Genomic DNA, 72,089 nt, shown 5'->3' on the forward strand with positions numbered 1-72,089 from the left:
GAACTTTGCTTTGCTTTTGGACACTTTGGATTTACTTCCATGGGAGAACCTTGATATTTTCTCATCTTAGAGATTGGTTTATTCAAGATAGTGGGAGTCTCTTGCTTATGCATATATGCTCAATTGGTTTCGGTGTACTTGTAGACATTGATGATTGTGGGGCTGATTTAGCTTTAGTTTGTATACCCAACACTTTCTTCTATTAGATGGGTTTGTCAAATTTGGATGCATGCTACTCTCTTATTTGGGATTTCATCTATGCTCATGACATCTTTGGGTCAAATGTCAACATTTGGTACCTTGGTGGTTTATGCTCTATATTGCACTGCTAATTGCATTAAATATCTCAATTGTGATCTAAATATCCCTAGCAATGGCAACTTTTCATTTTGATCTTTTACCTAATATAGTTATATAGTCATTTACTGTAGTTTTACGAGAGGCCATCTTAAAATTTTAGTTGTGAGTAGCTCATTGAGAGCAAATATTTGCTATAAGCACTCTATGACATCTATTTTATAGACTAATATATCTTGCATTATACCCCACCTCTTGTAGTTGGATTTGGGATGATTTGGGGCTATTTTACTATAATTATAGCAACGAGTTTACTCTTTGCTTTGTAGTTATCATGTCATCTGCTTACTACGAATAGTGCATACTTACTCTTAGTGTTGGCTTCTTGATTTGGAGGCTTCCTTTCATGTTACCCCACATCGCCATTTTATACCTATCACATTGTTACAAGTTTAGTTAGATTGGGTGATGATCACTATGTGATAATGTGGGAATAGGGGATGTGAGATTGCAATTTGATGTTGGTGTTCCATTTGTGTTGCATGATGTACATCATGTCCTCCCTTTGACTAAAAGTCTTCTCTCAACTAGCATGGAATATTACACGTGGCAACCTCATTTTTGCTAGAGGTGCCAAGGTTGGCAACTCGTATCCCTTGCTTATATCTTGACCAAACTTTTGGGTATGACTGATCTTCCACATATATCTCTTTGGCATCGTTGTCTTGGGCACATATCCCTTAAAGAAATAAAAGTCTTGACTCATTTGCAATATTTACTACTTGCTCTTGACTAATGTTTTGATTCATGCGATCATTGTTTATACTACAAGCAGACTCATAACTCGCATACAAAGTCTGGATCTACATCTGTGGGTGAGCCATTGACTCTTTTCATTTAGATGTTTGTGGTCCCATACTTTGTCAATCATTAGGCGATTCAAAGTATTTTGTTACATTCATTGATGATTATCTCCATAGTCTCAACCAATTCCATAAAGCAAAAGTCAGGATCTTTGCATATGTTTTAAAGCTTTATTGTTATGGTTGAAAACTAGTATGGGCATAGACTTATGATTTGACAATTGGGATGGACATGTTTTTAAGGAATTTGAGTAGTTTTGTGCTGAGAGGGATATTATGCATCAGTTAATTGTCCCTTACATCCCACCCCAAAATGGTGTTATAAAGAGTATGAATGGGACTATTTAAAAAAGAGTATGTAGTATGCTTAGTCAAGTAGAACAACAATATTTTGGGCCTAAAGTAGTTACTATTGTAGCTCCTTTGATTAATAGGTCCCCATGCACTACTCTTAGTGGTAGAGTTATAAAGGAGGTACGGTCTACTAGGCCTCCCTTCTATGCACACTTGCGAGTCTTTGGATATGATGATTTTTGTCATATTCCCAAAGACAAACACAACAAGTTGGATTGAAAGTCCATCACATGAATATTTTTGGGATATGGTGATACATGTGAGATGGTCTATGGTGATACATGATGTTGTCTTCCATGAGGAAAGGATGCATATAACACGAGAGTAGGTGGTTGAGGTATACAAGGTGATCTTTCAAGAGGAGCCTCGTGTTAGAATACAGCTAACCCGAGTTCATGACAACTTGCAATTGCTAATGATTTAGTAGCTAAAATCTGCCCATTATGTAAGATCATGATATTAGATAGAGAGGACAAGTAGTATAAATCCCACAACTAATTTTGATGCGCTTTGCTAGAGCCTCAAATCCTCTTGATCGTTTTGAGTCCTCTATGCATTATGTCTTGGTGATAGATTTTGATGAGCCCCTTACTTATGAGGAGACTATGCGCAAAGGTAATAGTTACTCTTAGAAGAGGGCCGTGCAATCTGAGTGTAATCCATTGCAGTATAATCATACATAAGGACTTGATTTCCTTGCCAGATAGTAAACATGCATTACCGTGCAAGTGGATGTATAAGTTGAAGAGTATCCCTAGTTCCCCTAAGTCAATATACAAGGCCCATTTGGTTGCAAAGGGTTTTAAATAGGAAAATAGAGTTGACTTTAATGAGATATCCTCCCTTGGTCAAGATAAAAACCCTTTGCTTAAATTTTGGCCTTGTTTGCATACTTAGATCTGGAGCTTTATTAGATGGATGAAAAAATGACTTTTTTATATGGAAACTTATATTAGGACATTTGCATGCAACATCCAAAGGGCTTTATGGAAAAGGACATGGAACACCTGGTGTATAAGTTGAGAAAGAGTCTCTATGGACTTAAGTAGACACCTAGAAAGTAGTACCACAAGTTTGGTGCTTTTATGCATTTGCAATAAGAATATTGCATCTCTAAAAGGATGTTTGTATTATTTGTGGGAAGCACATGTGGAATGGCATGAGCAATCTCACGATAAATAAAATGTGTTGATAGTGCAATGGAAAGGCGGTGTTGTAGGAGACATGGTGATGTTCTCGAACGAGGTTTGCAAGAGGACAAAAGGAGTGACATTTGTGACCACTTTATGTCATCATCAGATTGTGTGCACTCATTCAGGTCAAAAGACGATGCCATGTTGCAAAAATCCAAGGCATGAAAGCAATTATGAATACAACATTGCAAATATAAATGAAATATCATAAAGCATTTAAAGGTAACCCTAAACCACACTCTTCTTATAAGAATTGCTTTGAGGTTCTTATTCAAACATGTACAATTTAAAGGAACCTGAATTACAATGTTGCACATTCAAATGATGCATTGCAAACTTTAAAGAACCTAAACCCTAAGCCACAGAACAACATTCGAAAGAGTTGCTTGAAGTTTGTATTTTTATTATTGTAGAAAGGAGAGAAAAAGGAATAAATCTATAAGCATTGCCACAACAAAGAAAACAAACATGACAGCAAATTGGAGCCTAAAACAATCCTATACTACAATGAAGAAAATAATAATCACAATAAAATGTAGTTTGAAACAACTGTGTACTACTACAATGAGGAAAGTAAGCATTATAGCACCCTAAACCCTAAAACAACCCTATATTGCAATGATGACAACAAGCATCACAACAAAATTGAGCCTTTAGAAAACATGTGCTACAATGAAGAAAACAAGGATTGCAACAAAATGAAGGCTAGAACCACCCTATACATGTTATTTATAAGTCACCATAACTAGTGGAATGATCATGATGATCAAGCAAAATAGGAAATGAAAGGAAGCCTACTAAACCTTTAACATACATCACAAACCCTTTTCAAAGCTTTGTGTGAAAAACAACACATAAGCATACTTCACACACCCTTTTGAAAGCCTACAACCAAAGCATGCATATTGTTTTGCCATGCCAAAAAAGAAACCTACTTATGTCCATGGCAATTCATAAATAAACAAAAATTAAGACATTGAAGTCTGCATGGAGCCATGTAATACAATGACAATACGTAATATGGGGAGAAGGTAGTCTATGATCTTAAAAATATTAAAAGCACCACACATTGAACTACAAAGGAACATGTCTATTGATGGGCTTCATGAGTGAAAATAATAACAATGTCATTGCAATTCATGGGATCCTTGAAGCAAGGATATATTTTTAAAAAATTCTTGTACATATATGTAGAGTCAAATCAAATTCAAGGAGGATATATTCAAGATCAAGATGATATTCTTTATATGCATTGTCTCACCCTAGAATGCACAATGTATCGTAAGATACTTCATGCATTAAAGCAATTGCATGTCACAGCATCTATGAATTCAGAGATCAACTCAAACATACTCCAACAAAATCATCATTGTAATGGTATCATTGACATTAACATTTCAGATATTAGTCACAACAATGTGCAATTATGTAGTAATAATTAATCAAACAATCAAATATTATAATTATAATGTTGCGAATGCAATTTCATATTAGAAGGTTCCTAAGGCTTTGAGTTCCCAATTTTTGTAATTTCATACAAGATGATCCCTAAGGCTCTAAGTTCCGAATTAGTCAAAATTTCAACTACTTCAAATGCTGTACTTGGCATGGAAAACTTGGGCTGTTGCTAGAGAGAGAGAGAGAGAGAGAGAGATGTGTGTTGTCCTACGTGCATGATTTATGTGAATGAAAGGAAAAAACAAGCAATGAGAAATACATGATTCATGGTAATGGCAAAGGCTACGATATGAAAATTTGAGATGAATCCGATGAGGTTTCACAACATTGAAGGCACTGGTTTGATCCTCACAGACAATGGAGCTAAAATCGGCAGAGAGGTAGCGAGCCTGTGATCTCGAAGCAACAAACATGCACAATTGACCCATTCGCCAATATCAAGTAGTGTTGTATGGCAACGCCATTTGTAGCACTGTCTATCAAACGAAACGCATGAAGCATTAGAACTTTTGGTCTGGTCTATATTGGACTGGCAAACAACCCTATCAAAAGTAAAGGAACATTTGCCTACCTTTGGTGTCCACTTCGACCCTAGGGCAGCAATGCCTCTCCACAGAGAGAGAGAGAGAGAGAGAGAGAGAGAGAGAGAGAGAGAGAGAGAGAGAGAGAGAGAGGTCCTACTTTATGAAATCTGTGAATTATACTATATATGTACTAATCTTCACAACCTCAATAGGGAGACCATAGCACATACATCTAACCATCTTAATATTCAAGATCTAGAACAAGCAACATGCACCTCTTTTGGTTTTCATCTAGTCTTCTCAAATAGAGCAACATAACTCAATAGACTTGGCTTAAGAGTCTCTAAATTTATGCTACATTGTTACCTTCCTCTTTGGTGGTTGTCACTTGCTCCTAGAGTGCGAATGCTTATTACTAGAAATCCACGAAAGAGAAATATGGATAAGCCTCTCAATCCTTATCCAATAAGCTTTCTAATAGGGAATATAGGTCTTATAGACATATACGAAGTGGGGCAAGTAGTGATTTGAGACCGCCAAACTTAAGAGGGAGGTTGCCCCACTTAATGATCTTATTCTTTAAGTGAACTCTCCAACCATCCAAGGTACTTCCTTGTGGACAGTGTAATGCTTATGGGACACCCCAAACACCTAAAGATTGCACCTTTGGGAACTTGCTTGGTGCCCAACTCCTCGAACCACTCCTAAGGATTGCACCTTCAGGCAACGACCCTGGGAGTCATTTTGCTAGCCAAGCAACTGATCTTAAGTTCTAGAAGATTCTTTCGAAACATTGCAAGATCTTCCAGACTTCCACATTGCTGAGAACACACACCAGTCTTTTCGCTTCGAAACAGCGAAGGAGATGGACGATCAACAATTCTTTCGTCTGCTAGATCTCTTTCCACGAGTTCGTTCTGCATCTTACTGTGTAAGGTCCCTCCTCTTTGATTGATTGATGATCGCGCACGCACACACACACACACACACACACACACACACACACACACACACAGACACACACAGAGTGCGCGCGCGCGAATTTTCATTTATCGTCGTTTCGTAAAATGAAATTCTGATTTCGTCTGCAGTTTTAGTATTGATTGTACGCAGCGAGCTACGTGTATACGAATGTGCAGTTCAGTGTTGGCTTAGCTGTGCCTTATAGAAAGCATCTAATCCAAACATCCAGGCGGTCTGACAAATTTTCCTATCGGAAGTTTCTTGCTCACATATCCATTACGACATGTTTTCTGCATAAGAATTTCTGTGAGATGTGCTCGCCAATGTAAGCAGGGAATTGAACCTAGCATCGACTATAGCACTCCTTTTGTATAGGCATGCCACCATATGAGAGAGAGAGAGAGAGAGAGAGAGAGAGAGAGAGAGAGAGAGAGAGAGAGAGAGAGAGAGAGAGAACAATCCTCAGATCAGGATTCTTGGTTGCCTTCAATGCCGTGATAACATGCCTCATGCTCCACTAGCCTAGGAGAAAAACCTTGATCTAAGGACCTATAAGAATCTCAGCGTGTTGTGGGCCCACCTAGAGCTGAATGTGATTGTGCAACACTATGAAAAAAACACTTTGAATGAACCCGATGACTGTGCATGACGCCCACAAGATTGTAATGTTTCCCTAGGATCCAATCTGCACGAGACATGAAACAAGCCATACCCATGAGCCCACATCATCCTGACGGTGGTTGGGTGACGGTGGTTGGGAGGTGGCGGTATGGGACGCTAGCTCTTGGGATGTGGTAGTGACTTGGTATACTACTAGGGCCTAGGCTCAAGGGGTGAGCTTGTTTGGGTTTTTGGTTGGGAGGTGATTTTGATGTCCATTTCCTTTATGTTCTTTGCTTTGGGTATGTTGGTGTCATATCTTGTGGGAAAGTTTGATCCTAGGGGGACATTACAAAGATGGTGATGTAAAGTGGATGAAACTAATCGATTTATACATTTATGAATAAGTTTTATGTAATGGCATATCCATGGAAATGTGTGCACAACTCCATTGATGATAGCAAACATGTTGTTGTGCTACCGCAATGCATTGCATTTGTGGCATGCTAATAAATTCCTTGACAAGACAAGTAATTTCAAGTGACTTTATGTGCTAGTCCATGGGCACATCATTGGCCAAGGTATTAGACATTCAAAATGGCCTTAGATGGTTGTTTCGATGGTCAAAAAGTGGATGTTAAGGATTTGGCCAACTTTTACTTACTTTTAGAGTTTGGCCTGCATTGTGACTTGTTCAAGACTTTTTAGCTATTTAAAGCCAATTTTGGTCATTAGGCAATTAATGAGATTATTCCAAAATCTTAGTCTTTAGTTTAGTCTCTAATCTTCTTGGGCTAACATTGGACTAGAGGGCTAGTTTGCTTTTGAAGTCTTGATATAAACATTTTAGTATCACAATGTTTTAAAGCTAAAGATACTTGAAGAAGGAAATTCTAGAACATACTATTGTATTTGGCAATAATGTTGTGGAATGACTTCTACATTTGCTCCCACTTGTGCCACATACTCTTCATTTACTCGAGAGGGGTAAATGTGTGCCTGTTCGAAGATCTACCCAAGACCTAGAAGCTGGTAGGGTGGGTAACTAGATGTAGGTACGGTCTCTAAAAGCTAAATAGAATTCCACATGAGCCTCTTGCAACATGGGTGAATCGCTTTCTTTGCATAAGAGACTATCCATCTTGTGCTTGTCAACTTGCATTGAGAAACTCTTATAGTTTTCCGTGAGCACGGGCAACCTTTGAATTTTCAGAACCTTGTTGTGTTCCTTTGTCATTGTGTTCCTTTGGTGGCTAGAAGAGGAAGGCTGTTTTGAGGCATTGAGAAGGGTGGCCTGCTCTCAAAGTACTATGTACATAATTTTCTCGTATGTGTATGGTAAAAATACCAACCACTTGCAAATGTTTGGTATTGGAAAAGCGCGAAACAAATATAAGGTTGGATTGTGGGGCAAAAAAGGGGGAAAAATGATGAATGCATTTTTTCATTGCCGCATGTGTGAATTTTTGGGCCATTTATGCTGTCAGCTGTTTGTAAAACACACCCACCCATTTTCTGAGTGTGTTGACTGCAAAACAAAGCCTGATCAGTTACAACCCAACCACATTTATTGACACACTAGCAGCTTCGAAGTTTACACAGCCATCTCTATCACTTGCACACTTTGCAACTAAAGATAATGTTACATTTTTGCCTGTTTTTTTGCTTATATTTAGCTTGTTTGTTAATAGTGAACACTAGCTTGCGCCCTCCATCATGAACTTGATTTGGTGCCCTCATTGATGGTTTGGGCGGCGTGTAAGGACAATCCACATTATATTCAGCATTCTATTTTCAAATCAGCGCAAAATTTTCCCATTCTTTGCATTTATTTCAGTCTCTCTCTTCTCTTCTCTCTTTGTGTTCGTGTTCTTCTTCCTTTGCTCTCTCTCACGTGTTATCACTACCAAAAGAGAGGACCTAGAGGTTCTAGAACAGGCGACCACACATAGCTTGCTGTTTTGTGCAGGTTTTACACATCACTCAGCTATCTAAGTGTGGGTGGCTGCTGTTCCTTGTTGGCAACATCATATTTCAGCCCCAAGTTACATGAAATGCAAAATTTTCTTGCACTTTCCGAGCTGTTTTTGGCATGTGCGGAATATCTATATCTTGCCTTATAGCATCGTAGCTGGCGACTCCTCCATTTGGGCAGCATGACATCAAAATGCAGCAGATTATTGGTGTGTTTGTGCAAAAACTTTGAAGGATAAATGAGTCGCTGGTTTCTTTGGTCTAATGATGATTATGAGGTCCAACACTTGAAAGATTGACACTCCTGTTGTTTAGATTGTTGTGAAGCTCATCATGATTGTGAAGATTGCGAGGATCGATGTGAAGAAGAAGATTGAAGAGTGGAGCCCTGATTCAATAGGGATTGGCACTCTACCAGGTCCAGAAGATCAAAACAAGGCCTCATTCACCCCCACCTTCTCTCTTTGTTTGTACACAAGGTCTAATTGAAGGATCCCATTTGCCCACTATTGCACCTTTTGTGTAGATGCTTGTTCTTTCCACAATGTTTGAGAAGGACTGTTTGGATGGCACAAACTACTCCCTTTGTTCTTGCAAGGTGGAGCGCATTCTTGATACCTTTGACTTATGGGATTTGGTTATCCCTTATTCCTCATCTAGTTGAGGATTCTCATATTGGATTGATCGATGATTAGGCGGTTCTTTGGGATCAACTCACCGCTCAAGCCTATTCCCTCTTCTTTATGAGTTGGTAGGATTGAGTTCTTATACATATTCATAGTATTTGCTCCCTAGTGGGCATCTGGTGCAAGTTATCTTCTTATATCATGTCAAGACTTTTGCACACCGCATCATCCCTAAGGAGAAGCTCTGAATATTATATATTGATGATGCTTCTTTCATAAAGGATCATATCAACAAAATGGAGGAATTTTAGGATGAGCTTGCATACCTTGGCAAGAATATATCATCCAAAGATATGGCTATGACTCTTATCACTCATCTCCCATCTCCAAAGGATGATGTTTTCTACACCAGCTTGCTTACATCTAGTGGCATACTAATCTTGGTAGAACTAGATTCACTAAAGTTTTATTGAAGGTTTAGGTTCAGGAGTGAACAACAAGAAGGATAATAAGGCAAAGAACAAGAAGAATAAACAAAATGATAAGAAGGATGAGAAGTTTGAAGGGAAGCCTAAGTGCCCACATTCTAGGAAATGTACCCACATTGAAGAAAAGTGCTCGTAAAAGTATCCCCCGTTTGAAGCTTGGGGCCAACGAGGGTGCCAAGGATTCAAAGGCTACACCGGTCATGACGAAAGAATTTGTCTTTGTTCATCTCTTTGAGGACAAGGACACTACTCTTGCTTCTTTCTTATTGAAGAAGCTATGGCTGGGCAATAACGGTGCATTATTCAGTATGACTTTGTATCAGGATTGGCTTCAAGGCCTCCATTTAGGGGAGGTATCTTGAAACCAGCCTTCCTTCTCGAATAGGGTGGTAAATAACCTGACTTAATACTAATTATGGTAAGTATAAAACTCACATAAACTGTAAATGCAAATGTTACCACTTAATCTTGGACATTGGACAGCCTATTTGCCCCAAAAGTTGGCACCCCTTGTGGTATTTCTTTAACTTGTATTGCAAATGGATGGAGTATTTGCAATCCTATCATGCCATGCCGTAGGTGCTTGCTTTAGCTCACAGCAGCAAAGAAATGCATTTCTTTCTTTTTGAAACTTACGAAACATTTCTTGAAGTAAGAAACGTTTTCAGAGTAAAAAATTGGGGGGGTTTTGGGTGTGAGTTGGAACCCAAAACATGGTTTTTTTGACAAAAATAGTCGGGCAATATTAAACATGATGATGATGATGTGTAATGACTTGTGAGGGCTTAAGATTTTGGATGAGAGATTGATTTTTTTGGGAGTTTGTTTAGTTATTGGGCTTTGTCAATCTAGTATCTATTCTTGTCTTGAGAGTTGATTATTACACTTTCACTTGTCACTAAAACCGCTATAACTTTTCACCACAATATTAGAATCAAGAACTTTTTAATTCAAAACAAAGATACAAATAGCTCTTCAAGATAAGCTATGATACTTAACTTGAAAATTGAAATAGAATATTTTGAAAATATTGTTTTCTTGCTGTGGTGCTTTGTTACTCTTGCATGTACATGTATCTACCAATGAAGATTGAAATAATTGGTAATCGATCTCTAATCCCTATATAATCCCTCTAAACTAATCAATTAGACCCTAATCAATGCTCCTTAGTTGAAATCTTTGGGTCTTTAATATCTCTACTTGTGATACCTATGTGAGGGATAAAACGGCACGGGAGGCTTCTTACATGGGTTTTGAATCATTGGGAGGTGGTAAAAGTTTCCCCAAAGTCGTGTTACATCCCTTCTGGATCTTTAATAGTTGAGGAGAATCACCTCTCTTTTGTTCCATTATCTCCCTCGGCATCCACCTTTTTCATTGATAGGAATTTCCATGGCAAGAGCATTCTATTCCAAGAAAACTTAGATGATATGCATTATTGAAATGATTATTTCAACTTTCAATGATATGCATGGATCTGATCGATGAAAATAGAAAATATAAATTGAGATTGGCTAAGGGTTTGATTGCAGTACTCACTCTTTATAATACATCTCTTGGGTGCAAGAGAATCACTAGATCAAATTAGACTTATGCATAGAAACATTCAAAATGATAATCATGATAGAATTAGATTGAAATCAATGCTAAAATTTAATATGAAGGCTCTGATTTATCTAAAAAAGGCATTAATATTTGATCTATGGTTCATTTAGAGTCTAAAATGACCAATATCTCTCATCAGTGAATGGAAGAGCTTGAACAAGTGGATTCAACTATAACACGATCTCAATATTTTATCCACTACATTCTCAAAACAAGTGGATCTCTCAACCAAAGCCTTAAAGCTTTTAAAGTTAGTGAACACTTCACTTTTCTTACGCATAAAGTAGACCCATATTTTACAAGTATGATGATGAACTGCCTTCCGTATGAGCCAATAGCTTTCCTGGCTTCAGGCAAAGGCACCAATTGCCATGTGTCGTTATCCTTGAGTGCAACTATTTCTTCATTTATAGCATGATCCCAATACTCATTACCGATTGCATCCTCAAAACAAGTGGGTTTCACATACTACAGAACCTTAGCCATGTATGCATAGTGATGAGCTACATAGTTGTCATATGTCAATCATTGCATTGGCTTTCTTATCCTACTTGACCTATGTGGATTTGGATCACTATTGGGTTCTTTAACATCCTCTTGTGCCTTCCGCACACCAGGTTTTTTAATAGACAAAATCCCAAACTCCTTATCTAGGCTCTGCTCAAAGCCATCTAAATCAACATCAAATGAGAGAAACTTGATGATACATTTGTCATAATAGATGAGTCCTCAACTTTCTCTTTACCTTTTTTTGATATTTGTGATGTACTTGGTGGAGTAACCTGTGACCTCAATTTGCCACTCCAAGGGCTATCAACATAAGCATGACTAGGAGACTTTTGTAGTCCACTCAATGTCTATGACTGCTAATTTGTTTTTTGCATAGTTATACTCTCATACTCATCAACTTTAACTGCATTCTGCACATTACTGTACCAACTACTCGTTTCATAAAAAACAACATCCTTGCTCATTCTTAGCTTTTAGTAACAGGGTTAGAAAATCAATATCCCTTGTGTTTAAGAGAATATCCAATATCTATATCCCTTCATTTTATGAGAATATCCAACGAATATACATGTTTTTGCTTTGGGATCCAATTTATTACACAACTCATTAGGAATATACGTATAGGCAATACATCCAAATACTTTCAGATGGGATGGATTTGGCTTTCTACACGTAAACTTATCTTCTGTTGTCATACCATGTATAGCAGTGGTGGGTGTCCAATTCCATACAACAATAGCAACTACTACAGCCCAATAGTAATAAGACAAGTTTCTTTTTGACATCAATGCATGAGCCACCTCTGTAATATGCTTGTTTTTTTGCTCAACAACCCCATTTTGTTATGAAGTATATTTACATGTATCTTGCCTTTGTATGTAATTTTTTCTGCAAGAAATTAGAAAACTCATTGGAGAGAGATTCACCCCCTTCATCGAAAAACGTCCAACCTTAGCCATGTATGCATCCTCAAAACAAGTGGATTCCATATCTTACACAACCTTAGCCATGTATGCATGGTGATGAGTTACATAGCTATTATATGTCAATTGTTGCATTTGTTTTCTTACTCTACTTGACTTGCATGAAGGGAAATGTGAGTGCCCAAGTGGTGTGCATAGAAAGAATGAGGTGTGTACAACAATAGAGAGTGGAGACTCGAGTTGGGTATGTGCGAGTGTAGTACACATAAATAATAATAGAATGTATTTATACTTAGGGTACGGTACACTTACACCCACAAGGGTGCGGTCACGTGTACAAGTAAATTTATACATGGGAGTGAGAGTAAAAGGGCCTTTATACCCAACAACCTCCCACTTAAACGTCCTTAGCGAACCTTTAACCAACTCCCACTAGTCGAATGCAATGCTCATGTTGAGCCTTTGGAAGACTTTAGTGAGAACATTTGCAAGGTTATCTTGTGTTCTGATCTTAGTCAGTGTGACTAGACCATCATCCAGAACCTGTTTGATAAAGTGATACCACACATGAATATGTTTGGTACGTGCATGAAACATAGCATTCCTAGCCAGGCATACAACACTTGGCTATCACATCCAAGTATAGGTGTTTTGGTGGGCAGCCCAAAATCCTTGACCAAACAACCAAGCAAAACAACTTTTTTGGAGGCTTCAGTGGCTGAAATATATTCAGCCTTAGTGATAGAAAGTGCTACTATTTTTTGTAATCTAGAGCACCAAGAAATGGCCCCATTAGTTAAGATAAATATGTACCCGCTAGTAGATTTGCAAGTATCCAAGTCACTTGCCATGCTTGCATCACGATATCCCTATAGATCTGACATACCCTTTCCATAGCAAATACATTTTCTTTGTGTGTCTTTAAGGTACCAGAAGATGCATTTTACTGCCTCCCAATGCGCTTTGCCAGGATTTGACATAAACGTGCTCATGACTCCCACTGCATGAGTAATGTCAGGTCTAGTGGCAACCATAGCATACATGAGTGTTCCACAAGCTGAAGCATAAGGAACACCCTTCATAGAGCTGGTTGCCTTATCATCTTTTGGACAATCTGCTTTGCTAAGCTTAAGGTATGGTGGCAAAGAAACAACAAGTGGCTTAGCATTTGCCATAGAAAAACAATCAAGTACTTTGCTGATGTACTTTTCTTGTGAGGGAAATAAGAGTTGTTGCTTTTAATCTCTTGTCACACGCATACCCAAAATGGCTGCATCCAAGGCCTTCATGGAAAAGGCCGAATTCAGATTTTTAGGGCATTAATCTGCTTTTATGCTTGCTAGCAATAAGCATATCATCCACATAAAGCACAAGGATTATAAGGCTTTCATCATCAGCCTTCTTTATATATAAGCAATGATCTGGATTGCTTCTTTAAACCCATGTGAGAGCATGAAGGCATAAAATTTTTTATACCACTGTCTAGGAGTTTGTTTTAAACCGTAGAAGCTTCTCTTAAGCCTACATACCAAATGCTCCTTCCCTGGCATAACAAAGCCCTATGGTTGTTTCACGTACAACTCTTTTTCTAAATCACCATGCTGGAAGGTATCAAAGCCCAAGGGGCTCTAGGGATCGAAGAGTGTGCAAGAGGCAAAGGCTTCAACGGCAAAGAGGAACAACGTCGTCTTTCGGAAGCGGTTTTGGCGCATCAGGAAGCAGTGCAGGAGGTGGTGCGTCTGTACTAGCTATTCAAATACTAAGGATTCATCCACCAACCTTCAGTGAAGGAAAGTTAGATAGTACAAACTATACCTTGTGGAAGTTCAAAATTACAACTATCCTTGATTCTTATGAGGTTTTGGAGACTATGTTGGGGACTGATGTAGAACCACAGCCTACCCCCGACCTATCAAATCCTAGTGTGATGATTCATTCGAATGCAGATCTTCTATGAGCTTGGAAACAAAGGAATGCAGATGCATTGTGTGTCTTAGTTACGAGCTGTTCTAACAAAGTTCTGACTTTGATTCAGCATACAGCCAAAGCATCAGAGGCTTGGAATGTATTGAGGAGTCAGTATGAAACGCAAAACCAAACAATGATTCAAAACTTGGAGAATCAACTAGCAGCGGAGAAGTTTGCTGAAAGAGAGAGCTGAAGCATTCATACTCGGATTAAGAATTTGCGCGACCAGATGACTGGTGTTGGGATACAAAAGACTAGCGAGGAGCTAGCTTGGAGGTATCTTCGAATTTGTCCATAAAAGTTTGATGGACTAGTAACCCATAGCTTTCTAGAATGGTCATCAATAAAAGATACAAAATAATGGAAACCACTATGAGTTTTTATTGGCATGGTACATACATCAGAATGGACTAAATCCAAAATACATGCCTTCTTAGAAGCTCCATGAGAGTATGAACTCTTTATATATTTTTCCAAAACATAGTCATCACAAAAGTCAAGCTTTGAGTTTTTTATATGAACTCTTCTAAGTGAAAAAAGTGCTTGTAAACCCTTTTGGCTCGTGTCCAAGATGCTTGTGCCATAACTCCATGTGTGACTACACTTCTGCAATTGCAACAAACTTTCCAGGAAGTGCCTTGTAGTGAAAATATAGAGTTCCCTTTTTACCGCCTTGAATGACTAGCATGGATCCTTTTTGTATCTTCCACATTTCACCACCAAAGGTAGTAAAGTGACCCCTACTAAGTACATACCTAACATCATGAAGAATCAAATTTTGACAATTTTTAAGAGCCAAGTATATGGTGCCTACTTCAATATCACATGCATGGTTATTTTCTAGGTAAACTTTCCCAAGGTTACCTGTTGCATAAGAAGAAAAACACTCCAAAGATGGAGTTACATGAAATGAAATACCATTGTCAAGAGTCCATAATTGTGACAAACCATCATGAGCAAACAACAAGGCATCTATCACATTCCTTTTAGTGATATCCATGTTTTCCACTGTCATAGCATGTGGATATGTAGATGCAACCAGCAAATTAGTATCTTTATCTTCTTCTATCTCCTCAATAACAACATTGGATACCACATTTGCCTTCTCTATTCCTTTAGGGGTAGAGCTGCCATTCTTCTCTTTTTTTTTTTTTTTTTGCCTTTTGCATTAGCTTGCTTCTTGCATTCTTGCTCCTTTGTATAGTACTTGCAATTGGGCTTTTTATGCCCTTTGCGTCCACAGTGATAGCAAGTGACATCTTGCTGTTTTTCCTTGCTTTTGCTGCGATTTTTGTGCTTATTTGTAGCATTTGACCTCTTTTTTGTTCGTCCTCTTACATTGTAGACTGATCCACTATTTTTCCCACATGCCTTGCATCTAATCTCCTCATTGAGAATAGAACCACGCACACCATCAAATGTCAAGTTGGGTTTGTTGCTCAACGACAACCAATGCTTTCTATGAATTTGGCAAAGTCACGAGCAAGAAGATAGCCCTCAGCTTAGGATCAAATGCCAGCAAGTTTGCATCCTGTAATAGACTCAAAATACCAGTGAAAGCATTTGAATGCTTCGAGGTGGGCTTAGACTCATCAAGTTTTAAGTTGACCAACTTTCGCATGAGATGGACCTGATTGAGAGGAGTCGTATTCTCATACGTAGCCTTGAGTTTCTCCCAAATTGCATATGTAGTGGTGAGTCCCTTGATATCAACTAAGATATCATTTGTGACTGCCAATTTGATGTAAGTGATGTCTTTCTTATTCATTTTAGCCCAATCCTTATCTCACAAAGCAACAGACTTATGTTTTGCCAAAGCACCATCACAATCTTTCAGAAAAAGTATACTTGCATACGATCTTTCCAAAGAACAAAGCCATTGCCGTCAAATTTGTGAATCTCAAAAAGATTCTTTGTGTCAGATGTAGATGTACTACTAGCCATTTGCATCAAAAAACTATAAAATGCTGAATACTTTTAGCCAATAGCAAGGTTGCTGAATATAACAGCAAGTATTCAAACCTGTACTTCCAAAATGCACAAGAAGCAGATACTATGCTGCAATTTCAGTCCGAAGGGCTGATTACAGCATATACATGAAGCAAATCTGATACATATGCATAAAAGATAGCTCCCACTTCAATAATACATCACCATAATGCCCAAATGCAATAACCCAAGTGCTGTATATACCACTGTTTCATTGCACAATGAGCAATTAGCAATACATGTACCAATAGAAGCTGCTCTTTTACAACATTTAATACATTCCAAGTCCAAATGTCTCCCACCCAGCAGTGAAGAAAAGGCCCAAAATTTTTGCAATAAATCTGCTCCAATTGCATTAATACTTCATCCCGAGTGTCAAATATATTTTTGGGTGAAATGTCTCTAGTTTGCATGAACAACATCAAGTCTGGGAAACGCCCTAAATTTTTGGGCACAAATCTTCACAAATTTGAGCACTGTGCTTACACACGTGAACCCCTGTTAGTGAGTACGGAGCCTACTTGCAGGAAATTGTAATGAATTAAGCTGAGAGGAAAGAGGAGAACGAGCTGAAGAGAGAGAAAGAAAGAATGGAGAATAGAAAGAAAGACTAGAAGAGGAGAGAGAAAGACAGAAAAGAGGGGACAAGGGAGGAGGAAGCCATGGAAGTTGAAGATGAAGGTGAAGAGTATGTTCTTGATAATAACTGGTTGCACTAACTGGGACTCTTACAGCTTATATACCTCGGTTAGTGTGAGTGGGTGTCTAACCCTTGGTTCCTATGTAACCCGCTCGTTACAATCCATCCCCACCTTGAAAGTTTTCGCCATATAAAACAAAGAAAACCGGAGGGGAGTGATTTGCAGACTTAAGGAGTGGGGGTAGAGTACTACTTTGAGCCACATTACAATGAAAATACGTGGGCAAAGACTAGGGACGACATGCTGTCCATGACAAGCACGATGATTGAATAGATACATTAAGGGCCTTGTGAGAGTTAGTAGGTGGTTCATCAGGGTCACTATCTAATAAGGTATTAGCAGTGGCATATTAGGCATGTTGTTTGTCTCGCTACTGTCTTTCTTCTTGTAGCATTGGTCAACAACCTAGCCAATACGCTTGTAGTATCGACACTTGGGAAGTTGTCTCTTGGTATAGAAGGTTGCTAGTACTGTGTCAACATCTTTGTTATACCTTTCGTCATCCAAAAGGATGGCGACCATTTCTTCATATTTCATCTCTCAAGCCACCTTGAGAGCTATCACGTTTTCATGGAATTGTACTTCTATCATTAGGCTATTAAGAAGTATAGCCTTTTTATCGTCACCATCTAGACTGCTTGTTGGGATAAAGGCCCTTTTTCATCTCTGTGTATAGTACACGTACATTATTTAGTTGTACATGTGAATGCACCCTTATGTGCCCTAAGTATAAATACATTTTATTCTTTGTGTATCAACACAATTGTAGGTACACCCAATTCGAATCGTACTTTCACTCACACACACACACACACACACACACACACTCTCTCTCTCTCTCTCTCTCTCTCTCAGTCACTCACTTACTTGCTCACTTCTCGAGATCAGACCAGTTAACAACATGGATTGCTCGACAAGTTAGGTGTGACCTAACGGGACCAGTGACATGGCTGCAGAGATTGATAGTCGATAGGCGCAGCTGACAGGCAATACACTAGTAGCAAATGAATAGGTCGCGAAGAAGACTAGTGCGGGCAATAGAATAGAAGACGAGCAGAAGACTGCTCGCAACGACTAGGCGACAGCAAGCAGCAAATAGGCAGTGTAATGGGCAGCTGACACGACGCATACCAGGCGGCGGGCAGTGTAACACGCAGCTGATGTGATAGGTCCAATGGATAGGTGCACGCGTCCGTGATGGGCAGGTGACAGGCGATGTGACTCGCCCGATGGGTTCCCTCCGCGGTCATTTTCTTTAAATTCAGAATTTTTTATTCCTTTCAAATCTCTTTTATCTCCTTCCTTTTGACCAGGGTTCACGTGTGGAAGCACAGGCCACAGATCTGTGTCAGCTTGGCCCGAAAATTCGGGGCTTTTTTCAGATTTAATCCTGTCTATGCTTGGTAGTGACATTCAGGTCGGAAATTGTAGACATTGTGTGTGGTGACCTCAATCAAATCGGGGATTTTTCAAATTTGTTGGAATTTCGCTCTTTCGAGTAAAATTTCCTAACATTGGACCTTGAAAAGCTGGGGCTTTTCATGCGTTGGTAAAATTTTGCTCAATTGGGTCAAATTAGCTAACATTTATGCATTGTTGGACTTGGAATTTTGGGGCTTTGTGTAGAAATTGGTAAATTTTTGCAGAATTTGCCCGTGTAGTGGTTGTCTTATGCATAAACATCAGAGATTTATTACTGTTTGAGGAAGAAGAATAGTGTATTTGCTAGTTCAGCTTGTGCTTCTGCAGTTCAGTGCATTTACTCTTGTATTCGTGATAATAATGGCTGCAACTTCTTCCAGTTCAGATATCAAGAGTTCGATGGAAATCAAACGGTTTAACGGTCATGGTTTTGACCTTTGGAAAGATTGTATGCAGGGCATATTGTTCTTAAAGGATTGTGAGGATGCTTTGTAGGAAGATAAACCCGCACAAAATGTCCGATGTAGATTGGGCCAGAGTTAACAAAAAGGCTGTGTCTTACATAAAGATGGGTGTAATTGATGACATTTTGAGAGACATTAAGGGTTTAGATACAAGTTATGTAATATGGGAGAAGTTGAAAACTACCTATGAGATCACCACACGTGTTAATTAGGTGCATTTAATGCGCAAGTTGGTAAATATGTGATTGGATGAGTCAAAGCTTGCAGCTGAGCACTTGAGTGCATTTACTGGCATTTTAAATCAGCTAAAGGATGCAAATTTGGATTTTGATGATAAGTTGAGCGTGATCTTTCTGATCATGACACTACCTGATTCTTGGGAGACCTTGGTGGTTTCTCTCAACAATAACCCCAATCTCTCATATGATGGTGTGAGGGGTTCAATCTTGAATGAAGAAATTAGACGTATGTCCAGTGGAAAATGTAGCAACTCAGCTTATTATGTAAGAGGCAAGGCTGGAAAGAAAAATGCAAATGCTAGACAAAAAAACAGAAGCAAGAGCAAAGGTAAAGAAAAGAGTGACATTACTTGCTATTAGTGTGGTTGGAAGGGCCACAAGAAGCCTGATTGCAGGTACTACAAGAAGGAATAAGAGAGAAAGAAGAATGTAGGAGACGAAAAGAAGAAAGAGGATAAGATAGATGCATCTGAGGCAGCCAAAGGCAAGGAAAAGGCCAATGTGGCCTCCAGCGTAGTCATAGAGGAGCTCTTGGATACAAAGGCTGATGTATTATATGTAGTTGATTATGACAGATGATAAGACAGATGCATCTGAGACAGCCAAAGGCAAGGAAAAGGCCAATGTGGCCTCTAGTGTAGTCATAGAGGAGCTCTCGGATACAGAGGCTGATGTATTATATGCAGTTGATTATGATGCCCTTGTATGTCACATGCAGGATATGCAGATTACCAAGGCTGATGTGATTGATGCATCTTTGTCAGTTGATGATGGTGTCACTCAGACTTGGATTGTAGACTTTGGTGGCTCTTTCCATGTAACTCCTTGCTTGGAGTGTTTTGCTATGTTCAATGCAGGCAGTCAGGAAAAAGTGTTCCTTGGAAATAACCATGCTTGCAGCATTTATGGGATTGGCACTGTACACTTGTCTTTAGATAATGGGCAAGAGCTTGCGTTGAAAGATGTCAGACATGTGCCTGGCATAAAAAAGAGCTTACTATCTGTTGGTCAGCTTGACTTGCATGGTTATACTACATTGTTTGGTGGTGGTTTGTGGAAATTGAAAAAGGGTTCCATGCTGATTGCAAAAGGAACTAAGAAGGGCACCTTGTATTGTTTGCACTGTAAGCCTTGAATGGCAAGTTTCTTGCAGTTGCTGAAATTGGTTGTCATTTGGAGTTGTGGCATAAGAGATTAGGCCATATGAGCCAGAAAGGACTTGATGTCCTTACCTCTTTGAAGAGGGTTGATGGAAAAGACTCTAAACTTGATTTTTGTAATGATTGTCAGTTTGGAAAGCAAATTTGCTCGTGAAATCGTTGGATGGTGTTGCATATTTTTTCTCTTTTATTGATGATTGTTCCATGAAGATTTGGGTTTATCTTTTGAAAAAGAAAAGGGAATAGTTTACTGTTTTTAAAACCTTTCATGTATTTGTGACTACTCAAACAGGTAGAAAGTTGAAATGCTTGAGAACTGATAATGGGGGTGAGTTCACATTTGCTGAGTTCAAGTCTTTTTGTGACTTGCATGGAATTAAGAGGGAGCTTACAGCTTCTTACAACCCTTCTTCAAATGGAATGACTGAAAGATACAATAGGACTTTATGTGAAAGAGTGCAGTGTATGTTGTCCATTGCTAATCTCCCTCTTGAATTTTGGGAAGAGGCACTTAAAACTGCGGTTCACATTTGCAACCGCTCTCCAAACAGGTCCTTAAATAGTGGTATCCCTGAGGAGGTTTGGTTTGGCAAATCGGCCTCATATGACCATTTACGCATATTTGGCTATGATGCTTTTTGTGCATGTTAGAGATGAGCTGAGAAACAAACTTGACCCGAAATCCACCAAAGGCATTTTCATGGGCTATGGTGATGAGGGTGAATTTGGCTACAGAGTGTGGTTAACTCAGTCCAAGAAAATTATTCGCAGCCGTAATGTTATGTTTAATGAGGCAAAATTGCTGAAAGGTATTTTAGCCTCTAATGAAGATATTAAAAAGGTCAAATTTCAGAATTTGCAGCCACCTATTACTTTAGATGATGAGCCTCATGGTGCTGTACCACAGGTTGAAAGTGATGATCAACCGGTTATTTTTGAGCTAGATGATGATGGACGGCAAATAGAAGCAAAAGAAGGTCATGGACATCAAGATAGACTTGCTGATTATGAAAATGCAGGTGCTGGTAATGAAAATGAAGGTGCTATACAGCATGAACAGCATGCTGAAAATGGCTTACAACAGCCAATAAATGCTGAAAATGACATACCTCTAGATATTGACCCAATTCCTAAAAATGTAGATAATTGGGTACGCAAGTCTACACGCGTAAGAAGGCAACTGCATAGGTATAACCCCTCCTTGCATTATGTGATGCTTACAAATGAGGGTGAGCCTCTTACATATAAAGAGACCAAGTCATGCAAATTCAGCAGTAAGTGGGAGTTAGCTATGCAAGGAGATTAAATCTTTGTATGCTAATGATACTTGGGATCTTGTGTCGTTGCCCAAAGGAAGGAAGCCTCTTTCAAACAAATGGGTTTACAAAGTAAAGACGGTTGATGGGAAACCCAAGTACAATGCAAGACTGGTTGCCAAAGGGTATGCATAGAAGGAAGGGATTGACTTCCAAGAGGTATTCTCACCTGTTGTGAAGATGACCACTCTACGTGTTCTTTTTGCTCTCTCTACTGTATTGGACTTAGAGCTGTACCAAATGGATATAAAATCAGTTTTTTTGCATTGTGATATTGATGAGGAAATCTACATGAAATAGCTCGAGGGCTTTGTAGTTCCTGGAAAAAGAGCAATTGGTGTGTAAACTAAAACACAGCTTGTTTGGGTTGAAGCAAGTACCATGGCAGTGGTGCAAGAAGTTTGACACTTTTATGCTCTCTCCTGGGTTTATACGTAGCCATGCAAATTATTGTTTGTACATGAAAAAGGATACAGATGGCAGCCCCATCATACTTGTTTTGTATGTGGATGATATGTTGCTAGCCAAGAAAAGAAAGACTAGCTTGAATGCTCTCATAGATCAGCTGAAATTAGCTTTCTCCATGAAAGTTTTGGGGAATGTAGAGCATATTTTGGGCATGAGGATTCACAAGGATAGAATGTAGAAATTGCTGTTTTTATCTCAAGAAAAGTACATTGAAAAGGTACTAGATAGATTTAACATGGCTGAAGCTAAGTCTTTCAGGGTACCCTTACCTTCTTATCTTAAGCTTAGTAAAGCCAACAGCCCAAAAGATGATGTGGAAGCAAATGCTATGAAGGGATGCATCAGCTTGTGGCTCTCTTATGTATGCTATGGTTGCTACTCGTCCAGACATTGCTCATGCAGTGGGAGTTGTTAGCAGGTTTATGTCAAATCTTGGCAAAACACATTGGGAGGTTGTCAAGTGTATTCTTTGTTACCTAAAGGGTGCACAAAGAAAGTGTATTTGCTATGGGCAGGGTGCACTTAGTTTGGAGGGTTATTGTGATGCAGACATGGTAGGTGACTTGGACACTCCTAGGTCTACTAGTGGGTATGTCTTTATAGTTGCTGATGGGGCCGTTTCCTGGTGTTCTAGGCTGCAGAACATTGTAGCACTGAGTACTATTGAAGCCGAATACGTATCAACTTCTACTGAAGCTTCTAAGGAAGCTATATGGTTGAGCAGACTTGTAGAGGATTTCGGCATGTCTATGGATATTGCAGTATCGGGATGTGATAGCTAGAGTGCTGTGTATCTGGCTAAGAATGCCATGTATCATTCACGCACAAAGCATATAGATGTGCGATGTCATTTATTAGATAGATTTTGGAAGATGGTCTAATCGCATTGACCAAGATCAAAACACAGGACAACCTTGTAGATGTTCTCACTAAAAGTCTAAGCAAAGCTCAGCATGAGCATTGCATACGACTAGTGGGAATTGGTTAGAGGTTCACTTCGGACCTTTAAGTGGGAGATTGTTGGGATAAAGGCCATTTTTTACCTCCGTGTATAGTATACGTACATTATTTAGTTGTACATGGTAATGCACCCTTATGCGCCCTAAGTAAAAATACATTTTATTCTTTGTGTATGAACACATTTGTAGGTACACCCAATTCGAATCGTACTTTCACACACACACACACACACACACTCTCTCTCTCTCTTAGTCACTCAGTCACTTGCTCACTCCTCGAACTGCCTCTCATTCCTCCAGTTGAGTCCCAACACGGCTTTTGAGAGTGGTTAGTTGTTGGTAAAGAAGACTTTGCTTAAGAGTCTTCAAAGGATTGTAGGAGATACTAAATAATTTGATCTTTACAAATAATTTAAAATGATTAAATCTTCCCCAAATGTGGTTTGAAGGCGATCCCATACCTCTTTCGCCGTTTTTGTAAGGTGAAGGTGATGAAGAAGGTTGTTAGAAAGGCCGAGACAGATGATGGTGAGTACGCTTTCGTTCTTTTCCAGCCATTCTTGATGAAGTTGTGTGTTGCCGGTTGAATGTGTTAGTGGAGACAACTTTCCATACGCCTTCTCGTATGGTTAGTGGAGACGAATCTCCATGTGCCTTCTTGCATAAGTATGAGCTGAATCTGTCTTCTAGATAGAGAAGTTGACACCCGATATTTTTTCAATTGTGATGCCATATCTTGACATCTCGATGGTAGATGCCATGGCGAGAGCTTAAATTGAAAAAGGGCCAAATTTTGATGAAGAAATTTGAGCAAAAGGAGGCCCAAATTTGAAAGGCCCCAAATGCGTGTGGTCAGCTTCTTATAAAATGTAGGTAGGATGAGATGTGGTGTCTGAGGTAGATGGCAGCCAAGTGCACATGGTAGATATGAGCAAGGCGATTGGTGGGAGTAGGGCAATTGGTGGGTATAGGGTAGGTACATATTAAAAAAAAAAGAACTTATCTAGTTATCTCAAGTCAGGAGTCTTTAAAAAAAGAAGACGTGGCTTGCCGATGATGAGACGAGAACCCAAAACCGGACAGACATTGTGTGTGTGAGGATTGTGTATCAAACTGGTGCATTAGATCAAGACACGTGTAGTGTCGGGCAGATCCACGGGTAGTTAGACGGGGCACTAGGAAGGCGTAAATTACAGGGCAGGAAAGTTCAAGGTTGCCTCACTTGTCCTCATATTCTTCTTGTTTTCAAATGCCACTGTGGGATAGTAGGTGTGAAGATGATGAGCAAGGTTGAAGCTTGCTCCCCTTTACATGGTGTGGAGAGAGAGAGAGAGAGAGAGAGAGAGAGAGAGAGAGAGAGAAGTCTTGCAAGCACACAACAAATTGAATAGATCTATGTGATAGTTTGTGATGAAAGTACAAGTGATAGAGCTTGAATATATAGGCCAAGTTATCCACCTACACCTTTGATCCTTATTTAATGCTAAGTGATATATAACACCTAGATACATATTTTTATGCCCAATAATGTGTGCTCACACACGGGGATAAATAAATCTAACAAAATTGAGCTACTAACCCGGCCACCCCCAAATGGATTCATCGATAACAAAGGGAGCATTAGAGGTTGTAATCTTCAAGCGAAAGTACATTAACCATGATCACCAGCTTTCCTTGGTCAGGAAAATGCAATCGTCTTCACCAAAATGGTCTTCAATGATTGAGAAATGACCCCAAAAGTAGGCAACAACATCCCAACCTCTCTTTCCAATAGCTCCAAAATGCAAGAACGAGATTTTCCTCTCCCTTCAGCCCCAATTCAGCTTTCCCAATTTTGCAGGGTAATTTTTGCCAAATGACAGCCTTTAAAACTGAATATCCAACATTATGTAACCCATTGAATTTATTTTTAGAATATAAAGTTTAAAGATTAATTTTCTGTGACTAGAAAAATAATCTAAGTAGCCAACAATTAAATTGGCTAGGCCATTTTATCACCCAAGTGATCTTCAACACTCATTAGCCCGGAATTGACATTAAGAAATTAGTTAATGCAAATTCCCTAGTATTACCATTGACGCTAATGGCTAATTAAATGTTCTAGGCCAAGTTTTGACACTTGGTACCACCTAGTACTTGTTAGGCATAATTTATTACATCTTTTGCCTTTGGCATCAATTGATATCTTGGGGTCCTAGGTCTCACACTTTGAAATAATTGACGTACATCTCACATGTGCAAGTTACATTTGTGCATTTGATTAACTTTTTATTAAATGCTAAGCAAAGTAATAAGATTTCACGTCCTTGTGACATATCCTCACCATTGGTGTCAAACTCTTTGGTGTTAGTTTGAGGAGCAAGGAACAATCCCCTCCTTCTAGATTGTTAAGGCTTTTTGCTGAAGTTCTTTATGTTCCCAATTTGGGTTTTCATTTATTGTTTGTTCATGGTCTAACATATCTAGGGACCCACGTGGTTTTCACACAAGGTGGCATTATTGTTGAATATGTATCCACTTGTGTTGTGCTTTGGATAGGTACATTGAAGTGTAGGCTCTACGAGATTGTAGCCCTTGTTGCATAGTCTTCATTGGCTCTTTGGCTACTTTGGTATGCTTGTTATGGGCACTTGGACCTAAACTCTTTCGTGCTAGTTTGAGGAGCAAGGAACGATTCCCTTCTTCTAGATTGTTAAGACTTTTTACCGAAGTTCTTTATGCTCCTAATTTGGGTTTTCATTTATTGTTTGTTCATGGTCTAACATATCTAGGGACTCAAGTGGTCTTCAAACAAGATGTTGTTATTGTTGAATATGTATCCACTTGTGCTATACTTTGGATAGGTACATTGAAGCGTAGGTGCTATGAGCTTGTAGCCCTTGTTGTATAGTCCTCATCGGCTCTTTGGCTACTTTGGTATACTTGTTATGGGCACTTGAACCTTGATTCTATTTGATAGGCATTGTGGTAGAAGATGGTTGAGAAGCTTCTAGATTTTCCCTCCATTACTACTGTATGCCCTACTTGTTTGAGGGGTAAACAACATTGGTGGCCTTTTTCCAAGGTGGCATAAGGCGGGGTTCCATAATGTCTAAAGCTTGGATAAGGCTGAGACCATGGACAACAAGCTGAAAATGTTGCTATTGGGCAAGATATCTGATGCAAGGGTGCCATAGCATGAAAGATGCCTTGGAGCAAGGAGACTACCAAAGAAGCCTCTGAGTTTGAGAATGTAGGAATGATGAGGTGTCACCTAGAGCAAGGAGATTGCGGAATAAGCTTTTGAATCTACAAACGTAGGGATGATGACTGATGCCAATTGTACCAGGAGTGACAATAGGTGGTGAGTGTGAGCTAGGAGCTGAAATTGCAAGTGCAAACAGCCTTTGATATTGACACCCGGTGGAGGAGAAGGTGGCCGGCTGAAGTGGAGATCCCAAAACTAGCAAACACAATTGGGTGGAACTTTTTGATTGCCAAATGCAGGATGCAAGGGCTGCAAATCTAATGCCAAGATGATGGAGAAAGACGGCAATTGAAGGAGGAGGGCAGAAGATGACAAAGACAAGGAGTGCCACCCTCAAGATGTTGTTAGCATGATGAGGGGATGGTTGCAACAGCCCCTCTCAGCTCCAAAAAGGAGCACAAAAAGAGGAGTGAGGTGAAGAGAAAAAGATCCACCTTGTGATCTGAGAATACCATTGGAAAGGAGACCTATAAAGATAGTTAGGAGACCGGATGAGCAGTAGAACTTGAACTTTCATAGCTCTCATTTAAAAAAACCTTGGCAACTATGGGATCGGTAGATGGAATGGATGAATCGGACCATGGAAGATATGCTTCTTGCATATGTCTCCCGTAGACAATCTAATTGAGAGCATTACGTTCCTCAAATTGAGTTTGCTTATAACCATACTAAGCATTCGGCTACTTGTTTTAGTTTGTTTATGCTTATGTACAATATGAATCAGAACCACCAATTGCCACAGAGCTCAAGGGGGTGCAAATTCAGTCTGTAGTTGAATTTTTGCACGATATGCAGGCGACGTTGAGTATTGCTAGGGAAAACATTAAAACAGCCCGGAATCATGCCACATTTTATACTAACCAACATTGTACTCCTACAGAGCTTGAAGAAGGTATGTAGGTTTTCCTTAAAAATCCCAAAGAATTCCAATTCAAAGACTATCAGAAAGTGCTATAAATTATCTTCAAGCGACTGTGGTCCTTTCTAGATTACCAAGAAGATAAGTAGTGTATCCTATGAGTTGGACTTACCTTTAGAAATTCAAGTTTACCCTATGTTCTATGTGAGTCGTTTGAAAGAATGATTGGGACAAGATGAGTATATTGTCCTGATTGAGGAAGCCTCATGGCTTGAGGATATTGCTCATTATGTTCCACTTTAACCCAAATTGGTTCTTGATGTTAGGACTAAATGATCCCATTGGACCATTTATCTTGAGAATTTGGCCAAGTTGAAAAACCGCCCAAAGGTGGAGGCTACTTCAAAGTCGGTACATTCATTGAAGAGTTGTTTTCCTCCCTTTGTCCCTAAGGATATTGTTGAGGACAGCAATCATTCATAAGGGGGAAAGTGTTACATCCTTGGATATCCAAAAGGGTGTTAGTAGGATTGGTCACAATGGTCATGAAGTAACTTAGTGTGATTTCACTAAGGGCACTTCAAGGTTAGGGCAACTAAGTCCTATTTATAGGACTCAAGGCCCTATTGTACACCTTCATTGTGTGATCACCACTCTTGGACTCTTGGCCCGTTGGTCAATGTATCTATACACCGGATGTGTGGATTGGTGCTATGGGATGCCAATCCTTGGGATGCAATTGTGACCTAGAGTGCTACTAGCTCCTAGGCTTGGGGGTAAGCCCATTTGGCTGTATGGCTTGAGGATGAGTCTAATGCCTAATCCCTTTTATTGTGAGTTTGGCTTGCATCAAGTCTCATGTGTAAGTTGGATCCTAGGGGGATGTTTCATGGAGGACCAAGGCAAAGAGGATGAGTGCAAGAGTATGTCATACTTTGACAAATCCCGAAATGCAACATGCAACTTCCGAAAGTGTGTTGCAGTAGGAAACACAGCCTATGAAAGGCTGGATCAATGAAGATGGGTAGTAGTGTGTAGAATCTACATACATAGATCAGGATAATGATGTGGCAGCTGTACAGAAGGTCTAAACAGCAAAATTTAGGCCAGCAGATGTCATGAGAAGGCTGGGCAGCAGCAGGGAGTGTGAAATGCAGCAGTTTTACTGACGTCAACATAGGGTGACAACTGAGAAGATTGTATGGCAGCTCTAGATGACCAGCGGACAACAAACACAGGCTGTCATAGTCTCTAGCACCAGTCATGAGGTTGGACAGCAAGTTGGAAGGCTGATAAACAGTCCCAAACTGTAATAGAAGCCTGGATAGCAAGCGCCAAATGTACACAGCAATGGTGGACTGCTCCTGTTCGTCCATGTACGGGGTGTGGACAGCAATGATAAGGCACCTACAACCTATAAAAACGAGATTAAGACTGAATGGTGAGCAGCTTGTCTATTTTTAGTAAGTTTGGGTCCTCCCAAATAGGGTTTGTGCTTATGGAACATAGATACTCCCAAGAAACACATCTCTTTTTAATGAAGAAGTTTAATTTATTAATTAAGCATGTTTTGGGGCTGTTTAAAGAAGCTAATACATTTTTAACTCAACATCCCCTCTTAGGTCCAAAACTAGAACCAAAAAGGGACTATACTAGTCCGAATCCATATTTTCTTTCATTTTTCCCAAGGTGTCCCACCCAAAGCAACCAAGGCATCAAGCAAAGGATACATGTCAGCTACCAATAACCTATCAAGACTACCAAGGCAATAATTATCTTATCAAGGAAGCTCAAGTGATCACCCTAGTGAGGCCAAGGCATCAAACAAATGATGCTTGTCAATCACCCAATGGCCTACCAAGACCTACAAAGACAGATGGAACCACTATGGACTTTGCTTTTTTCTTTTTTGTGAAAGGGCTTTTAATCTTTGTTTTGATTTAGCATTAAGTGAGGGTTTTCAATTAGTGATTGTTCTATTGAGTAATCTGTGCCCTAAGGGAAAAATAAAAGGATGGTCATATCCAAGACCATCACAAAATAGATAATCTATTCGAACCACCACTAGGTGTCCATGACGAAGAAATCTATAGAGGGTATGTGATGAAGTAAAAAAGAGAGGTGGTAGCAAAAGGGGGATTACCTTAAGAGACTACCATGTGAGTCTTAGTAATTTAGTCAGCGCACGAGTGAGTCTGGGCATATGTAGTCCATAACTGTCAATCAATGGCTAATCATTCTCTTCCTAAATAATTATTGGGACTTTAGGTATCCTTTATTGCCTTCATGTGGAGATTTGGCCATTTATTGCTAGCCAACTACATATTTATATCGACTGACTTGTTTATTATTTGACATTATTCTATACCTATATATTACGGCTCTCACCTCCTCAATGTGTATCATCCACGTATTTATACTTTGTGTATGTCTTGTTGGAGAGAGGGAGCCGGTGCTAATACCCACATAGTGTTAGCAAATATGTCAGTTCATGGCTGAGTCTGAGCATCTCAGTGGGCTAGGGCACCAAGATATTATCTTGATTATGTAGGCATTTTTTTTGGCATTTTATGATGGTCATTTAAACATTTATTGTTGGCTGACCAACATTAAATGCTAGCCGACTTGATATGATTGACGAGTCTTCCCTTTCTCCAAGTCCAGGTTTAGACTCGATCTATGTGGCCCCGGTGATGGCTAGAAGGGCCTTCCTTCCAGGTTGCTAGTACAAGTGATGGGGTCATCCCTCACAACTCTCAAGTGCTAGAGAGGGTGGTGAGATGGGGTAGGCGAACCTTATCTATACAGGTATACAGGTGCACAGTTTCTCGAGAGGAGTTTCCTTGATAAACCGAAATTTGGGAGGTTCAAATCTTGGACCTGGGATTGACATCCAGGTTCATGATGAGTTGTTTATTTGATAGAGAGTGGGATTGGCTTCTAGTTTGAGCTCACATGAGGGGACACTTTGGTGGTCTGGCCAAAGGCAGAGAATCCATGGTCACATATATTCAAAAGCATTTTTGAGACAGGATGGTCTTGTATGCTATTGTAGGACATTGTTGATAGATATTGAGAGTTCCTATGATTCTTCTGTATTTTCAGGAGTTGATACGATAGACATCGACATTAGGTTCTCTCCAAGGCACCTTGGTGGTGGCTTGCGCATCCACTACTTGGTATCCATGGTTTTACTCTGGTGGTCCTTGTTGTATGTACTATGATGGGACATTATCATTGTATATTGTATTGTATTAGATCTCCCATGATTTGAGAGAGAGGATGTTAGCAGATATGTCAGTTCATGGCTGAGTTTGAGTATGTCAGTGGGTTAGGGCACCGAGATATTATCTTGATTATTTAGACATTTTTCTTGGCATTTTATGATAGTCATTTTAGCATTTATTGCTAGCCGACGAGTATTAAATGTTGGCTGATTTGACATGATTTATGACATTATTTTTGTCTATTTATTTAGGCTCCTCCTCCACATTCATCATTACGATCATTCATCACTTGAGTGGTTTTAGTGGAGGGAGAGGAGCATGTACCAGTGCCTTCACAACTAGTGACTCACATTGGTTCTATACTATCTCATATCTTGGTATATGGATTCCATTTCTCAAGTATCTCTTTGCTTTTGAGTTCTGTGTAGTGTTCTTTTCTTTTGTAGCGTTTCTCTTTTTCTTTTCTGTCTCTTGTGTAGAGCAATCTATTATAGCAGTTTTCCATACGCTTCCGTCACTACATCCACTTTTGACATAGAGCTAGTGACTCACTATTGTACACAATTGTCTTGTGTTTGGTATATTGATTCCGTTTCCCAAGCATGTCTTCGAGTTCTCCATTTGCTGTAGTATGTGTTTTTTTGTTTTCTTGTATTTTCTTTTTTCTCTTATGTTGTGCAGTCTATTAAACCAGTCTTCTCGACTTCTATCGTTGTACCCACTTCTAACATGATATCAAATGTCGATGCTCAAGCTCTAAGTGTTATTTTTTGTTATGGACAGTCTGCCCTCATATTGTTTTATTGTTGAACAACCTCCTATTGTTTGCTATAGCCTAGGCGACTTATCCATACTGTAAAATTGACCTGATTTTCTATCCCTATGGTCTGTATATTATCTTAGCTACCTGTATTTTTTATTTTTTTGCATTATTTTAATGTTGAACACATTTAATAAAACTAGCTTTTCTCCGTGGAAAGGGTGGTAATTCCTTGATCAAGTGCTTAATTACAACAATAAACAAATAAGTATAAATTGAAATGCACAATTTACCTTAATAATCTTGGATAGTAGACACCCTGTTAGCCCCAAAATTGGCACTCCTTGTGGTATTTCTTTAATTTCAATTGCCAATGGATGTATTATAAGCCGAGATTTTATGATCTTCTTGGTTGATCTAAAACCCCCTTAGTGATCTAACAATTAGCAAATAAATTGGGCAATTTGTCCCTTGATTTTTATCCAAGACTTGCTCTAACTCAACCCCAATTGGCCAAATGCTGTCCCAAATTTACAATGGATGGCTAGGCATATGAAATCCCTAACAATAAAACAAATTGTAGGTGCTAATTTCAGTGTATGATGGCTTATCTTGTTGGCATGGGTCCCGAGGTGGTTGCTAAACCCTAATTTTTGCAAAAATTTAAGGTTTACAATAGAGATCCCTTTGCTCTCCACCAAATTTGATTGAGATCTGCTCAAAGTGATAGAGAAATGTTGAGATCTCTTGAGAATGGGTTGGAGAAGGTGAGAGAGAGTCAAGATGAGAGAGAAATCTAATTTTCTTCGTGAGAGAAGCCTAAAATTTGCTTATTGTCTGCTCCAGCTTGCATTTAATGTAGTCATCTACTACCAAGCACCTCTAAAAATGCTGTCACCTAATGAATGATGCTGTTGCGAGTCCTTGCCATCCCCTATCTACTACTGAGGATTCCAAAAGATTGTCTTCTGTAGTAAATTGCTATTCTTTGATAAAAAATGGATTAGCAACTCCCTCTCTCTCCTAGGCTATAAATTGATTGAATGGCTAAGACCTAGCTCCTAAAAACGTTTTTTCAATTTGCATGGGCATTTTTGCTAAGTGGCATTTTTCTAAACCATCATTATCTAGCTATTTAATTAATTTTCAAAATTGAATAATCTTGAAAATTAAATTTAATCCTTCTGGATTTGCCCAAAATTAAATGTGCCCATCCATAATAAGCCAATTGTAACCTAGAGTAATCCCCAATCTGTGTTGACCCTTAGATTGGCATTGATTAATTGATTAATGCTAGTCCGTAGTATCATCACTGATACTTATTAGCAAGACAATTGTCCTAGGGTCAAAACTAATACCAATTGACCACCAAAACCTAGCTGGCATAACTTACCACAACTTTTGCCTTTGACACCCATTGCACCCTCCAGATCCTTGGCGTGTTACCATGAAATGATTGCCATGTGCATCACATGTGCTAAATAACCTTACACATTTGATTAATAACTTAATCAAATGTAATCAACAAGTTAAATATCTCAAAATTTTACATCCCTATGACAAACCTTCCCCTTGATATCCCTGCAATCGGCCTCGATTGCATTGCATTATACCAAAGGAAAAGCATACTACACTGGAATTTCCATAAGGCATCACAATTACAACATTGGCCATTGTTGTCTAACCATGACATATACCCCTAAACGTGCTGAAAAGTTCCAACCAGCATAAACATTATGTAAATCCGAAAAACAATCCACAACTATTGCTAGAAACCCATTGGAGACATCCATAACTCACGTTTCTCAACTATTTTGACTTCACAACCATAGTAAAGCATATTCTCACCATAAACCATGGCTGAAACTATCAATGGCATTTGCTAACATGCTATTGTTCATGGAACCAATTGTAAACTATTGAAAACTAAGCATAAACTGATCATTTACTGATTTGAGAATTGATCACAGACTGCTGCAAATGTGATGCCAAACCGATTACAAACTCATTGCAAATATTGATGCAAAATTGATTTCAAAGTGACCATAAACGGTTCTCAAACTGATCAAAAACTGAACTGAAACTAATCAGAATTTGATCTCAAAACTGAGACAAAAGCTCATACTCAACTGGTCAATGAACTGATCCCAAACTGATACAAAAGTATAGTCTCAAAGCCCGGTAACAACCATACTCATTTGCATACATCTCACAATGACTAGTACACTGAGTAGTGACTCCATGCCAGACATATTGTCAACACAATAACTTGGATGCATGTTGAATATATCCAAGATTCACCACATATAAGAGTTGTTCACAAATGGAGGAGTGGAAGTGCTACCTCCCCCTTGGACATCATACAATATTTCGAACCCCTATCTTATTGAACCTAACTAAGCTCACATTGAAGTTAGCTCTAACTGTAAGGCATCTAGGTAAAGTTGCAACAACTATGGATGGTTTACTAAGTCATCCTCTTTCATCCATTTTGCATTCTGTGGTGAATAATTCTGAAACTCCACCAAATATATATTGGAAACTTTACCTCTAATCTTTCTTTCGTTACGTACCTAGATCTGCTCACGTATCAAAATCTCATCCAGCTCCTCAACCTTTGGCTAAATTTCAGCAACAACTAAGGATGGTTTGCTAAGTCATCCTCTTCCATCCATTTTGCATTCAGTGGTGAATAAGTTTGAAACTCCACAAAATATCTTTTGTAAACTTTACCTCTAACCTTTATTTCGTTACGTGCCAAGATCTTCTCACTTACCAAAATCTCATCCAACTCCTCAACCTTTGGCTAAATTTTAGCAAACATATCCCCTAGCACATCACTACAACAAGGAATAATAAATTGAAATGAAAGGCATTGTATATCCACTAATGTGAAGGTAATTTCAGCTAGTATGTCACATCTCTAATCTTTTCCAACGCTCGAAAAGGCCCATAGTATCTCACACTTAGCTTGGGATACAACCTCTCTCTTCCTTTTATCTTTTTCAGCCTTGCCTTTTAAAAGTGCAACAATAAATAATCACCCTCTACAAATTGCAAAGCATGTCTGTGGCATTCATCTCCCTTCTTTTGCTTTTCCTGTGATCTTTGACGTGTATATTTTATCTTTGCATAGGTTACATCCAAGTTTTTCACATAATGATCAATCTAAAAAATCTTATCCTTAGTTTGCAAGATAGGTGATACCTTCATGCCACCTTGCTCCATCTCAAATGGAGCTTTGCGAGTGGGACTATGCACCGTATTGTTGTATGGAAACTCAACTAATGGCAAATACTGCTGCCATTGTGTCTTGTGGTTTGAAACATAGCACCTCAAACGATCCAACACTGTGGAATTGGCTTCCTCGGGTTGACCATCTGCCTACGGATGGAAGGATAATAAGAATTTCAGTGTGGTATCCATATTCTTAAACAATCCCTTTCAAAATAAACTGGTCATCCGAGAGTCTCGATCATTGATGATCGACTCTCGTATACATGATACTTAAAGATATACTACAAAACCAAGCGTGGCGTATGAATGGGCTTTATTTTCTTTCTCACCAGAATGATATGGGATTGCTTGCTAAACCTGTAAATGATAATCCACATCCCATCATTCCTTGTAGGTATCCTAGACAGCTCAAAAATAAATCCATTGCAATGCTTTGTCAAGGCCAATCTCGAATAGGTAAGGGCTGCAACAAGCCTAGCATCTTTTGCCTATCATGCTTTATCTTCTAACATACAATGCATGTTCTCACAAACTGTTCTATATCATGTCTTAAAGTTGGTTAAAAAAAGAAATGCTTCACTGCCTTGATTGTGGCATCAATACCTTTGTGTCCTACATATGAAGGAGCATGACTTTCAATGATAACTCTATGCCTCGACTACTTCGTGACACATAGTTATCCATGCATCATAAAAAATCCATCTCTAGAGTTTAAGCACAAAGTGCTCACGCCTTTGGCCATTACAAAGTTGATCATAAACATTAGCAAAGTTCGAATCGGCAGTATATTGCTCTTTCATGGAACCTAACTCAGTGCGATAAACCATGTTGACAATTGAAATTTGTGGCTTACATGACAGTGCATTAGGCACAACATTCTTTTTACCATCAATATGTACAATCTAAAAATGAAACATAGAGAGAAAATTTGCCCATCTCATGTGTTTCTCTAACAACTTTGTCTACGTTAGCAAGTACCTCAAAGTTTGATGGCTTGTCTGAACCAAAAAATCAGCCCCCAACAAATAATATTTCAATGTAGAAAGTATATGAATTACATCAAAGAGATCTTTCTCATAGACCTGCAAATTCTTCTCTGCACTGTGGAAAATCCGGCTCTCATAAGCCGTAACTTAGCCATCTTGCATAAGAACACCCTCAATGCTGTTACCACATGCATCACACTGAACGACGAACGACTTCCTTAGATCGGGCAACACAAGCACAAGATTTGAAGTCATCTTTTCCTTTAACTTTTCAAATGTTGAGGTTTCTACTGTTGTCTATCTAAATGGCACATTCTTCTTTTGTAAAGCATGCAATGGAGATGCAATTTCAGCAAACTCGCGTACATACTTCATGTAGTAAGAACATAATCCCAAGTAGCTATAGATCTCATGCATATTTTTCAAAGGTGGCCATGATCATATTGCCTTAACCTTTGGAGGGTCCATGCAAATACCATCAATTGATGTAATATGTCCCAAAAAGTGGATTTCATGCAAAAAGAATGTACCTTTCTTGTCATTGATAATCAACCTATGCTTACGTAGTTCATTGAACACAATGTCCAAGTGTTTTCTATGCTTTGTCTCATTCTTTGAATAGATAATCATGTCATCAAAGAAAGTGCCCACAAATCTTCTATGTGGTCTAAAAATGCGATCTATGATCCGATTCAAAGTGGCAGGAGCATTCAGAGGTCAAAAAGGCATGACAATAAATTCATATAACCCAAAAGACGTCTTGAAAATTGTCTTAGGCATATCCTTTGGTCTTACATATTTGATGATACCACTTTTCAAATCAATACGGTTGAATATGGTTGCTCCCTACAATCTATTTGTAACATCATCGAACTGAGGGATCGAAAACTAAATCTTTATCATGATTTTGTTTAGGGCACAATAATCAGTGTACATATTCCATGAACCATCCTTTTTCTACACCAAAAGCATTGGAGAATAAAAAGGACATGAGCTTGGCTGAATCATTCATTTTTCTAACAACTCATTCACTTGACTCATATCTCCTCCTGCTAGGTTTGCACTAACTTTGTAGGGTGGCTTATTAGATGGGCTACTTCCAAGGATAAGATCTATTATCTATGCCATGATCTTCAGGCCTTTTAGATGGTAGCTGCCTTGAAAGTGACCCTCTCAGTAATCAACATACATTTTCAGAAATGACATGCGATCCTTCTCTAACTTAGTGATGTTTCCAACATTCTCGCTATCATTTTTAGCCTTAGTAAAAACCAAGTGTGTTGAAAGATGATTTTTCATTATTTTAGAAATAGTAACTACATATACAACAAGAACAAATTTTCCTTTTAACTTACATAAAGTGTGAGTATGTTTCCCTTGTGCTGAATAGTGATCACTTTTGCATGAGAATTAATCACTGCATGCATACGGTGACACGGGCATTCCAAGCAATACATCACAACCCTTAAGTGGAGCAATGAAGAACTCTTCACTATCCACGTATCCTTGTATATGAAACCAAAGCTTTCCAATGAGTGGTGTGACAGGCTCTGCATGGCCTTTACATGCCATTTCAACTTCACCTATAGGTTCCATCTCATCCTCTTTGATTCCTAGACAGGCTACTATATCTACAGAGATGAAGTTGGCTTGTGCATCATCATAAAAAAAAACAATGCATGTTGATTCCTTATCTTGTCCCATGCTCTCCACAACTCAGTAGTATCATCATTGGGCTAATCATTAACAACATCGAGCACCAATCCCACTAATGTTTTGAACTTCTTTCCCTTAGAATATCCCTGATTTTTTGATTTTCCAACTTGCTGTTCATTGGGACAGTCCCTTGCAATGTGAACAGAAGGGATAGTCCCTTGCAATGTGACCCTCCTATTCATAAACGAAACATTTATTTGCAGCCATAAATTCCCTACATTGTGCCAATGTTTTTGAGCCATTTTTTTTGCTATTTTGCCTCTTTTTAGGCTAATTTTCAAATCTGCCTCTTTTCTCAGCTACAAACAACTTTTTATTTAGCTTCTTCCCACTCTCTCGAAAGCCTGAACACTTCCCATGCAACAAAGTATTTGTTGTAGCAATAGTCTCTATGACTTGAGACATGCTAGACACAGTGGATTTAATTTAAAAATACGATTCCTTCAGGCAATCCATAAATATATTTTTCTACTTGCTCATGAGGGATACGGGGTGATAAGAAGTGACGGGCAGCAATGCATCCCAAAACTTTTTATTGTATTGCTCTAAATTTTTGCATTTCTTAGCATCTAGCTTATTCCAAGTTGTCATGATGTCCACCTCAAAGGTACTTGTCAACCAATTCAATGCAGACATTTGCTTGAATTGTACACATGTTAACAATGCTCTATCTTGTACCAAAATAGTGGACCACTAATGCAATGCATTCCTCTTTAAAAAAGTGGCTGCTTTTTAATTCTTTGAGGACTTCATGAAGTTTCCCCTTGAATAGGATGCAGTAAATTGCTGAATGAAAGTAAAAGCTCTTAGCCTATCTTATTCACTACAAAAGGACTCAAACTTCACTACTTTTCCACCCTCATCATAGTCTTTTGCTGCCCTTTTGGGTGTCAGGTTGTCATACACACTCGCTGTTGCAAAAACAGTGCAATCAAGCCAATGCTACAACCTACCATACATAGGTTTTGCACATTACCAGCCATACCCAAATACATTGGGCCTTGCACACCATGCATCGCATCCAAATGTGGTTTCCTTGGAGCCTGCATAAACTGACTTACCAAGCCAACAGCATAGCTCAAATCTGGCCTGGTAATAGTCTATACCATAGGGATTTATACCATACATTCTTGTATGCAGTCCTTGTTCAACCATAGCATCAAAGATCATGCTAGCACTAAAGTATCCTAGCTGCCCCATCATAACATGCATGCTTGGCTGTCCAAAATCCATTGGATTGGCATTTCCATGATGGCCTTGCATTTGCATTCCTTGTCTCGTAGGTACCAATTGTTTTGCTTCATTAGCATCTTTGGGAGCTTCTAATGAAGGCTTTGGCATTACCTTCGGTGCACCTCGTTGTCCCAAATGTGTAGAAGATGACTTCTTCTTCTTGCCCTAGCTATCCTTCTTTAGACTTTCAAAAATTAGGTAAACGGAGGATCCTTTGCCAATTCAGCAAAGGGATTTGCTTCTGTCCTCATTTGATTCTTAAATTGGTCATCAAATATCTCTTCCCTTTGTTGGTCATCAGCCTCATTATGCCTTGAAGGCGCTTCATTATTTCAGTCCTCCATCATCTTATTCATCCGAGTTTCTGTTCTCTCCTCAATGTTTTTCGTACACACACTATGTTTCTCCTCGCAAACCCTACTATCTCTTTGGTTACTTAGTCGTTTCATGAAATGGATATCAAATGCATCTTGCAGCCATGGAGCCAAACGAGCTCACTCTCAAGCCTAGGAGCTAGCAACACTCGGGGTCACACTCTGTCCTTCATCATCTTATTCATATGAGTTTCTCTTCTCTTCTGAGTGTTTGTTGTCCACACATTGTGTTTCTCCCAAGAAACCCTATTGTCTTGTCTCTCTAGTTGCTCAGTCATTTCATGACATGGATATCAGAATCATCTCCCAGCCGTAGGGCCAAACGGGCTTACCTCCGCGCTTGGAAGCTAGCAACACTCCCGGTCACGAGGGCATCTCAAGGGTTGGCGTCGCATATCACCAACCCACACCATCCTAGTGTATGGATATGTCAACCAGCAGGCTGAGAGTCCAAGATTGTTGTTCACACAATGAATGTGCACAATATGGCCTTGATGTTAGTGGATATGTTAGTTCATGTGTGAGTCTATGCATGTTCCATTGGGTTAGGCATTGTTAAATATTTTAGGCATTTTATATTTATCAATTTCATGGTGATTTAGGCATTTATTAGTGGCTGACCTAATCATATTGATGGCATATTTTTGGCCTATTTATTCAAGCACTCCCTCCGCTTGTGTCATTCATTGTATCACTCTACATACTTCCATAGTAGGGACCGGTGGGGAGAGGGAGCTAGTGCGAGTGCCCATACAATCGGCGACTCATGTTGTTTTGTACTGTCTCATGTTTTGGTATATTGATTCCATTTCCCGAACATCTATTTCTTTCTGAGTGCTTTTCTTTGCAGTGTTCTTTTCTCTTCACTCGTGTTAGGCAGTCTATTACAGCAGTTCTTCTTGCTACATGCACTTCTGACATGGTATCAGATTTTAGGTTGGACTTTGTTCTTTTTAGGTGATCAGCACATCTGAGGTATGCTGGTGCTGATTTCTTCTGCTACAGACCACGTTTTGAGTTTTCTGATGCTGATCGGATTTTTGGACTGCTGCGACTGTGTTTCCAGCCTGGGCAACCAACTGCTGAGCCAAAACGGCCTGTTTTTGCCCTTCTCAACCTGAGTTTTGCAGCCTGCTCTGTTTCAGGCTGCAGTGAGTTGTTTAACCTGCTGTATGGCTGCATTTACTGCTTTCTCTGTCTGCATTTCCAGGTTTCTGACCCTTTGAAGGCTGGGCAAGAGTATTCTCAGGCCGCTTGCTGCTGCCAACTCTTTCTTTGATCTTTGCTTGGCTGTGTTTACTTTCTCACAAATTCTTTCTGATCAGCCTCTGTGATTCATTGCTCACCTTTAGAGAGGATTCTTGTGTATCCAGTTGTCATGTTTCTCTAGACCACACTCTAGGTACTGTAGATTCATTCTCTTTGCATTATTGCTCGAACTCTTGAAACTCTTGTGAGTCTGTATTTTTTGGGGCACATCTATCCCTGAAGATCTCTTGCCTCTACTCATCTTCTTTGTATCTTCCTTATCATGGCTCCTCCAGCTTCTCATACTGATGCTTAGCATCCAATCATTGTTTCCTCCTCTACAAGTGTTATGTTGGATACTTGTTGTATTGAGATTCAGGTTTTGGTGAGGATGTCTCTTGGTGCTCCGAGTTTTCTAGTTTTAGAGAGGAGTGATATATGAAAGAAGAAGTCTCAATGCTATTATCATGCCTAGAAGAGACATTTGCAAAAGGATTGCAAGACATTAGCAGCTTAACGAAAGGAGAAGGCGCGGACAATGATGATGGGTAATGACTCTCTTAGCGAGTCTTCCTTATCTGTAGGTCTAGGTTTAGGCTCTTGTCTTGCAGCCCTAGCGATTGCTCTAGGGGCCCCTCTTCAATTTGCTAGTATAGGTGATGTAGGACATCCCTCACAACTCTTTAGTGCTAGAGAGGGAGTGTGAGAGGGTGGTAAGGTGGGGTAGTTGTGCCTCATCTATACAAGTATATAAATGCACATGATCCAGAGAGGGGTTCCTTGATGCATCAACGGAAGTCTGGCAGGTTTTCAAATCTTGGAGCTAGGATGGACATCGAGGTTCATGATGAGCTATTTGATAGAGAGTGGGCTTGGCTCCTAGTTCAAGTTCACATGTAGGGACACTTTGGTGGTTTGGTCAAAGGCGGGGAATCCATGGTTATTTATGCACTACGGCATTGGTGATGGGATAGTCACATGTGCTATTTCAAAGACATTGTTTGATAGACATAGAGAGCTGCTATGATTCTTCTCTATTTTCAAGCGCTAGTATGATCGGCATCGGCATCAGGTTCTCTTCAAGGCACCTTGGTAGGGCTTACGCACCCACTGCTTGGGTATCCATGGTTCTATTTGATGGACATTGTTGGATATACTATGATGGCTTATTATCATTGTATATTGCATTGTACCAGATCAGCCATGATTTGGGAGAGGGTGGTAGCGGATATGTCAGTTCATGTGTGAGTTTGTGCATGTTTCATTGGGCTGGGCATAGTTAGATATTTTAGGCATTTAATATTCGTCATTTTCATGGTGACTTAGGCATTTATTGCTAGTCGACTTGATCATATTGATGGCATATTTTTGGCCTATTTATGTAGGCACTCCTTCCTTCTATATCATTCATTGTATCACTTTGTATACTTCCATAGCATGGATGGTGGAGAGAGGGAGTCTGTGCAAGTGCCCATACAATCGGTGACTCATGTTGTGACCGATGGTGTCTTCATCCCTACTTTGGCAATAACTTCAAAAACATTAAATCCATCATTGTCTTCCAATTTGTTGGTGGGAAGATCATTGTCCCATATGTAAAGTTACACTTGTCTATGGAATACAAACACAATTGTATGACAAACGCACAGACGGATAAAGAAATGCAATTAGGGTTAGGATTAACATAGACAATGAACATAGAAGATAATGAAACCGAATAATGAATAAATAGATACAATGCTCAATGCAGCAAACACACAATGCAAGGTGAAAATTGACCCCTGAACTCTTATGTCCTTGGACATCTGGATGGGTGCTAGTAGCATTGGTCACGATGGTCATGAAGTGACTTGGTGTGAATTCACTAAGGACACTTCAGGGTTAGGGCAACCAAGTCCTATTTATATGACTGTAGTGTCAGAAGTGGATGCACCAATGGAAGCATAGAGTATAATAGACTACCTAACACAAGAGTGAAGAGGAAATAAGAACACTGCAAAGAAAATAACTCAAAAAGAAATAGATGCTCACGAAATGGAATCCATATAACAAGATATGAGACAGCTACAACTTCCATAGTGGTAGAGAATGGTATGAGTTTTTAGATTTGGGCAAACACGAATTGGTTCTCTCCTTGTCACCTTCTTGTACATGGAGATTCATTTGACAACCTTAAGGATTACCTGGTGAAGAAGGCTAAGCTCAATATGACTTTTTAAAAGGATCCTAACATATTTGTTTCAAGCCTCTAAGCCAAAGTAGAAGAGGTGGTTTCCATACTAGGAATGCAATTTGGGTGGATGTGATTGACACCTCTTTGTTTCCAATGCATTGAGGTCATAGAACCATGGGATGAGGGGTGATGGGACAACCAAAAGCAAGGGAGGAGGGTCTTCTTTTTTTTTTTGGTGGGGGGGGGGGTGTGTGTTAACATACTTATAGGATGATGAGAACATGACCAAAATGCCCATTTCCTAAATGCTCCTCAAATTTCCATTTTACCAATATACCATCTTATCTTTTTTGTCAAAGTATCTCTATAATTTGCCTAATCCATTCTTTACCTACCAAAGTATTTCTATTCAAAGATTAAACAAAATTTAATCAGATGTTTCATCCCATTAAAAATCCTCATTCTATTAGCTTGCATCGATGGGATACAATTTCTCACATAAAATGATGTATTGATTGACCAGCCTGAAGCTCAACAAACTTACAAACTTGTCTAAGGACCTAATTTTTGGCCAAAATATGCAAGTCTAAAATGTTAGAGTGTGCACTTTATACGTGATTGGTGTGGATATGGATACAAATTTTCGCAGTAGCTTTTGCTAGTGGTATCTTTGATTTTCATGGATCTTTGAATAGTCTGTTCCTAATAAAAGGTTGCCTAACTATGCATTGTCCCAAAAACTTACCTAAAGAGGATTGCCAAATGATTTTAACTTTTTTCTGGGGGATTAGCCCATTTTAAATTCCCAAAACTTTAGATTCGTGTGTGTAATGAGGATCGGTCCAATTTGATTGAAAGGTATGGACTTAAGGAGACATACCAAGTAACAGTTTCCTTGGATTGTGTTGCACTAAAGATGTAGAGGCAATCCAGTAATCATTCCTAGTTTTCAAAAAAGATCTGTCGTAAGCTTTTAATGTTAATGCTTTGTTTTTTGAAAGCTGTGCAAGTGCTCCCTTGTTTTTTGGAAAAAATTGTACTTTAAGAGTGTTATGATTATTAGTATTCAAATTTGGGATCCACAAGATGAGTTTACTCAAAAGAGTGGTTGATAAATAACTCTCATGTTTCTTGTGATTTTGAAAGACTGTCTGTTCCAGAAAATCTTCATAAGCTTATAAATATACAATTGAGAGATCTAGTAACTACCTTATTCTCCTTTCCTTTTCTGCTTTGAGGGGGTGCGAGTTCTAGAAATTTCAATGCACTGCAGAAATAGATATATTGGTCAAATTTGGAGAGTGATTTTATTTCTGTAGATCTTTCTGTATGGTTTGAAACACTCTAAGCTGCTTCAAAACTCGGAATCTTGGAAACATTTGAAATCTGTACATTTGTGAGACATGTAAGAAGAGATAGAGGGAAGGAAAAAAAAGGGAGTTCATAGTAACCCTGCTCTTATGAGGTACATCTTGATTTTCAGGAAGATAATAATATTTCCCAATCAAGCATGCCGGAGAGCAGCAGTGAAAGATTTTCTTTCATTCAAACTCCGGTACATATTTCTTGTAGATTGCAAAGGCTTATTCAGGAGGACTTCCTCAGTGTCATGGAAATATTGTGGTTGCATGATTTGTTTCTGTTTTGTTCTTTGAAAAGGTTAGGGATGGGCAAGCTATCGCAGTAGAGAATGGAGAGCATTATAAAAGTGAAGGTGTGTTTTTAATTTATATTGAGGTGCTTATGAATTTATCATGGTTGCTGTGGAGTGCCTGATTATATTTCTTAAAGTAGAATATGGGACTTTTCAGTATACCTAGAGCTACATTTCATAGATACAATTCCTCTCAGGGGAGTACAGGTGGGCACAGGGAAAGAAGCCCCAAAGAGGAGAGTGTAGCTCTACTAGAGTGTGGCATGTTGTAACGTAAAGAACCAGCTATTGCATCCCTAGAAGGAACAACTGTTTGAGCCCCTGCAGACCTGTCGAGAACCTTCTTGAAGCTGCTTCTAGCATCCTTTAACTGAGAATAGTAGAAGACCAGAACTCAGTAAGGGTGATCGTACATGGAGGGGCACTCATGTCCGTGAAGATCATTTGGCAGCTGGCCTGCCAGATATGCTGCCCTGTGAGGTTCTCTATGAGCTTGTACTGCTTACATCTCTAATTGTGACATCAAAGGCTTAGGAATTTTCCGGCTATTCAAGGGTTCCAAGCTGAGGGTGGCATGCAGACACTCACCTGAATGATGAATATAGTGTCCTGCTTCTCAGCCTCCTAGAGTGGTGGTGCTGGTTTATTGACTGCCAGCAAGAAGCCACTTAGATAATGTACTCATGCTTAGCTCTGTGCAAGAATCCTGCAAGTCCTTCTCCATATGAGCTCAACTACCTCACATGCAAAGATTGTGTTCTCAAGCACTGTTTGGACAAACCATTGTACTGCTGTGCCAGCTGATTGTTGATTGTGAGGCAACTGAGGTTCCTCAAGTTTCAGCTGTCCCACATGCTTGGAAAACACCATTGTATGGCTTCTATGCTAGGGGTCCATTCCCATTCATGGCCATCTTGCCTAAGAATATGTGTGTCTACTCATGCTATATAGGAGAAGAAACTCTTAGAAACTTTGGAGACCAATGAGGCTCATAATTGCCACACTAGAAATTGTTATGATCAAAGTACAGCGCATGCCATTAGAATGATGATGTTTATCATGAATGATGTTCAAAACCTAGATTTATTAGGCATAGGCCAATCATTGTGTTACAAAGTAATACATAGTGGTGTTTATTTGTATCCCGACAAGAAGCAGTAATATAATGTCACAGGGGAATTCCAATCTGGGATGCATCTCTTAGTCTACACGTACTGCTCTTCAACCACATACTGGAGGTGTTCCAAACAGTTTTTGCTTTGTTAAGCACTTTCAAAATAAACCAATGCAACTCCTTGCTTGACTTGGCAAAATCTTCTATGGTCAAAAGGCAGTTAAATTAAAACATGGTTAGCTTCTGGAATCTGGAACCTTCCTCAGTTTGTGGAAGAATAACAGCATATCATGCAAACATTTCCATGTCCTCTAAAACCACATCCTTTTGACATACAGACAGCATGCTCATTGTGCAGCTTGCACACATCTCCCCTCCCCCCTCTGCCCTGGCCCTTTCTCCTCTTTTATTTTGAATTTTGGAGGAAAGGATTTAGTTGGTTTTGTACTCAAGTTTAATAAAACTGACATCTTACGTACAGTGTTAATTGTGAACAGATATTTTTTGGACACGCCTAAGAGCATCAGTGGAGGAAAAGGTATACATGAGTTGCTATGTTCTTTACTGAGCCAGGGTATTCAAAGTAATGTAGATACTCTTTTATGAGAAATACCTGTTCAACCTGAATGAGAAAAGATGATAGCGAATTCGATCTTTGTGAATTTGGAATAATGTTCTCTTTGCAGCTTGGCCCAACCGGTGCTGCGAGCTTTTGCAGTGCTTTCAAACAGATCCACCATGACCTTGTAAGTTGATTCTGTTAACTTCAGATTAACGTTTTTAACAGAGCATGCTGGCTGAACTAGTCACTTTTAGTTGTGCACAGATCCAGGAAGCTTCATCAGAAACCATTAGAAAAATCTTAAAGGTGCTGGAGAAGAGAGAAGAGAGCTCACAAACATGCCAGGGTTTGTAAGACTCATAACGTGGCTGTGGTAAGGTTGGGACTTACTGCACAGACTTTTTCCTTTGGTGCACTGCTTAGCTTCTTTTGCCGTTGCCAAGTTACTGGTGTGTCTAGAGCTCCAGTTATGAAGTCTTTAAGGATCTATGTATACTCTACTTCTAGATGGTCTCTTCAGCCACCATCTCCTTTTATCAAGTACCTTTCAGCTTCCAGAACAGTGGAATTTGTGAGTAGCAGGCAAGCATTTGAGAGTTTAGTCTCAGTTACAGAGTCAATTGTAGGATTGTGTCCATTAAACAGCATATTCTCAACTCTTTATTGTAGATTTTTAAACACATGCTTGGTCCCAAGCATAGGCTTATAAGAGATTCTCAACTTATTCTACGGACAGTGTAAACTTCTAAGGTCCAGTCCTCTTTTCAAGTTCCTGCATGACTTCTATATAAACAATTATTTTCACCTGCATTTGTGGTGCCAGAGAATTGTATGATGTGCCTGGTTTCTTGACTCTTTTTTTGGGCTGAACTGGTGTCCGCATGTGGGGGTGTCTTAAAAAAAAAAGGGGGGGGGGTTCTTTGGTGTGTTGGGTTGTTGGTGGAAAACTGATATCTATTTTAAGTTCTGCCTTTGGGTTCACTCCTTACTGCAGAAGGCTTGCAAGCTCACACACTAGTCGCTGTTCTGATCTCACAGGAACAGTTACTCCTGTACTATGATTTAGCCTGGAATTCTGTGCGCTTCTGGACAGGTGGTATGGATATCTGTGGACATGCTTTCAATCTCACAGGTTTGGCAAACTCATTTGGATTTTTGGATACCACCTTACAGCTGTGTGCATGTATGGGCACATTTTTGTTTGGATGAGATACTGGGCTCCCCTTGACCTTTACAAATATTTATATTTATAATCTTTAGTGACTCTTCATCTGAGGTTTACATGTTCTTTTAGAAGATCCCTACAGCAATCAGTCTATGACTGCTTCAGACTTCGAAATTGACCAGAATCAGTATTCTTTATTTTTCACTGCTTCTGACATCTGTATGGTATGGTCAGCCTCTAGGTTTCTCTTGTATTCTAACTTTGAAGAGCAAGATAACCGGGGGGTCAGAAAGCAAGTGGATTATCCAACTGACATGCAATCCACAGGTGTCATTTTAGTTCTGCTAAGTGAGGTTATGATTGGCTTCAATGATAGGGGCCATCCTTCTTGAAGCTCTTGGCATCTCTGCATTTTGAAGTAGGCTGGTGGGTTTTTGCCAATAAAGTCTTTGTGGCAGGATATAAGTATGTGTGCTTGTTTTACTTGAAATGAATCATGGAAATACATGGGTGCAACAGTATGGCTGGGGTGGGAAATGAGAACGTCCTCACAATAGCTTGAGCTCCATCAAATATAGTGTATGTGGAGGGAATGGGGCAAGAAGCCAAGGTGGAGGCATATATATCTGTCAGGGTGCACCATGCCACAGCGTGAGGCCTCTGTGGACTGAGGGAATGGGGCAAGAAGCCAAGGTGGAGGCACATATATCTAGCAGGGGGTACCATCCCACAGCATGGACAGGCTGTGGCAACCTAGATATGACTGCCTACTTACAGCTCCATAGGTAATGCAACCTAGGCTTCAATCCTACCAGTTCTGCTTTGAGATTATGTCTCAAGGAAAGAGAATGAAGTGATGGATGTATTGAACAGGTGATCCCATCAATGGACACTTTACTGCTACGAGATTGATACTGATTTTGGTCCAGAGATATGCAAGTATTGGCAGCAAGTCTCCATTCTGAGTTTGTGCTTGAGAATGTGTGGGGTATTCTGTGATAGACTTCATCTTGTTGTAGGACTGATAAGCCTATTGTTCTTGAAGAGGCACATGATGGATCGACTGTAGGACATTGTCGTTTAGGGTCCACCCTTCAGAATGTATATTTGTATTTCTTCGACCCAGATGCAGCAAGATGTAGAGGGGAGGTTATTCATACCAGACCTCAAAACCAAACAACGGAAAGTAGCAGGAAAGTTACATCCATTGCCTAAGCTTGACTTGCCTTGGGTGGAGATTTCAAAGGAATTTTCGGGTCAGCCTTTGGAAGAGAACTTTGAGAATGATGCTATTTTTATTATGATGCATAGGTTTACCAAGTAGGTCTACAAAGAGTGGATGTCTCTTGTGATAGCTAGTGGGAAAGGCTTTAAATGATATTTTGCCAAAGATGGGATTTATATTGAAAAAAAAGGAGTTATAGTGTCGTTACTTTTTGTGATTGGATGTATTTACAGAGTGTTCTATTGCGTTTGAGAATCTGTCTTTGCACATGGTTGTTCCAATTTCTATTGGGTGAGGTCTAGATGAGAGCAAGTGCACGAGTTTGTGGAGTGTCTACTCTCAAGAAGTTTGGGTGAGCTTGGATTTCTGAACCTTTAGTCTCATATATAGGCAATATAACTTATTATTCTTATATGTAGGCAATAAAACAAGTGGTGTCTAATTGCTATCTGAGTTGACTGGGAAAAACAAGTCATTCTTTGTATTTGTAGAACACATGCTTTTTTATTTTCAATAGAGAAGAATAATATTTACAATATTACAAGTCTGTGTGAAGTCTCAAACTTGATAGCCCCCCCATATTATGTCATCTTTACCCTTGTAACAGTGTTAGCATTTAAATCAATAGTGTTTAAGTACCATGCATGCTTTAAATATCTTGAATCTGACAACACGATGGCACTATCATATCGGTGTTTGTAGCTTGAAATGTTTTCTAATTTGACTTGCTTAAAATATATATTGATATCACCTATTGCGAGGTATTTTGTATGTGTTATGAAGTTTTAATAAAAAGAATTATACCTATATTTGCAGTCTAAAAAGTGAAACTGAAAATCTCAAAATGTTCAATGTGATTTCAAGTATCTTAAATATTTAAGCTTTAATTTGTAATGGTTCGATCACTTGTAGCCAATCGTTGTTAAGAAGGTTTAATTGGTGTTTCGAAAAGTTTTTGTTCCTAAGAAATCTATCGGTTCTAAACCCATAGCATGTTAACTTATGTTGCATTATAACGAGTCAATTGGTCTTGGATAATTGATGCCAATGGTAATACACATGCTTTTCTTTCATTTTAAATATTACAAGACTCTTTGGAGTCTCGAACATGTCACTTGCCTTGGAAATAAAATTATTGTATATGTAAGCTTGCTTAAGTGGCACAACATTGGTTAGGCAAATGTGTTATCATTCACAGTGTATCAGCTACATGCCCACAAGTTTAAACTAGGTTGACATGTGCATCCAAATCTAGGTGGAAGTGGTTTTTTTTTTTGGGTGCTTGTTTTTGACTTTTTGTTGCTTGCAAGTCGAAGTTCAACATAAAGTACATTTTGTTTTGATTTTGTGAGTGGTATCTAAAACATTTTAATTCGAATAAAAGTGATATTCAATTCATGGATGGTGAAATTAGCAATTATATTGAATGTTATTGAATATCTCATTGGAGTTTAAGCTACAATGGATCAACTTAAAAGTCAATTTGTTTAAAGGCACGTATAATTTGGAAAATAAAGGAGTTTTGCTTATATGCTTATAGTTGAGGAGCATGGAGTAGGTCATGTGTAATATATTCCTATGCTAAATTAAGTTTTTTCTTTTCAAAAAGTAATATGTTTACATTATCTTTGTCACAATTAAGCAAAGGGACGAGCTCATGATCTCAATAGGTGTTCGTACACGTGGTTGTAGCTTGTAGTAGTTGCATTTTTCTTTCGTAATCGGGTCATGCTCCAAGTTCCTAGCCTTGTATGTATTATTAGCTACCTTTCCTATTTTATCTTTTAAATTATCCTTGAATGGTTGGTAGTTTTGGATGTATTTTTTGATTTTTTTGGTAGGGCTTCTTTTGTATTGGTGGACTCTCTTTTCAAGGTTCATTGCTTGGCCTACATTCACGTTGTCGTTTTGTTTTCATGTTATATTGCATATGAAAGGGTTGGTCTTGTTTCTTTGCATTTGTGCTTTCGAACTAGCTTGTGGGTGTTGCTTGGAGTTCGTGTTGGATGATGTGGTTCCACTTGAGTTGGTGCCACTATTTGTCAGGGTTGGAGTTGATAATTTGGTCCTAGTAAAAGTCTTATTTCTTCTTGATTTACTTCTCTCTGAACTTTCATAGAGAAGGCGGTGGTAGTTAGAGTTTTTTTGGTTGGTTTAAACATATGGAAGGTTTTAAAAACGACATTTGATTGGTTGCATATTACACATATGATAGCATTAAATGGATTAGTGTGCTCTTGTGGTTTTGTTGTAGACTCGTTTGTTGAGCGAGTGCCATATTTTTTATAGTGACAATATGCTCTTTTATGTTCATGAGTGTATTGGTTAGCTTTCATGTACTTTTTATGTACATTATTGATTTTTAGAAGATCATTTTTGGTAAGGCCTTGAGTGATATGTTGAATCCGTAATGTAGGATCTTGATTGTTAATGTGGAGATGCATTTGTTTTGGTGTCTAGTAGGACTTGGGCAACACTTGTTGCTATGGATTCTTAATCATGTCATTGGAGGTTGAATTTGTTCTCTTTTAGGAGTCTTGCATATGAAGTAAGTTTGTGCTAGTTGAGTTAGAAGATTATAAGCAAATCAAGGTTGTGAAGGTTGCAACAGGTTTTGTATAGTCTGCAATTTTGTATTGTTTTCCAAGTGAATTGTTGTTGAGTATACGCTTGGATGTATCCATCTAGGTTTGGAGGTCATTGTAGTTTGTGAAGCTATCAATGTATATCAATGGTATTTGTCCAATGATATTTGCCATTCTTATTTGGTGAACTGCCAAGTACGTATAGCACTCTGGGTCGATAAGATAATGCTTGATTTGGTGTTGGGTGCTTTTATGGTTTTGAATATATATCTTGAACATTTGCGTGTAAGGTTTGATGTGGATATATGAATTGACATTGTTATATATTTTTAGTTACAAGGTATAGTTTATATTGTGCATAACTCATTTAGGAGTCATGTTTACCTTTATGATTGTGGTTTATTTGTTAAAAGAACATTAGTATATTTTGGTAGTGATGTGTATAAATACCCTTAGGATTGTTCAAGTACTTTTTTCTCTTTATTTTTTTTATTTTTTCATGATCTTGTATATATGCCTATTCACTCTTGGGTATGCTTATTCTTGTAAATATTTTGTATTGATACCTCCTATTGTATCTTGAGTTTTGCTCTTTCAAGCTTCTTCTCCAAGTTGTATACTTACATTCCTATACACTTGTCGAAAAATTGATATAGATATAAGAGTGGGCTTGGATATATTGGGTGTAGCCATCAATGTCCTCTACTTGATTTCCTTAGATTGAGATGAGATTTGATGAGTATCGTAAGTCAACAAATACTAGAGTAGGTCCATAAGAGCTTGATATTGTTATATGTATGATTTGGGCTCACTTTGGCCTCAGTTTACATTATTGTCAATATTGTGCATGTTATTTTATGCTTTAATGTAAGAATTTCAACACCAATGAATTTTTTAAAGTCATTATTATCTCTATTATATGGTGTTATATAATATAAGTTGGTTTTATAATCTCCTTTATATTGTGGTATATGATATAAGTTATTATGAAAGTTGGAGCAATAAGAGAGTAGTATGATGTATAGAAACTCCAACAATCACAATGTGCAACATCTATTATCATAGTAAATAATAAATAATAAAAGTATGGTGATGGGCAGCTATCGCTTATAATATATATGTATGCGGACACTAAGTACATAGTAAATGTGAATAGCTAGATACATGTGGTCTTTTATCGCCAATAACGTTCCAATTAAAAGGGAATATGCTTGAGTGAGGAGAAAACAATTAAAAAGTGAAAGTATAATATTTACATATAAGTACAATTGGATGATGAATGGACGTAATCTAATCTTATGTCTGTTATTTTTAAAGGCACAATGTTTTGTTGGAAGACTTTTAGTGAGCAGATTTGTGGGATTCTCATTTGTAGAGATCTTGATAAGCTCTTTATACTTATCCTCAATCACCTCTTTGATAAGGTGGTAATAGACCTCAATAGGCTTAGTCTAAGCATAAAAGTTTGGATTACGGGTAACTAAATGGCATTCAGAGTGCAAATGCAATGTAGAAGATACATATGTGATATCAAGGTTTGTAATCAAGCGGCCTAACCATAGGTTTCTTGTAAGACTTAGTGGTTGCAATGTACTCAGCCTTAGTAGTAGATAAGGAAGTGTATTGATACTTCATTTGTTTTGCATGATGTATGCAATGTGAAGCCTTTGACTAGAAGCCGCATTTTTGCTGGATAGTTGAATGATATTGGATATCATGCCTCTTTGTATTTCAACATGGAAAATCACTCATGGCAACCTCATTTTAGTTAAAGGTGCCAACATTAGTAGTTTTTATCTCTTATTTGTATCTGGCACTATCGATCATGTTTTGGTTGTGAGATTGATCTTTCATATGTATCTCTTTAGTATCATAATCTTGTACATATGTCTCTCAAAGGAACCAAAATCTTATCTTATTTGGAATATCTCCAATCCCTATACTTTTCATGTTTTGATTCATGTGATCATCTATACTACTATATAATTTTTCTTGTGGGTTCTCGAACCACCAAAATCTTTCCAAACCTAGTAGGAGTACCCAGGCCTAATTCAAATTTCCCAAACCTAGGGAATATAAATCTTTTTACAAAGTTTTTTCTCTCTCTTTCCCTCCCTTTTGTCTCTTTCTGCTTGGCCATGAGCTCTCTCTTTCTCTCTCTCTTCCCTCCTGCAAGTATGGCAGTTGGAGCAATGGCCGCAACAGTAAGCTAGAGTGGCAATAAAAGAAGTTGGAGCTATGGCAAGTGGAAGTGGCATAGGAGACAATACAACAAGAGTGGCAACAATGGCGACAACAATGCAATAGCCTATGGTGGCAACAAAGTAGTAGTGGGGAGAGGAAGAGAGATGTGCTACACACACACAGAGCAAATAGAAAGGAGAGAGAGAAAGAGAAGAAAAGAGAGGAGAGAGAAAAGAGAAGATTGAGCTAGAGAGAAAGAGAGAGAGAGAAGATAAAGAGAGAAGCAAAGGGAGGGGAGAGAGAGAGAGGAGAGAGAAGAATTGAAAGCAATAGAGAAGAGAAATAGAGAGAGAAGAGGATAGAAGAGAGAAGAGAGATAAAAAAGAGAGCAAAGAGAAGAAAAGAGGAGAGAGAAAAAAGGGAGCAATAGAGAGGAGAGAGAAAACAGAAGAGAAGAGAAAAGAGAAATATGGGAGAGAGAGAGGGGGAGATATGGTATAGAGAGAGAGAGAGAGAGAGAGAGAGAGAGAGAGGAGAGGAGAGGAGAGGAGAAGAGAAGAGAGAAGGGGATAGAGAGAGAACATTGAGAGAGGAGAGAGGAGAGGAGAGAAAAGGAAAAAGAGAGGAGAGAGAATAGATGAGAAGAGACGAGAGGAGAGATAGGGGGAGAGAGACAGAGAGGGGAGAAGGGCAAAGAGAGAGAAGAGAGGAGAGAGAGAGAGAGAATATAGAAGAAAAGAGACAGAGAGGAGAGAAAAGAGACATAAAAGTAGAGTGAAAGAGAGATAAAAATTAGAGAGAAAATAAAATAAAATAAAGGGTAGAGAGAGAGAGAGAAGAAACAAATTAGAGGCATTTCTTGTGTAGTGGCCTAGCATTCTCTGCACACACACGGAATGCTAATTATTTATATGGCAGCGGGTAGACTCGTAATGCACATTAAGAGTATAGCTCTATGTGCATGAATGAGCCATTGGATCTTGTCCATTTGAAAGTTTTGTGGTCCCATATCCTATTAGTCCTTGGATGGTGCTAAGAATTTTGGTATATATATCAATGATTATTTGCATAAAGTCTAGGCCTATCCCATAAAGCAAAAGTCAAAAGCTTTACCTACTTTTCGATGCTTTCTTGCTATGGTTAAGACACAAGCTGGACATAACCTAAGATCTAACAATGGGGGTGAATATATCTCATGTACTTTTGCGTAGTTGTATGATGAGAGGAGTATTAAGTGTCAGTTGACTGCCCCTTATACCCCACCTCAAAACCATATTGTAGAGTACATGAATATGACTATTCAAGAAAGAGTTTGCAATATGCTTAGTCCGGCAAGTTTATCACATAGATTTTTGGCTAAGATAGATATAATTATTATTTACTTGATTAATAGATCCTCATGCACTACTCTTGGTGGTAGAGTTGCAGAGAAGGTATAGTCTGGTAAATCTCCCTCATATGCTCATTTGAGTCTCTTTAAATGTGAGACATTCTCCCATTTTTCCATGGACAACCACAACAAGATAGATTTGAGGCCCATCAAATGCATCTTTCTTGGATATGGTGATGATGATAAGATGGACTATCGCCTTTGGGATCCACATGCTCGAAAGATTATCAATAGCCATGATGTTATATCTCATGAAGAAGATGAGATACATAAGCAACCATAGCAAGTGATCGAGGTGCGCATGGTGATCTTTTAGGAGTCTCTTGGTATCATACAATTAGCCCTAGTTTAACAACCTACAACAATTGCCGATGATGTAGTGGCCCAAGATCCACCTATTGTGTAGGCTCATGATGTTAGCCAGAGAGGACAAGATGTACAAGCCCCCCCACTAGCCCTAAGATGCTTTACTGAAGCCTCACATCCTCCTAATCATTATGAGCCCTCTATGCATTATGTCATAATAAGGGATTCTGACGAACCCCTTACCTATAAGATGTAAATAGATGATGGTTACACTTGGCAAAAATCCATGCAATCTTAATTTAATTCATTGCAAAAGAGTTTTATGTGAAATTTGGTTCCATTGTACGATGGAAAGTATGTATTCCCATGCAAGTAAGTTGAAAAGCACTCTTGGTTGCCTAATCCAATAGAGATTTTAAACAAGAAAAGGGAGTTGATTTGATGAGAAATTCTCCCTTATCATCACGATGACTACCCTTCGCCTGGTTTTGACAATGGTTGCACATTGCTTCCCTCCTTTGAGGGGTTCAAAAAGCGCATAAGCTAAGGATCTTTTGCCAGTTGCACACTGTATCAAATGGATGTGAAGATAACTTTCATACATGGAGACTTGTATGAGGATATCTATATGCAATATCATAATGGCTTTGTGAAAAAGGGAAAGGAATACCTAGTGTGCAAGTTAAAGAAGAGTCTTAATGCACTTAAGCAAGCACATAGGAAATAGTATCACTAGTTTAATACTTTCATGCATTTAGTTATATTTCTACAATGATATGAATCATATCTTTATAGAAAGCTCATGATGGTAACCTTATCATTATGCTACTATATGTTAATGACATGTTGATTGCTAGGAATACTTATGATGAGCTAGATGCTTTGAAAATTTGTTGCAATAAATGCTTTGAGATGTACATGAGACACACTTTTTACATACTTGATATAAACATTACATGTAATCACTCAGACTCCTCTACTTATCATAGGTGTACATTCACAAAGTACTTTAGTTTTATATGCAAAGTGGTAAACAAATTCACACCCCTTTACCTTCTTATATAAAGGTAAGATAGATTGTCCCCAATGAGAGAGCTAAGGGAACCAAGATCCCATATGCATTTGCAACGAATAGCTTGATGTATACCATGATAACCACTAGACCTGACATAGCATTTGTAGTAGAAGTTATGGCTCATTATATAGCAATACATAACAAAGGATATTGAGATGACATGAATGATATCATAAGATACCTTGAGAAAACTGCAAACTTGTGTATTTGTTTTAGCAACCTGGACATTAGAATCATGGATTACACAAACTTAGATTATGCAAGACATGCAAATAGTAGTAACTCCATCTCTGGCTATGACTTCCCCTTTGCTAGAGGTGTTGTTTCTTGGATATCTAGGATAATGTAAAAGCATCATTGGAACACTAACAATGTACACATCCTGTGGCATAGTCACAATGCAACATCATGCTATCATCTCACAAAAGAACGATGAATCTATAGAAGAAATACAAGTAACAATGGCTTTGTCAAGCACTATTCTTATCCTTGCATGCCAACAACACAGAGTCAACATCATGATAACGAAATGCCAACCATGTCTTGGAAACAAAGACAAAAACAACTATGTGGTCTCAGTGTTACCGTAATACACAAAACAAATTCTCAATGCAAAGTCATTACATCTTCAACTCTTGAGCATCATTGATACATCTGTCTTAGTCTCTAAAATAAAAATAGGGATTGTGAACGGAACCTTGGACCCGTTGAGGATCAATTCTTGACAACCCTCTAGTCTCTGGGAATGATGCATTGCTTTCATAGCCATCTACTAGAATTGACTTGACTATATTTGATATCGTGGATGTGTTTACTTTCAGTATGTTATATAATCCACTAATCTAGAAGTACATGGCTATAGCAGCAGAACATCCACATCCAAGGATAGGGCTTTGCATCTTTAGTTAAGCAATCCATCAAAAGGATTCTAGAGCTCCATCATGAAAGCTCTCCATTTAACCCAATGCTCCAAGGAGAACATGAGAATGAAAGAGGTTATAGTTTGCTCGATAATATAGTCGAGCCAAGCCGATGATAAGCATTCCAAAGAGCCAATCAACATGAGTTCACATGCATCATATTACGGAATAATAACGGTCTCGTAGAAAGAACAACAACATTTAAGATGGATGGCTTGCCTGCAAGAAGCTTGCCCTGGCTAGATATCACCTTGGAAAATGCAATGTTTTCATTCCTATTCTCTCTTGGCCATGGTGCCTACGATAGCAACATTTATCTTAGTGAATATATCAAGATACGAGCATCAACCCTGTTCTCTACGTACATCTTAGATAAGCCTTACATCTTGATTTTGTACCAGCTAAAACATGATGTCTTGATCATGAATAGCACAAGCACAACTTGCCTACAAAGGGACATCGACAACTACAGGAATGCAAACAAGAACAATTCCAGTGACGAGATCGTCAAGCACATCCTCCACTACAGTGTTCCCACTTCAATACTGGGATCCCCATTCAGCATAACTTGAAGTACCTTATCACAATGGTCGACATATGGAGTATGAATCATTTCTTCCTTACGTTCATTGCTACAGACGAGGTCACCAGTATAAGGTGGGTGAACATCACCGATGCCAACAATATTGCAAATATGATCATCTCCCAGTCCCTCAAAACATGTCATAGGATGATAGGTATAGAACCACCAAGCACAATGTGGGGTCACATGAAAAGAAACCCTTGAATCAATCAACCAACACTAAGAGAAGGAGGACATCATATGAAGCGACCAAAATGTACTCATTAGAATTATACTACAATGCATTTATCTCCTCAATCTTGATAGTAGACTTTGTGATGGTACGATTATCCAATGTCTTAGCATTATCTTACACTTTTTCCTCTATATCTTTGAGTATAAAACCATATGTGGGAGCATTAGTACTAATGGTAGTGCGAAAAGTATCCCATGACTCAAGGAGAGCGATAAGCAAGAACATAGCCCTGACATTCTCCTCAAATGTAATCCCTTGTGAAGTAAGTTGATTGTAAGTAGAATGAAACTAATTTAAATGAGTAGACATAGGCATGCCTTCCTTCATACAAATGTCCACAAGTTTCTTAAGCTAGTACAATTGTGAACTAGGGCTTTGCTTATCATAAAGATCACAAAATTTCTCCCATAACTACCATGCACCACCATTAGTCCCAATAATATTGGAGTATACTTCCTTAGACAAAAACAAAATGATAGTGGACTTGCATAACACATCAATATCATCCCAATATCAACATCGATATCTTAGGGATTTATGTCTTTGCATTTTAATGGTTTAAATTTGCTTCTTTTGTACCAATTGCGATATTTGGGTCTTCAAATAATTGAAGTTATTGCCATTTAGCTTATTAATGTTAAAGATGACACTATACCCAGAGATACTAGAAGCGCTTGCCATTATGAATCCAAAGCAAAGAGAGAACATCCATTGTAATAAAAGTAAATTAGCCCTAAAACTAGCCCAAAATTGAATGCAAGAGGCGGGATGCAATACAATATATGACTATCTAGAAAATAAATGCACTAAAGTGCTTAAATCATGTTTCTGCTCAACAAAATGACTCAAAACCAAGTTTTAGTATTGAGTCCATAAGACTGTAGTACAAGAGTATGGAATTATAGGCAAAAGACCAAAGAAACAAGTTTTCACTACTAGGGAAATTTAGGTAGCAACCTAGATATGCAATGCAATTAGCAGTACAAAGAAATAGCATAAACCACCAAGTACCAAATATTGTAAACATCCAAGGTGTCAGGCACACACATGCATACCAAAGTGCTTAATAGGCATATATGCATCACTAATAACCTCTTGACAAGAATAAGTACCACGTATCCAAAACAAAAGTAGATCAACCTACACTAGGCAAGAGCTACAGAGATAGTGCATGCATAAACCAACCGAGTATTTACATAAATAAGAGATTCCAACTATTTCTAATGGATCAAGATTTGCAAGGAAATGCAAGAGTACTCTTGTTGAAGCAAATCTAGAATGTCTAAAGGAGTAAAGTAAGTTCACTACATAAAGCTCATAGCATTAGGGAAGCCCAAGTACATCAAGTATACATTTGGGAGCATATACATATAACAGGTATTTAAGTTCATAATTAAGAAACAAATGGACCAAGTAGTTGCTATAAGTAGGTATGTAAGTGAGCTAAAAAAACCAAAGCTTAAAGCTCAACAAGAGCATAACTGTGCATGTACATCAGTGGTAAGCATCCATATGTCTATATAGTGTCCTTAGGCAACATGTAGATATCAAATACACAATCATTCAAGTTGTATGTTTTTTATCCACATGGTAGCACATCAATAAACCCTCAAATGGTGAAGGTATATGAGCTCTAACAAATTAAAATGGCGTTCTCAGCATTAATACATCATTCCAACATTGAATCTTTAGTGCATAAGCATCAAAGAAGCATAAACATTTAAAAGTTTCATGTCCCAAACTATGAACAGTAGCTTTGTCCATAACTGTCAATCAATGGCTAATCATTCTCTTCCTAAATAATTATTGGGACCAAGTCCAATATACTTGAAAGAACCCCCAACGACTGGGTAAAGCATTGGAGATGAAGACTAGAGCAATTGTGGGATGCACGAGCAGCACGACAATCTCCTAAAAATGCATAAAAAAATATAAGGGTTGCTCCTAGGTCTTCTCTTGTTGTGACTAATCCCAAAGGTGACTTGACAATGGTCAACAAACTAACCTCTTGAAGCTAGGGAAGAAGCTTGAGAAGGTTGGGAGCTGTTGCATACCTATACCTCAAATGGAAGGTGTGATTGTCATGGAAGTTGTTGAAGCTCTCTTTTGTAAACTGAAGAAGAGTGTTATTAAGATGGCAAGCTCAACACGTGTGGACATTGATGATGGAATACTTGGTTAGATGGGTTAGAATGTTTATACTTAGCACATCGATGGATATTATAATCCTCACATGGCCATTGACGTATCACTTATTATATTTAATTTGTTGCACCTACCTACAGTTGGCATAGTTATAGCACCAGCTGATTAGTATAGTCAATTATGCACTATTTTGACTTAGTAGGTCAATTTTCTTTATGTTGTATCTTATTTATACTTTGTATACATTGTATTGTGTATGAAAGATGAAGAAGAAAACAGTAAGAAAACTTTTTGGCCTCCATCTCTCTTCTTGTATTCTTGAGTAAGCTTCATCTTGTCTATATGGTGTGTGCTTAGTGCAACAACTCAAGCAAGTCTCCCCACCACATGATTCGTAATATGATATCAAATATGTGCCATTGAGAGAGTCTAGTTTTGAAGGCTGAAGTGAAGGAGAAGAAGCAAGTATTCAAGCAAGTAAGAAGCTCTCTTCTTCTTTCACTCTTTCTCCTTGTTGATAGTGTCTATGAAGATATCGAAAGCAAGACAAAGCGAAAATCTCATATTGTTGTTAGATTTGGTGTACAAGTAAAACACTACATATTTTGTAGATTAGCCCTTTAGGGCTATCCATTGCTTTCTTAGCCACCTAAGGTTGTTATGGGCTTCGTTTTAGACTCACAAGGTTGTGGATATTAGTTTCAAGGTATACTACGATTTCAGTTGTGTTTACTGAAAGTTAGTGCACATGTTATAAATTTCAAATCTGTAAGTTCTAAGGTATTTGTCAGTAAGAAAATACAAGTTTTATTTGCTAATAGGTTTGTTTCAGTTGTTTGTTAGTAAGGCCTCTTCGAGTTTGTTTCATGTGAAGAAAATGAACCATAGTTAAGTAACCTTGCAACTGCAGATGAATTAAAGGCATGGAAAGAATGAAATGCAAAGGATAAAAAATGACGTATTGGCTATCTACAATAATTGATAATACTATGTTGGGGCATATCAAAAATTTAAAAAACTTCACATGTACCTTGGACAATATTTGAGAATATATTTTCAATAAACACAAAGGCACGAAAGATTCAATTAAAGGAAGAGTTGAATATATTGAAGAAAGAAAAGATGTCTGTAGATGAATATGTTTTGAATGTGAGAAGCATTGTGAATGTCTCAACAAGTATTGATGCAATGCTTGATGATGATGATTTGATGTCATCTACCTAAGGTGGCCTTAATAATGAGAAGGCATAGAAATCGTTTGCCACTTTTTGTGTATGTATAGATTCGTTTTCAATTGTTGATGAGTTGGTCCCACTCATGATCACTAAAGATATTAACATGTCAGGTGAATCATATGAAAGAAGTGGTGAACATGTCCAAGCATTTTACTCAAGTTCAAGAAGAGGATGTGCCAGATCCTCTTCAAAAGGTCGTAATATGGGAGGTGCTGGTGATAACCATCTAAATAGGTTGAATCAATAGTTCAATGAAATGTAGGTTTTAGGAGGCTGTGAAAAACTTTAGAGGCTGGGGAAACTCTAGAGAAAGAGGTGGATGGTAGAACAGAGGTTCTAGCAATTATGAGATTATTCATCATTATTTTGGTAAAAAAGTTATATTCTGCTAAGAAGGATGATATCCATAGTGGTATATTGTGGCAAGAAAATTATGCATCGTCTTCATGATAGAATGAAGATAAAAATGGGTGCTTGCTTGTTATGCAACATATGATGAATGTTGTTACAAGAAAGAGGATACATGAGGATGTATAGTATGTTGATTCGGGTGCATCTAATCATATGATTAGTCACATTGAATGGTTTGGAGAGATGTAATATTTATAAAATCTAGGTTATGTGCAAACAAGTGATGATTCATGTTACTCAATTTTACACATTGAAAAGATTCTCTTATCATTGCATGATAGTCAGACAAAGAATCTGTCAAAGGTATTACATGTGTCATCCAATCACAAAGAATTCAAGGTAGAGTAAGGGTTGCAGATTTGATTTAATGCAAAAGGTTTCTTTGTGGAAGATTTTAATGATAAGTGTAAGTTGCTCGTAAAAGGAACTAGAGTTGGTCACATGTTCACTTTAGATGTTGAAATTCTTGTTATGAGTGTTACTATGTATGCTAAAGGAAAATGGGTGGTTACAAACATTGAAATATGACATAAATGTATTGGACATGCAAATGTACAAGGTTGAAAATAATGCAGTCCAAAGGGTTGGTTACAAGGTTTTTTGCTTTTAGAGTTGTAGAATTTCGTAAAGTATGTGAAGCATGTCAGTTTGATAAATAGAGAAGACAACCTTTTTCGCATGAAAGAGATGTGAGCAGAAATATACTTGATATTATGTATACATACGTTTGGGAGCCTACAAAAAATATATCTCTTGGTGGAAACAAATATTTTATTACGTTTATTGATGATTTTTCGAGAAAAATATTGTTAATGAAAGAAAAAAGTGATGTATTTGAGCACTTCAAAACTTTCAAGCATATTGTTGAAACAAAAATATGCTTGAAAGTTAAGTGCTTGAGGTCAAAAATATATTTGAAAGTTGAGTGCTTGAGATCAAATGGAGGGGGAGAGTATCTCTCTAATGAGTTTAGTGACTTCTTAAGGTCTCATGGGATAAAGAGGCAGTTTACTTATATGTATACCCCATAGCAAAATGGGATTATAGAAAGAAAAATTTGGCATATTGCAAAAGTTGCATGAGGATTGATGACTAAAAAGTATATATATCAAAATATTTTTTGTCTAAAGCTATTCATACTATTGTCTATGTTATGAACAGAACTCCCACAACTGCAGCTCATGGAATAACCCTCAAAGAATGCTTTACAGACATGAAGCCCGATGTGTCACACTTGAAAGTATTTGGTTGTATTACATATGTTTATGTGTCAGATGAGCTACAAAAGAAGCTCATCTGATCCAAAGGCTAAAAATGTATTTTTATTGGATACTCTTTAGAGTGGAAATGGTATTGTTCTTATAATATTATCATAGGTGACTTCAAAGTAAGCATGGATGTTATTTTTTATGAGATGAGCAATTGGTATGCATCTAATAGTGATACATCAAATGATGACCTTAATCATAATCGTTATGTGCAAAAAGAAAAGCAAGAACTGTAGAGTCTTAATGGATCAAAAGCATCATTTGGTACTACATCTAGAGTTACTCCTTGGTCTAGGAGACTAAGGAGCAGTCCCACATCTTCAAGTGTATCTACTAGTATTGCAGGTAAAGATAAAGAGAAGAAAAAAGTATCAGATGGTAATGATATATCTACTAGTTATTTAGGGTTTGATGGAGATTCTAGTGGTTTAGAGAATCTAGATGATATGATTGGTATTTCTTCAGTCAGGACACAAGGTGTACAGAGAGCGCATGGTGATGTAAAGGCTCCACTAAGTAATCTAGTGGTACATAGGTCTAATAGGATCAGATACCCTATTAAAGAATTTGGTTTTGAAGGTTATGCAGCACACCATTATGCTTATATGGTAAAGGCAGTTGAGAATGTTGTGCCCACTTACTTTGAGGATACTATTGGTCATGCTCATTGGAATACAACTATGGATGAAGAGATGGTTGCATTAGGAAGACCATAAGAATTGGGATCTAGTAGCATTCCCTAAGGGCAAGAAAGCTGTTGGTTCTGTAAGTGGATCTACAAAATTAAGCATAGTGCAAATGGTTCTATTAGAAGGTATAAGGCTAAGTTGGTTACAAAAGGCTATGCTCAAACATATGACATAGATTATGAAGAGACATTCAGTCCAGGTGCTAGGATGGCAATTGTTAGATGTGCAATTGCTTTAGCAAGAACCAGATGTTGGAGTTTGTAGAAAATAGATGTAAATAATGTCTTCTTGCATAGTGAATAGTAAGAAAATGTGTATATGTAGTAGCCAACAAATTATGAGGATTTAAAGCATCCCCCATACGCGTGCAGGTTAAAGAATGCACTCTATGGGCTAAAGTAAGCACTTAGAGCATGGTCTAATAAGACTGGAGAGTATATTGTCAACACTCTATTTTATATTTTTGACGCTAATCGCTCACTTTATGTGAGAAAGGGAGATGCAGGTTTGGTCATCATAGTCATCTATGTGGATGACTTGATTATTAGAGGTGACATTGATAGTGGGATTGCTAAAGTTAAGGACTCTTTAAAGAAGAAGTTTGAGATGAAGGATTTAGGTGAGTTGAGGTACTTTCTTAGTATTGAGGTGACTAGATGTGATGATGGTATATGGCTGTTCCAAAGACAGTATGGCTTGGATATGCTATTCAAGTATGGTATGACAATGTGTAAGCCTCTTTTGGCGCCATTGGAGCAAAATGTAAAGTTGAGTGTTGATGTTGGGGATGAGATAAAAGACCGCATTATATTCAAGAGGATAATAGGGAGTCTAATTTACATGACTATCACAAGGTTCGACTTGAGTTACATTGTTGGCCTTGTCATTTAATTTATGTAAATGCCAAGATAGCCTCATTTGAATGTAGTTAGATGTATATTGAGGTATGTGAAGTCCACTTTGCATTGTGGACTTCTTTTACGAGACATGCAAGGATATATAGGTGTTTGGATACACAAATGTACATTGGGCTAGTAGCATGTTTGACAAAAGATATACCAGTGGATTCATGTTTTTCCTTAGTAGTGCAGTAGTTACGTTGAGCAACAAAAGCAACTTACAATTGCTTTATCAAGTACCGAGGTTGACTACAGAGGTGCTGCTATGGCAGTATGTGAGCTGATATGATTGTAAAAGTTATTGGGTAACTAAGATATGCAAGAATATGGTCCAGTTGTCATTCACTATGACAACATAAGCAGTATACAAATAGCTAGGAACCTTATGTTCCATGCTAGGACAAAACACATTGAGGCGCATTACCACTTTGTGAGAGAGAAGGTACTTGTAGGAGAGGTTAACTTTGTATATGTCAACACATAGAATCAGATAGCTTACATTTTCACAAAGGCATTGGTACAGAGAAGCTTTGGAAATTTTGAAGCTTACTTGGAGTTGTAGAGATACAATTGAGCTTGATAGGGAGTGCTGAGATGGCAAGCTCAACATGTGCAGACATTGATGATGGCAAGCTTGCTTGGAGTTGTAGAGATACAATTGAGCTTGATAGGGAGTGTTGAGATGGCAAGCTGAACACATGCAGACATTAATGATGGACTGCCTGGTTAGATGGATCCACACATCTACACTTAGCATATCGGTGGTCATTATGATCCTCATATGGCCATTGAATTATCACTTATTATATTTAGTTTATTGCACCTACCTACAGCTGGCATAGTTATAGCATCAATTGATTAGTATAGTCAGTTATGTACTATTTGACTCAGTAGGCCACTTTCGTTTATATTTTATCTAATGTATACTTTGTGTACATTGTATTGTGTGTGAAAGACAAAGAAGAAGGCAGTAAGAAAAAATTTTGGATTCCATCTCTCTTTTTTTGTTTTTGAGTGAGCTTCCATCTCAAGGAAGTCCCCCCACCATGCAAAGTAGTAAGAAAACGTTTTGGATTCCATCTCAAGGAAGTCCCCCCACCATGAAATTTGTGACAAGTGTTTGTGAAGCTCCTTAAATTACCACTATGATACCAATTGAAAGGTGAAAAAGATGATTAAGAATGAGAGCATAAGTAGAAACAAGAAGTAAGATTTATGGAGGTTAGAGCAAGAAGAGGGAGCAATACCATATGTAAAAATTCCAATAGTCACAATGTGTAACCTAACTTTCCTTATTTTATTGTCATAGTAAGGAGTAAAGAATATAGTCATAGTGATGGGGGAATATCACTTACAATGTACATGTGAGCGAGCACTAAGTACAAAGTAAATATGGATGGCTAGACACATGTAGCCTTTAACTCCCAACAATGCATATTTTTCTTTATATAGGTAACGTTTACATTAAGTACAATCAATGCCCATGGATGGAAACAATGATGTATTCCATATGTTGGACGTTAAGGATAAGTTGGATGGAACCAAAGATCTACTATGGGCTTATATGATGCATTATGCATTGGTTACAAATGGGATTTGGAATATTATACATGGAATTGAAAGATGGTCATGTGGTATTTCAAAAGTTGTAAGTGTAGCAGAAGCAACTGGAGACAAATGTATATACAGTGGTTACAAAGGGGATTTGGAACATTGTACACAAAATTAAAAGATATTTCCGTATAGAGGCTCATGGTTTGATTGCATTATCTATAAAATGTATAATTATCCTATATATTTGATCATGTAAGATAGTTAAGGATGCTTGGGATACTCTTATATGTTTTTGTTAAGAAAGAAATGAGGTCCATTTTGCTTATCTGTGTTAGCAATTAGAAAGTAAACATATATATAAAATAAAATCCATGGATAACTTTTTGACAAAGATCAAAGATCATAAGGAACAGTCGATTGCTGGTAGATGAGGTTTTGCTAGACAATCCATTTGTGTAGATTGCTCTCAATTGTCTTTCTGATTCTTATCAAAGTTTTGCATCTAGTCTTTAGGGCTAAAGTGGATGTTCTTATGAAATGGATGCTCTAGTGGTGAAACTCTACCATTAATGGATGGGTGCTAATATTTCCTTGAAAAGAGTGCCAAGACACTCGTTGTTGGAACTAAAGTTCAACTAATCCCAAGAAAATTCAAAGGAATGAAGGTGCAATCGATGAAACCTATACTTAGTGCAAGGATTTAGGATTAGTATTCTGGTGGTAAGCTTCAAAATTGTTGAAGCTTTTTTGCTTCTAGGGCCTTTGTAAAAATATTTGCAACCTGCTCCTTTGTGCTCTCATATATGAGATCAATGTTACCTGCCAAGAATCACTCTTTAATGAAGTGCTAATGAACCTCAATGTGTTCCATGTGTGCATGAGACATTGGGTTCTTTGACAACAATATGCAATTTATAATAAATAATAATCCTTCTTTCTATCTATATCCCCAAATCATCAAGTAGCTTTTATATCCAAGCTATCTTACATGCTGCCATAGTAGTATCCTTGTACTTTGTACTCGATAGTGCAACAATAGGCTATTTCTTATTATTGCAAGTCACAATCTCACTCTCAAAGAAAAATATGTCACCACTGGTGGACTTCCTATCAGACACACTACTTGCCCAATTTGCATCAATATAACCAAATAACTACACCATTAAGTCAGCCTCATAAATGATACTATAATCCGATGTGGCCTTAAGGTACCATAACATATGTATTACACTATCCAAATGAGGCTAACGAAGCATCTACATAAACTAACTCTCCAAGACAACTATGTAGTTACAATTTGAACTAGTGATAGTAGTGAAGATGAAACTTCCCACCATCTTCCTCTACATCGTGGGATCCTCCATCTTACCCAACTCAGCATTTAGCTTAAGATTTTGATCCAATGGCATTGAGATTGGCTTATAATCAACCATACCATGCTTTGTTAATAGATCCAAGATGTACTACCTTTGTGAGAGTCATATCCTATTAGATATTATTATTACCTAAATTCCAAGAAAGTATTTCAGCTCTTTCAAATCTTTCATGTCAAATTTTTGCTTGAGAAGACTCTTCACATGGTCTAGCTCTTGCACATTATTACCCCTAGCAATCAAATCATCCACATACATGGTAATCATGACAATGCATCTATCACTTTGATGCCCATAAAGCTAGTAATCTGCATTTTCAACATGGAAACCAATAGAGATAAGATACTATGCTATCTTGTTATGCTATACTCTTCATGTTTGTTTCAGCCCATACAAGGATTTGCATAGTCTACGCACATAGTAAGAGTGAACCATGCTCTCATAACCTTGTGGCTGCTCCATATACACTTCTTCTCGCAATTCACCATGCAAGAATGCATTGTTTACATTCATTTGATGCAAGACCCAAAATTTTTTTGCGACCATTGTAATGACATCTCTTATAGTTTCCATCTTTGCCATTGGAATAAATGTCTTCTTATAATCAATCCCATAAGTTTGTGTCCATAACCTTTGCAACCAGACTTTCTTTATACCTATTCACACTTCCATGTGTATTTTATTTTACTTTGTAAATCCACCCACAGCATATAGCTTTCTTTCCCTCAAGTAATGATACCAAATCCCAAGTCAAATTTACATCAAATGCAACCATTTTTTCAACCATGGCTTTCTCCCAATGCACATGACTAATACTTCCTCAAAATAGGTGGGCTCAACTTATTTTATAACATTCACCATCTATGCATTATGGTAAGCAACATAACCATCATATGTCAATCTATGTACGAAATGTCTTACTCTTATTGACGTATGCATTTAGGAAGCACTATATGGTTCCTTTACATTAGCTCTACTTTTCCTTACATTAGGTATATGAACAACTCGAATAGCAAAGTCCTCATCTATCCACTGATTTGAGCCATCACACTCACTATGTACATGTAAATAGCTTGTAGAAATATCTAGCACACCAAATGGCTCAACCACTTTTTCTTTTCCCTTTTCTGATACATTTCTACACTTGTGAGAGTGATATTCATACGCAACTTGCCATTCCATGGTCTCTAAGTAGACCTACTAGAAGAGGACTCTTCTAGTTCACTCAATGTCTATGACTATTGATGCACATTTACTACAACTACCTTTTCTTTTATTTCATTTGCAATGCTCTATTTTTCACGAGTATATCATCTACCTATCTCCTCAAATACAATATATTTGCTCACATGTATCTTGCTTATTACTACATTATAGTATATGTAACACTTTTACTCAAGGGAATAGCCAATAAATACACAATTTTTAACATGTGACAAATTTGGTTTCTTGCAAGTAAACTTCTCCTATGGTGTCACATCATGCATTATACCAATTGGAGTCATTTATAATATACACATGTGTAGAGATAGGTTTAGTCCAATAATAATGAGACATATTCTTTTTAGCCATCAAAGATCGTGCAATTTTTACAATAATGTGCTTATTTCTAGTAACACCGAGTATACTTGTATGTAAACTACCTTTAAATTCCATGCTATTTCAAAAATTTATTGAGTTCATTGGAGAGATATGCTTTCCTTCCATCTAATCTCAAGAACTTAATCTACACATTTGTTTGTTTCTTAACTAGATTTTCAAAATCCTAAGTGAGAGAATACCTCATTTTTCTCCTTCATGAAATACACCTATACCTTTATTGTATGATCATCAATAAATATTATAAATGTGGGAGCTTTCACTCAACCGCCAAGACCCACGGACTGCTTATTGATTGAAGTGTTCCAAGTCGAGCACTAATGGCTACCTCTCACATAGCCGATGCGCCATCCATATCTACGAGTGTAGTGAGCTTATCTCCATGCTGATTGAGTTACCTCCTCTCCCGCGCACTCCGATAGCTCCACGATCCAAGTGCCAGTTTCAAGAAAGCTCCATCCTCAAGCTCCACGCTCCAAGCTCCATTGCCATAAGAAAAAGAAGAGAAGAGAAGAGAAGAGAAGAGAAGATGGAGAGCTTCTCCTCGCCGGTCCCTCACCCTCACACACTCACTCCCTCACACTCTCACACTCCCTCTCTCAAGCACAAGCTCAAGCTAGCAAGAAGAAGAAGAAGAAGAGGAGAGCCACTTTTTGCCACACACAAGAATGAGCTTCTCATTCACTTTTCAACTTTATATAAAAAAACCCTAAATCCCTTTTGGGCGGTCATCCCCTTATCCCCTTTTTTACATGGCCGGCCATGGCCTAGGCCCTTTTTCCCTTTGTCCTCCTATCTTCCTAAGTTCCTTTCCACTGCCTGTCTCTACATTTACAAATTGCATGGGTGAGAGCTCGGCACTCTTAAAATAAATCATGGTGTGCCTTGCATTTTTTTACAAAAGTATTGACTTGCACTTTTCTTGTGCACTTTTTTCCTTTATTTAGGAATTTTTTGCACTTCTTATGTTTCTATATTTTCCTTGGTGCACTTTTGTCTTCTGTTTTTCTTTTGCCTTGGCCTTTGTCTTCTGCTTTAGATTTTTCAGATTTTCCACCTTGTTCGTCTGAGGGTTAACATTACCCCCCTCCTAGACGAGTGCCAGTTTCATGGCACTCACAATCATAGATAGCAGGCTTTAGCATGCACGGAAGACGTGGGCGAAAAGGACGTCTGTGGTGGTGGTTTCCTTGGAAGTTTTCTGATGGTGGGTAGATGAAGGTTGTTGGGGCCACATTGTTAGCGTGGGTGGTTGGTGATAGGGTGGTTGGAGTTGGGGGTAGGGCTGTTTGCTGTTGGGAATTGCATTGGGCTGGCATAGGTATTGATTTTTTGGGGATTCTGCATATGACGATTCTTGGCGGGCTTGCAAGATGATAAAGGATAAAATTTCAGAGTTGAGTGTTGATGAAGAGCGAACAACACTTTTGTTGGAGTCTTCAATACCCCCAATTGAAAACCTCTCATATGTGGTCTCTCCTTGGGGGTAGTGCTAGTCTTTTTATAGTGCACAAGATTTAGTTTGATTAGTTTGGGAGACATGTCGAACTCTAAGCAAGCTGAGAGTATTGTCCTGCACTTGAGGACCCAAAATGTGTATATATTTCAGTGTAGATATGATGTGAGTGCTCGTGCATACTTAGATATTATGTAGGTAGAAGACCGTTGGGCTGGTTCCTCGTAGCAATGCGTGGATGATGCAAGGGTTCGATGGGATGGGAAAAATTGTCGATGTTGAGGAGAAGTACACTTGAAGGCTTCTTGAGACATCATTTGTGATTTCAACCACACGATGGAGCATAATTAAGCTCATTGATGCATTAGCTTTGGTAGTTGGTGGCTACTTGAAGAGTACAATGTACCTTACATGGTCTTCCATGCCTTGCTTACCACTCTTGATTGCAATGGCACTAAGATGGAGTGTGAAAAAGAATTGTGCAAATGGTTTAGGGTGACAAGTCTAACCATAGGTGAGATGAGCTCCTTAGGTATGTCCTGCCCTTAATGTGCCCGGAACAATTGTGGGGGATGTATAAAAGGGCTAAGGGATTAGGGACATAGCCAACCGACCAAGGTCACTGGATGTACCAATTTGAGGATCCCTAGGTGCTGGTTGTGATTGCGAGTGTTTTTTTTTCTTTTTTGTTCTTTTCTTTTCTTTTCTATTTGTTTTCTCTTTTTTTTTTCCAATGCAATACATTGAGGCTATCAGCCTTTTATTTGGATTGAGAAATGTGGAGATCCAAAGGCTCTGAGAAATGGATATTATAATGATTGTGTTATTAGCCTCGATGCTAGAGGAACAATTGTTGAGATGTAGAGATACACTTGAGATTTTGCAAATCTCTTTGCGACACGCGATGTCGGTACAATTGAGGTAACAATTGGCATGAGCCAAATGTAGAGCTTGACCCAAAAAGAGAGCGTAGCCAATGACTATGCTTTGGGCCATGTGATGTGGGTGACCGGCAGCAAGGGTGATTTTCACTCTTGACGGTGTGGCTTCGTCATGGCTCTTTGTGAGGTTGGTGGTCTTGCGGTGACTTGGGCATTGAACAATTTTGTACAAAGACCTATGTCGTCCTGCATCCACTTGACACTTCGCGAGAGTATATGCAAGTCACATGCATCAATTATAATGACAGGCACAACACAAAAAGATATTACATTATAAAAATCCTATGGTGTTGACTGCGATGCATATCATTGATGCTTGTTAAAGACATGACCTGTATTAGTAGTCGGTAAGGGAAGTTTGTATAGTTGGGGAGCCTGCCCCTTAAACCACTTAAGGACAAAAATTTATGACAAGGTGGCATTTGACAAGCAGTTTATACAACATAGGGCCTATTCCATTTGTATGAGGCGGGGTGAATTTGGGTGATCAGACGACTAGGGTTGTTGCCAGTGGTGGGCTCCTGTCAGGTTGGTCAGGAAAGACATTGGCTGGGACCCAAATGTGTCCTTGGGCGCTATCGTTTCATGAATGCTTTTAAATATCTCGTCAAATGCCTTTTTTTTTTTAGCTTCCTTATATTCTTTTGAGCACCTGGTGCCCGAGCGTCTGGGGAGGGTCTGCACGGAAGGGGTTGCCACCCCTCGGGCATGCCCTTGAGCCTTTGTTCTCTTGGCCTAAGAAGTCTTTGGCCTGCATCTGGGGCGGTGTTGCTTGGGGCCTCTTTTTGGTGTGTACCTCTTAAGGGTAGGCACATATCGCTTTGGTGGAGGCGCTTATGCCTTATCCTCCCTTCTATAGAGGAGAGCTTCCTTGCATGCCAGCTGCATTGTGTGCTCCATGACAACTACTGTGGAGGGACTTGCAAAATGCAAACTAGGGGGTTAGGCCCTGAGACTTGATAGTGTTCGCGTGAAAGGGGTTAAACTATGGGTTATCAAGCACATATGACAATGAGGGGTGGGGCGAGGCATGCAGTATTTGCTATAGAGGGATGTCCCTCATGATGATGTTCGTCTTGCTTGGACTACGGGGCATATTCTACCATTAGCAGATCTTTGCTTATGCAAAGTTGCATGAACTACTTGTCATGGAGTGGAGCAGGGCTCGTGCCTAGAAGGATAGACCGAAAAGGGGAAAGATGCATAGAAGGGGACGGTGCCTTGTCTACACCATCAGATATGTTGGTCATGGCTTCCAATGGCGGTAATGAGGGTTGCATGTCCTCCACTTGGAGGTGGGAATGGTTACACGATTTCTAGATGTGTAGTGAGAGGAGGACCTGAGGAGCTCAGCCTGTCAAACCCAACTCTTCTCCTTGTACTTGACTATCATTACT

The 72,089-nt window shown here is 38.5% G+C and overlaps 1 protein-coding gene across 6 annotated transcripts; it reads left to right on the top strand.

The window, feature by feature from the left end:
- The first annotated feature begins 5,384 nt into the window (after positions 1-5,384).
- Positions 5,385-48,318, top strand: LOC148041081 (uncharacterized). 6 transcript variants are annotated; one of them, XR_015690682.1, is made up of 7 exons: positions 5,385-5,620; positions 43,608-43,679; positions 43,784-43,838; positions 45,390-45,430; positions 45,579-45,638; positions 46,493-47,404; positions 47,493-48,317. XR_015690682.1 is itself a non-coding variant. In XM_087676670.1 (7 exons), the coding sequence occupies exons 1-6, from the start codon at positions 5,555-5,557 to the stop codon at positions 45,806-45,808; spliced, it is 384 nt and encodes a 127-aa protein (XP_087532796.1). In that variant the 5' UTR covers positions 5,401-5,554; the 3' UTR covers positions 45,809-45,832; positions 46,493-46,630. The 6 variants fall into 6 exon arrangements, 4 of the variants coding, with proteins under 4 accessions (XP_087532770.1, XP_087532796.1, XP_087532803.1 ...); XR_015690679.1 differs by having other exon boundaries at positions 46,493-47,045; positions 47,139-48,317; XM_087676670.1 differs by lacking the exon at positions 47,493-48,317 and adding an exon at positions 45,719-45,832 and having other exon boundaries at positions 5,401-5,620; positions 46,493-46,630.
- Positions 48,319-72,089: the final 23,771 nt, after the last annotated feature.

This window comes from Lygodium microphyllum, chromosome 1, assembly GCF_053477565.2.
Source record: "Lygodium microphyllum isolate KBCC chromosome 1, Lygodium_microphyllum_v1.1.10, whole genome shotgun sequence".
Lineage (NCBI taxonomy): Eukaryota > Viridiplantae > Streptophyta > Polypodiopsida > Schizaeales > Lygodiaceae > Lygodium > Lygodium microphyllum.

Excerpts from the sequence above, each read along its gene's own strand:
- LOC148041081 (XM_087676644.1), top strand. The coding sequence starts at position 5,555 with ATGGACGATCAACAATTCTTTCGTCTGCTAGATCTCTTTCCACGAGTT. Across the intron at positions 45,431-45,578 it reads GAGCATCAGTGGAGGAAAAG|CTTGGCCCAACCGGTGCTGC; the intron begins GTATACATGAGT and ends TTCTCTTTGCAG. Across the intron at positions 45,639-46,492 it reads AACAGATCCACCATGACCTT|GAACAGTTACTCCTGTACTA; the intron begins GTAAGTTGATTC and ends CTGATCTCACAG.